The sequence below is a fragment of the Centroberyx gerrardi genome, chromosome 20, assembly GCF_048128805.1.
Source record: "Centroberyx gerrardi isolate f3 chromosome 20, fCenGer3.hap1.cur.20231027, whole genome shotgun sequence".
In the NCBI taxonomy this organism is placed as follows: domain Eukaryota; kingdom Metazoa; phylum Chordata; class Actinopteri; order Beryciformes; family Berycidae; genus Centroberyx; species Centroberyx gerrardi.
The window spans coordinates 4,987,105-5,048,052 of NC_136016.1; the positions used below are offsets into that span (position 1 = coordinate 4,987,105).

The 60,948-nt window shown below is 45.7% G+C and overlaps 1 protein-coding gene across 2 annotated transcripts; it reads left to right on the plus strand.

Annotated features, from left to right (window-relative positions):
* The first annotated feature begins 10,730 nt into the window (after positions 1 to 10,730).
* Positions 10,731 to 59,098, plus strand: shisa6b (shisa family member 6b). 2 transcript variants are annotated; one of them, XM_078290887.1, is made up of 11 exons: positions 10,731 to 11,287; positions 13,191 to 13,351; positions 19,216 to 19,317; positions 22,754 to 22,766; positions 34,449 to 34,470; positions 44,607 to 44,643; positions 51,638 to 51,700; positions 55,302 to 55,427; positions 57,912 to 58,015; positions 58,346 to 58,503; positions 58,684 to 59,098. In XM_078290887.1, the coding sequence occupies exons 1-11, from the start codon at positions 10,731 to 10,733 to the stop codon at positions 59,096 to 59,098; spliced, it is 1,758 nt and encodes a 585-aa protein (XP_078147013.1). The 2 variants fall into 2 exon arrangements, with proteins under 2 accessions (XP_078147013.1, XP_078147011.1); XM_078290885.1 differs by lacking the exons at positions 22,754 to 22,766; positions 34,449 to 34,470; positions 44,607 to 44,643 and adding an exon at positions 44,266 to 44,304 and having other exon boundaries at positions 55,302 to 55,454; positions 57,912 to 57,991; positions 58,277 to 59,098.
* The last annotated feature ends 1,850 nt before the right edge of the window (positions 59,099 to 60,948 follow it).

Below are 60,948 nucleotides of genomic sequence, written 5' to 3' on the forward strand. Positions count from 1 at the left end.
GTACTCTCTACTTGATGCAATATTCAACACGTGTACACTGTAATGCCAACAGGTTTTTCTACGGCATACCAAAGATTCTTCAGAGCTTTAGAGATGGAGAGAGTCATTTAGCTGACGTTGGTGGCTCTGTTTAGTCTTAATCAATGGTTGAAGTAATGCATTACATTTACTCTCCTTACTGTAATTTAGTAGCTTTTTGGTACTTTTTAATGCATTTCTTTAATTCAGTAATTTAAATTTTACTTATGTTTTGACGTGAGTTACAGAGTAGACTACAAATTTTGTTTGCTGTGCATAAGGTCTCAGAAACTGGCCAGTTGTAAATATCATCTGCATTAAACCTGCGTAAGCATGTGGAAGAAATGTTAACTGTAATATTAAATGCTCAGATTTATCCATGATAGCAGCTTAGCTAACATGCATCCAGCTACAACAATATGGTTTGCGTTAGCCTGATTGTTGACTGGGCTAGCTAGTTTTGCTAGCCTTGCTAGCTAGTTGGATAGCTAACAGCAGAAGAAACATCAGTGGAGTAACTCAGTAACTTTTTACTAACCAGTAACTAAGTAAATTTCAACAGTAATTTTACTTCTACTTAAGTAAAATTTCAGCAAAGTATCAGTATTTCTTGAGTAGAATATGGTAGGCCTACTCTTTCCACCTCTGGCAACATGTATGCTAAAAATGTCCATCTTGACGAGTCTTGACAAGCCTTTAGTTTCATATTCAGATCTTGAAACATTCTGCCAGTGGGATGAGATAATTGTCACTATCTTAAAACAAAAAAAGGCAGATGACTATATTAGCAAGTTGATTTGCATTGGAAACAAGTGAAATTATCTCACCCCACTGGCAGTTTTTCCCACTTGCTTTAGGGAAAAAGACTACATTAAATGACTTTTTTGCTGTGTCCTATGTAATGCTGAAGTGAATTTACCTTTCATAATAGCTGGCCCAGCTGACCTCATCCTCATTATTGTCCCTGTATATTTACAGTGTGACTTCACTGTTATGCACTATGGTGCCACTATGCAGCGTGGCCCCAAGTCATTCCATTGTTTTCCCATAAGGGGCAGTGTCAGCGAGAGGAAGCGCTGTTTTACATGGACTCATAATGAAGGTCAATCTGAGGCCATCAGTCTCCCGAGTATCTGCAGGGTAGCTGTTGTTTATCCCAGACATGTCACACACACACACAGGCACAAACACACAAGAATGCCTGACATGTCGCACACACACACACCAACACACAAACACAATACCAGACATGTCACATACACACACACAAACACATACACATGCCTGGCATTGCATAAACCCACACATACACATTGCAGACATGGCACACAATCACACACAAACACAAAGCTATGGATATAAACACACACACACACACACACACACACACACACACACACTCCCATCACACAGCCAGCTCAGCACAGCTGTGGCTTGGCTTGACATGAGCATGGCCATCCAGGCAGAAGAGGTCGTTCCCCAGCTTTGCTCATAGCTTCAACCTTTGATCCCTCTCTCTCTCTCTCTCTCTCTCTCTCTCTCTCTCTCTCCTCTCTCTCTCTCAAGGTCTGCAGCTTTCAAGGCTCACTTCGATTGCACAAGACTTTGACTCCAAACCAAACCAACCAAATCCTCTTGCTTTTCCCTTCTTCAATTGCAAAATCATTACAAATGAATTGTAAACATGACATGCAGGTTTGATTTGGAGCGACGAAGCTAAGATATTGGTTCTTGGAAGCGGGTTCAAAATCCTTAAGCATGCAGCCGGCTTAGAGGCGATGTATGGAGGGAGTCGATTGGAGTTGGAGCCTCTCTCTCTCTCTCTCTCTCTTTCTGTATGGCGGCCCCTCAGGCAGCATCCCAATCCCCATGGCAGTGACACAGAAACAGCTGATGGGAAATAGCCGAAGCAGTGCATGTCATGTGAACATGGCCCCGGACATATGGATGATGACGCAGAAATACAGAGAAACACAGAGCCTGGAGCGTTCATTAGTTTCCTACAAACCCGCAACACATAAACGCCGCTGGCTTTAGTGTCAAACAGTGTCAGCTACTGTTTGTTTTTGTCTTCACTGCACACAGTGCGGGAAGATTGAATTATCAATGTCAGGAGTGATGTGAAATTCATGTGTCGGGGCTTTGTGCGGCTAATGACGGACGGAGGCATTTCTCAGGAGAGACACGGGACTGGAGGAACTCCGGGTAACGAGCCGGAAAACGGCATTGATAATGTTGGACGTCACGCGCCGGACGGATGTGAGCGCGTCGGGCTCGATAAATAACGTCTGGAGGTGCCGTCTCAATTTGTGGATGCTCCTCAGCCTGACCTTCTCACGAGTCCATATCTCATGGAGGCTGTTTAATTATGTAAACTTATAGACAGGGAGAGAGAGAGAGAGGGGAAGAAAAAGAAAGCAGAAGAGGAGGGAGAACAGAGGAGAAGGAGAAAGACGGTGATTAACCTCTCGGAGTTTATCCCCTTTTTGTTTTGATGCTCACATTGTAAATAAAAAGAAAAATCGCCTTTCTTCTTCTGGCCTCCCAAAAACAACCAAACTATTGTCAGATGTTCTCATTAGTTGCATTTGATAAGTATTCCTAATGATGTTAAATGAGGGCCTTGAAATCTAGACAGAAAATGTCTGCTTCACAAATAAACCTTATGCTTCAATTGTTTTTTATTAGCCAGTCAAAAAAATGCATGTCGGACGGGAAAAAAACACACAAAGCAGAACCTTCAAGAAATATTCACAGGCCCCAATAATCTAAACAGAAATTGAAAACGCGCGACTCGAAAATGGATTTTCCCTCAACGGCGCAGATAAGAGCAACCTGGGAAACAAGCTTTTCCTCGGCGTGGGGAGACGGAGCAGATATCAAAGAGAAATGGAGGGATAGTTGAAAGGGGCCAAGGAAGATAGAGGGAAGGAGGCACATCAGTATGACAGCCTATTTGGAAAATGAATGCTTTAGTGTTGCCTCTCCCTCTCTCTCTCTCTCTCTCTCTCTCTCTCTCTCTCTCTCTCTCTCTCTCACCCTCTCTCTCTCTCTCTCACCCTCTCTCACCGCTGCCGGGAGGGAACATGCGGCTGGAACTCGAGGCTGGAGGAAGGACAAGGTTAATGCACTCTTTCATTCCTGCTCTCTGCTCAAGGAAAGCCCCCTGCTTTGAGAAAATGGGGGAATGTGCTCTTATATTGGCAGCTGTGACCCACTTTTACGCATTCATACTTCACACACACACACACACATACACGGTGTAATGCATCAGTGAAGAGGAAAACAGTGGCATCTGGAAAAGTCGTCCTCGGGGAGGCATTGACATGATTTGCGGGGGCTCATCGCGTTTTTCCCGTAACTGCTTGAGCGGCGCGGGGCTCTGCTGGGTTACGTCCCTGTGCGTTGGCTGTGGCAAGTGACGGCTGCACAGCTAATGGGAGGAACACATAAGCAAGGCCTGTGCAGTACGGTACTGTACCGTACCGTAAAGAGGCTTGCGAGACCACGCAAATGTATAAATAATCACCCATTAATGTTTGATTCCGCTTTAAGTGTCACCTCAGGAGTGGCGAGAGCGACGTTTCGAGCTCCCCCCGGCGTCTTCTGGAGCTGAATCGACAGAGTGTATCATCTCCATCGTGCCGGCCCTTGTTGGCGGTTTTCAGATGGGCTTTAGAGTTACTTAACTAGCACTGACTCAAGCAGAAAGAAAAACATATAACCATAGTGAATAATGTAACTATGCTTTATGCATGAGCTTATCAATTTGTGATGTTGTGCTGTTTGTTATAAAGCTTGAAAAATGTCAGATACTGTAATGAATATTAATTGTTTGGGGTTATGCTGTAATTACGGGGTAATATATTATGTATGTTGGCAGTTTTTACTGCGTTCATTATGTCTTTATTGTGTTATCGTGGATCAACGATGATTCATTATTGCGATCTGTAAACAGATCCATGGACTTTACTTAAGGCATGTACATTTACTCCATAGCCTCCATAGCTTGTAATGGGGAGTAACTGATTATTGAATAGTCATTAATTGTACGAACACTGGTAGTTCTAACCCATACTTACTGAAAAAACAGGAATGAGACTATAGAGGCTTTTAATAGACGTTGCAGAGGGTTTTTATTTAGTGTTTAGTAAATAAAATAATAGAATAAATTATCCATTTAAAGCTGTACAAGGCAACTTTGCACATTTGCGCCTCCAAATGGCAGCAAGAGGTAATTGTTTGAAAAATCGGAACTTCAATACCCAGAAAACCTGAAATGTGATGTCAGCGTCTAATAAGAGGGGTAGGCCTATTTTTTTGCACAAAAATTGCCTGGTCTACCTTTAACTTCATGTTACAGAATTTAGAGGCAAAATAATCCAATGGTACCTGAAGGTAAAAGTTGTATAGGCCTAAGTATGTTTGAGTTGGAATAACTATCTGTTTTAACCAATGACAATTTTAGCAGATTATCAGCAATCTGTAAATGATTACATCTTGAAACTAACCAATCCTGCATGGGAATACCATCCCCTTTGCATACACTACACCATCATCTCCCATTCATTAAATCCCACAAAGCGGCACTACAGTAATAATCATTTATAAACCCAAGCACTGAGAGCTCTGAATATATGGCCCTGATCAAAAGCTGACACTGAACATCAAACAGCCTCATTCAAGTTGTAAGTCTGGCTGTAAATTAGTGCGATATTACAGCGTGCCAGTGCAGGGTGCCAGGGACAGGAGCGGGGACGGGGATTTTAGGCTAACAAGACAGTTATGGGGAAGCGATGACAGCATGCTGGCGAGCGCCATTACTCCAGCCTCGACACGCGATCTGTCCTGCCTCGCCGAGGAGAAGGCAGCTGGCAAACTTCTGAGAAAATATTGACGGGGTTAAGATGTTTTAGCGCTTATAAAAACTGATGTAATGCATTCAGTCGGTTCCATTTGGCATTCGGAAAAGGTTGTTTCAGAGAATGAGGGTATTATTCACCTTCGTTGACAGTGTAAGGGGCTGAGGGTGACACGAGAAGCGCCTCTTCTTCTTCTTCTTCTTCTTCGTTGGTATGGGAAGTGCTCCCGTTTGTGCAGCGAAATAGCTGTCTGTGTTTTAATTCCTCGCCCCAGCTTGACACTCCACCAGCCCCCAAAGCCTTACGGTTCAAGCTTGTAGCCCTATGGGCAAAAAAAAAAAAGCGGAGAATTATCAGAAATTCTTGACAAAGCACTTTCCGGAGTGGGGACTCAGCGGCGCGCGTAGTTAAACTCAAGGGGACAGTTTCGCTTAAAAGCCCTTGTACGGGCCCCGGCTCTTTCTGTAATTTGGGAAACATAGTTTTCAAAGGAAATTGGGTCATGGTAATGGCAGGAGAACATGGCATGTATAAAGGATCGCTCCCCGGAGAGAGAGCGAGAGGAGTCAAGAACAATGCGAAGGGCCCGCTCGGATGGGACGCGCTTCACTGCTTTGTCAGTGCTGTAACAGCAAAGTCTTGTATGGCGGAAACTGCCCGGAAAAAGGCTTTGGACTTCAGAACGCATCTCCGTTTCGTCCACATTCAATTCATCGGTATCGTTTCAGGGGGCGAGGAGAGAGGATCAGGGGGTCAATTTAATGATAAACAGATAGGAGGCTGGAGAGTCTCCGAGCTGCTAATGTTAAAGATCGGTGGGTCGGCTGCTCTTCGGATGAAAAGAGTCCGTGTGGAAAAAAAGCGAGATCCAAGGCACTTTCAAAAATCTGTTAAAAGCCTTTCTTCTCCTTGGCTAGTCATAATTGTAAGTTTATAACTGCAGGGGAAAAAAACGGAGATCCAAGGCACTCCAGAAATCAGCTGAAAGGCCTTTATTCTACTGGGCTTGACACTGCAACGTTTTTAACTTTCAATTATGACTAGCCAAACAGAATTAAGACCTTTTAATTGATTTCTGGAGTGCTTTGGATCTCGCTTTTTTCCCTTAATGATAAACAAATCTGAGGAGCCTGACTGTATTTAAAGTGCAACACTGACAGTGAGCATCAGAGGGAATAGAATAGAACAGAAGAGAATAGAATAGAACATAACAGAATAGAATCGAATAGAACAGTATAGAATAGAACATAATTGAATAGAACAGAACAGAATCGAATAGAATAGAACATAACAGAATAGAATCGAATAGAACAGTATAGAATAGAACATAATTGAATAGAACAGAACAGAATCGAATAGAACAGAATACAATAGAATAGAATCGAATAGAACAGTATAGAATAGAACATAATTGAATAGAACAGAACAGAATCGAATAGAACAGAATACAATAGAATAGAATAGAACAGAATAGATTGGAACAGAATAGAACAGAAGAGAACAGAATAGAACAAAACAGAATAGATTAGAACAGAATAGAATAGGACAGAATAGAACAGAACAGAATAGAATTGAACAGAATAGGACAGAACAGAACAGAATCGAATAGAACAGAATACAATAGAATAGAATAGAACAGAATAGATTGGAACAGAATAGAACAGAAGACAACAGAATAGAACAGAACAGAATAGAATAGGACAGAATAGAACAGAACAGAATAGAATTGAACAGAATAGGACAGAACAGAACAGAATAGAATAGAACAGAACAGAACAGAACAGAATAGGACAGAACAGAACAGAATAGAATAGAATAGAACAGAACAGAATAGAACAGAATAGGACAGAACAGAACAGAATAGAACAGAACAGAACAGAATAGAACAGAACAGAATAGAATAGAATAGAATGGAACAGAACAGAACAGAACAGAATACAATAGAACAGAATACAATAGATTAGAATAGAACAGAACACACAATGCTGAAAATAACAAAAAGCGACACCCAAATCGGTGCAGACAATAACACCGGCAGCGATGCTATAAGCCATAGGAAAAAATTGATGCAATAATGACACCAAAGGCAGCTCCATGCAGGATGCCTCCTCAATCATGTTTATTGCAGGAACAGAAATGGATCTGAAACATTAATGGAACATCATCCCGCTCGGTCACAAAACGCAGCACACAGATGTGGAAGACCGGGGCTAAAACATTACCTTCTGTCTGTGCATTTTTTTCGGGCCGGCTGTGGATCCGCTCTGGGCCATCCATGTCGGATTCGGAGGCCTATATCTCCTCTATGTGTGGAGTGTGTGTGTTTTGCTCGGATGTATATGCTTTTGTTTGGCACTCGCTCTTCAAGACCCGTCCATACGTCTCCGAGCCCATCTATATCTTATGCCCAAGTCACGGGGAACAGTTCACTCGTGGGGAGTTTGAATTTTTCATGACAACAAGTATGGATGGCATCGTAAAAAGTGGTTACTAAGCAACTGCTCCTCGGCCTCCCAATCAGCGGTGTTGTCGGTGCGAGATGCAGGCACGAATATCATCGCGCTGTCTTCTTCTCCTCCTGAGTGGCACTCGGTATGCGGAACCTGTGTTGACTGGGTGAATGCAAGAGAGATACACAAACACAAAGCAATGCAATAAGAGATCAAAATCTAAATTTCAAGTCTTTCAATTTGGGATGGCTTTAGCCTGATATGCGTAGAAGCCAGTCAGAAGATAAGTTTTCCAGGGAGGGTTTAGACTTTAAATGAGGATCTTTTGGTAGCCTAACCTGCTGCCAGTCACACCACCGGTGATCGCGGGGGGAGAAGATGCTTATGCAAAGAGTTTTTTCCTCCCTACTGTTCCTGTCAGGGAGGCTTTTGAAATCCGGTTTCTAATGAGAGCTGGCATTCCACCTTCCTTCGGTATTTCCTCAGGAGGGGGATGACAGCAGCGAAAGTGCCACAGTCAGGAAAAGACTCCCGCTCGACTGCCTACAGGAACTCACACTCGCTTTTTTTGGAGATTCGGCCTGTTTTCTAAACAGTCGTGCCGCGCGGCGGCGGTCAGGCTCGCCGTGACCTCCGCCTCCTTCTTGCTTTTTCGCGGCGATGATGTGTAAAGCCGGCAGCCGCTGTAATGGGAGGATCTTTGCCCGGCGAGCTCTGACAGGCGGTGCTGATGGAGCCTTTGAAGCTCCCATATTATTCAATTTTCATGATTTTTTGTTTTTCCATGCTATGGCTCAGGATAAAAGTAATGCTCTTAATAAATGTAGTTTCGTTAAAAGGGTGTTTATGGGATGTATTCGGCTCACAGGCAGAACAGTCGCAGTGTTGGACGCTGACTGGCCACTGACACCAGCTCCCTCTGATTCAAATGAGCTCAACCTGCTGAGCGGAGGCTTTCCAGTTCAAATGCTGCAAACTGGCCTGATTAGAAGGATTTCAGCGATTCTTTAGTGAGGAGAGCCAATCAGGACCGAGTCCAGTTGTGATGCATTGACTGCAGTCAAAACTGTCTGTAAAAGAAAAGGATGGATTTTTAAAATGCAAGAACTTCAAATTTTAACATCTTCATTAAACATCTTTGATCAAATAGAAATAGAGGGACATTTGAATTCCTATCATAGGGCCCCTTTAATGTTTTTCTTACTCTTGGGTGCTATGACACTTTGGCTCCCATCTTTACCAATGCCATCCTGGCCCGGACCATCACAACTACCCTCCTGCCAGAAATACTCCAGAAACACTGTATTGTATTCTCATCACATCGCATTCACTTCCAACCAAGGTGGATCGCTGCCATTCCGAAGCTCACAGACACACTCTGCACATCCAAGACGGCCACAGTATTTTGTAATTATAAAGACTACAATTGGCTGTCAATCTAGCCCAGTGGTCCAAACACATCGAAAGCCATGTGTATGCAGGTTTTCATTCAAAATAAACACTACACCTGATTTCACTGATTAGTCTGGTTGGAGGTGTGCTAATCAGTGAAATCAGCTGCTGTAGTGTGTGTGTATTGCAAAATACTGCGGCCGTCTTGACAGCAACAGCCAGCGAGGAGCGTTGGATGTGCAGAATGTGTGTGTGAGCTTCGAAATGGCAGTGATGCACTCTGGTTGGAAATGAATACAGAGTAAGAAAAATATTAAAGCGGCCCTGCTATAGGAATTCAAACGTCCCTCTATTCCTATGCGATCAAACATGTTTTATGCAGACATTGTCAAGATTTGAAGTTGCATTTTTGGACTGAAAACCTGCACGCACAGAAGAAGACTGAAGGGGAATAGAGGGATTTGCACTCAGCAGTGTGTTGGGAGCCTCTGCTTCAGTTTGATGCAGCTGTGTTGAAACACACTTCACTGGTAATTTAGCCCTATCAGTTCCGCATAATCCCCCAGGTGCAATGGCTGGGCTACTGACAAATAGGAATTACATTATCTGAAAGTGTGTATTAACCGAGAGTATACAGCCAATTATTATTTCATCCCGGGAAAACGTCGCTTGTTTACAGGCCCGCAGCTGAAACGTAAATAACAACATGCCGTCGTATTAGCTGTGCAAAAACGGTTTGTGGAATGGTGGAAGGGAACTTGGGCAGGGGATGCAGATAAATGCGTATTGCACGTGTTGGAGTGGCTCGGCGGTAACTGTATAGACAGCAGCCGTGTTCTGCAGACAGAGCGCCGTGCAGCCGTTTAATTTAGAAGTGTTAATGCCAATAACCAGGCTGACTGGGAGGAGGAGGGGGGGACGGAGAGAGGGGGAAGGGGGGGGAGGAGGAGGAGGAGGAGGAGGAGGAGGGGGGGAATGCAATTTACCGATACTTGGCTGAGTTGTGACGCCAGCGCCGAAGTGATGTAAGATACGGAGGGAGGGAGAAAGGCGAAGAAGGAGGAGAGAAGAAGAAGGAGTAGAGAGAGAGAGAGAGGGAGGGAGAGAGAGAGAGAGGGGTTTGGTTTAGAGCTCTGATATTCTCCTCACTTTCGGAGACCCGGACAGAGAGCAACTCCCCAACGGGAATCCTAGCAGAGGTAGGCTGGATTTCACACACTTAGGCTCTGGATATCTCAGTAAAACTGGGATGCAGTCAGTCAAATTTAGTTGTTTGTGCTATGGTTCAATTCTATTTGAATAGACTAGAAGTAGAAATCGCCCACATTCCATTTGGCTACTGCGGCGGTTGGGTTTGACGCTCAACATGGGGATAAATATCAGTTTAACAGAGATATTTGCGGTGAAATATCTCAGCGTTTTGCAAGTTGCTTAACGTCAAAATGGCAAACTGTGACCATGAGTACAAAAAAATGGGATAATTTGTTCGGGTGGGGAAAAACGTGCCAAATTATTTGAACATGTCTAGGAGCCGAATAGTTTGTTTGAACGCGTTACCCGCCTTGGACGTGAGGATAATGCCTAATGAACCCCTTGTGTCTTTGCTCCAGCGTTAACTTTGACTTGAGCAAGACGGGTCTCCAGAATTCAGCACCTTGGACAGCGACGCACCGCGCGGCTGCCACAGAGCCCCCCTCGCCCGGAGGAGAGCGCGCGCAGCCCGGCGAACCCATCAGCTCCCCTCCCGCTCAGGACATGCTGCTCTCCTGCCACCACTTCCCGATGGCTGGCGACGGACTTTAGTTTCTTCAGCGCGCAAGAAATAGCCGAGAAATGCCGTCGACAACACCCACAGTTGTATTCAGCATGACAGCGGCACCGGAGACCGAGCGAGTAGGGGGAGACCGGGTGGCGACGCTTACGCAAGACTGAACCGTTGCGCGTTCGACCAGACTTGAAGTGTCTTTCACCGACCAGAAGATCAGCGACTTGAAGAGTTCATCGCACCATGGGGATAAGGCACCTTTTGCTGCTGCTCATATACCTGGACCCGCTGAGCGTGCTGAGCGCCGCCACGGGCGGGAAAAAGGCGAAGCCGGTGGCCAAGCGGGGTCCCAAGGCGAACAAGGAGGACAGGAACACCACCGCCGCGGTGCCCACGGCCGCCCCGCAGAAGACCGTCGCGGTGCAGCCGCCGCCCGCCAGCAACCACGACACCTGCCTGGGCTACTACGACGTGAGCGGCTCGTACGACAAGATGTTCGAGTGCAACAACACGGACCACCGGTTCTGCTGCGGGACGTGCTACCTGCGCTTCTGCTGCGAGTACAAAAAGGACCGGCTGGATCAGAAAGCCTGCAAGAACTACCACAAGCCCAACTGGGTGCAGCCGGCGGCCCCGTCGCCCAGCCCGACCGGTGAGACGTACGATCCGAGCATGGATCAGACCAACACAGCGGTCTATATCACCTGTGGGATCATAGCCTTCATCATAGTGCTGGGAGTCTCGGCCAAAGTTGCCTATGACAAAGCCACAGAGCCGCCTCAGGAAATGAATATACATAGGTAAGTGAATAGTAATACGATAAGCTACAAAACTGTTTAAAATCATGTCAGAATGAATTGTATGGTTATGCTTTTATGCAGTGAAAATGTTTATCTTCTGAGTTTATCCCTTATTGTATAGATAATTGTGTCTTTCCTTTGGTAAATGGGAGTCTAAGTGTCCTTCTAACACAAAGTCTATAGGGAATCCTATAGCTCAACCCTGCTGTTTGTTAAGCTTGATGTGACTGCATCACAGGAGGCATGTTGACCATGAATGGAACATAACACAACACAAATGGCAGACAAGGGTCAAAGGTCACGACTCATGTCTCATGTCTACAAACATTATGCTTTCACATAAAAGCAGCAGTTTGCAATGTAGCAGTTATTTATGTGCTGAGGATTTCTTTTTATTTTTTTTGGTCCAAATGAGAAAAGATGACCAGGAAATCAGAGTTTGTCCAGACTGGCAATGTGCTGAAATTAATTAACAGATTATCATCTAAAGCCAGACTGATAGAGCGCCTTTCAGATCAAATTCTATTAGATTTACAGCAGATGCCGGAATATTAAATCCCAGTGTATCTGAATGAAAGCCCAAAATAATTACAGAGGTGTTCAAAGGGAACTATCAAAGTAGTTCTGGTGGGTGGTGTGTGTGTGTGTGTGCGTGCACCAATGTGTGTGTGTGTTGTATCTATGTGGGAGTGAGATGGACTGATGCTCCACATGCATATTTGATGTTTTTTTTTTAGTTTCTGCTGCGGCCTTTGTGATAAAAATCGTTCTTTTTGCACCATTAAGCCGGCGAGGCAAGATAAAAATGGTGTCTCTCTCATCTTGCGAACTAACAATAGCCCGGGATATTTGGCTCGAGAAAACACACGTCAAGTTGAGGCAGCCGGCTGTCACAGATCATACTTCACCATCTGCCCCGCCCCTTCTCTCCCACCCACCGCACAGCAACACATGCTCTCTGGCTATATGGTTAGAAGACGTGAGATACCACGGCGAAGGATCGTCCTGGGCCCTGGTTTCCCCCGGGGGGGGGCTTCACCATATGAGGGTCATCATCCGTGAGCGGACGACATGTTGTAGACTGTAGGCCACATGGCTGAGCAAATGCTGACACGCATTATTTCCTCTAGATTGAGTAGGGTTTTTTTTCTCTCTTATCGGATGCGTAATTCAACACTTGAGCAATCTTAAGACTGTGAATAATGGATAACGTTAAGGTTGGGGCTTCGTCAAGGTCGTGCGACGTGCCTGCACTTCGGCACATTGGGTAATAGGAACAGGAATGGTGGGAGTGGGGTGGGGTGGGGTGTGTGTGTGTGTGTGTGGGGGGGTGAAATATTAATATAAATGCAAAGGTTATACATTTGTCATACAAAGGCTCGGAGCCGCTGCTGCAGCGACGCGCAAATAATTTGATTTCCCTCTTATCCCCCCCCCAAAAAAAAGTGGCGCCAGGAAAAAAAGGCAAACAAACATTTTTTGTGGGAACTGTCTTTCATCGTTGCTTTGCTCCCCCCCCCCCCCCCCCCCCCCCCCTCACTTCCACTCCCCACCCCCCTCGAGGGCTTCATCCCTCCATATGCACCTGGCACTGGTCTGAAAAACATTCAAATTCAACCCAATTAGACGAGATACTCATAAACCCCGACGCTGTTTCTCTTGCAAATGAACATTCGTCATGTTCCCAGAGAAGAAAACACACACACACACACACACACACACGGAGCAGCCCTGAATCATCCGTAATCGCACGTTACAACACTGTCTTAACAATTAGCAGCCATTCGAGAAAAATGCTGAAACTGTGTTGGGGGGAGGGGGGGGAGGGGGGGGGGGGGAATAAGGAAACAAGATTCTTTTTGGTGTTTTTTGATGAAATGCTCTTGTGTTTTCTGGTTCTCAGGGCCCTTGCGGACATTCTGAGGCAGCAGGGGCCCATTCCCATATCGCAATACGACTGTGAGAATTTCGCAGCGATGAACGGCTCGCCCAAAGACAACACGCCGGTCAGAACCTCGTCCAAGAACCACTACACCCCCGTTCACACCTCCAAGTCCAACCACGGTAAGAGCTCTCCTTTCCCTCCACTGAACACCCCAAGTCCTAACACTCTTCACTGATTGGCTCTTGAGTGTCACCGCTGTGTAATGGCCGTCAACCGAGCTTGAAGGCGGATTTCAATGGGTCCTTTGTGTGCCCACATCCCTGTCAGCGTGTCTGTGTAAATGTTTACGCATTTGCTATTCAATTATTTTTCCTCATGCATCAAAAAAACACACACAGTATCGCGCATTCACATCCCCTACACACACACACACACACACACACACACTGTATCCACTGCGCTCCCCCGTTCAGCAGTGTAATCTCCAATGTTAACATCCAGTAATCATCCGATTTGAGCGGGAGAGCGCGCGCGGGAGAGAAGACAGAGAAGAAGAAGAGAGCGAGGCCTGCTAGCGGAGATAATTACAGGCTGGCGAGGTAGCGCGGCCCCGCCCGTCACCGACACGACGGGAGTGATGGGCCTCTCGGGCGGCTCGGCGGGCGAATCGGACGGTGGTGGGTGAAACGTCCAGAGTGCGCGGCGTGATTCGAGCCCGGCGATTCAGAGAGCAGACAGGGGGAGCGTAAATCTGCACCGCCTGTTCCTCGCTCTGCAGAGGAGCAGGAGAGGAGGGGGGGTGAGTCACGGAGGTGCGGGCAGGTTTTCTCAGCTGGAGCGGGTCTTATCAGATGGGGGGGAAGAGAGGGAGAGGAGTGGGGAAGAAATGAGATCGAGCCGGGGTATAAGAAACACAAAGGGAGCAAGGGAGATTGAGATGGAGAGACGGAGCAAGAGGTTGAGGTGTGCACAAGTCTTGGAGTGCAGCCGAACCCAGCAAATATTTAAATGTGGAATAGATGTTGATGCGGCAGCCTGCACCAACACTGGAAATCTGTATAAATATAACAGCAAAATGGAAGCTGAGACGACGTCTGTAGTCGTCCATAGCTGCTACCTGCATCGTTTTGTGAAATCGGGACCTAAATATCTTGCTGGTATCAGTTCCAAACAGTTTCCAAAGCTCTGTTAAAGGTGCATGAAGTAATCTGATGTTTATTGACCTCTATCAGCGACCAAGGAACTGCAACAACATTGACAGGCCTCAGGTGCAGCTTATGGCCTGTAATTGACACAAATAATCAGAGGTGTGACTAAGTCAACTCTGCTCGAGACCCAAGTCAGTCTCAAGTCTTGAGGCACAAGTCTCAAGTCAAGTCTCAAGTCTAACTGTAGAACACCAAGTCAAGTCCAAGTCATTAATGTCAAGTCTCAAGTCTAAATGTAGAACAGCAACTCAAGTCAGAACAAATTGAGTCCAGTATCAATTTAATATCTTAAAGAATACTAAATATCTAGGACTTTTCAATGCAATATGGTTTTAATAGGATAACAACTTGGTAAGAGCATCATGAGTTTGATTTCTATAATCAGTTTCAACTTCAATAAATTCAATCATTCCATACAAATTCAGAAAACAGAATTTAAATTCAGTCGTCTGCTGGAACAAATTTCATCACTTTCAATCTAAGTCATTTACACAAACACAAGATCTCAAGTCAAGACTTTAGAAACCTTTTCAAGTCATCAAAGTAGTCAAGTCTCGAGTCTTCTCTTCATGCATCAAGTCAAGTCTCAAGCAGTAAAAACTGTAACTCTCTGACCTCTGCAAATAATAGTCACATTTTCACAATACAGAGCTGAAAATAAGACTAGGAGAGGGGAGTTTTTGGTCCAAAACAAAAGAGACACGGGCTGGAAAGTCAGTTCTGAAAGTCAGAAATCTCAGCACCTGGAGAAGTAATCACTGAGTCACTGGTACTGATCAATAATCCTATCAGCCCTCCACAGATATATTATGGCCATTTTGTGCTATGGAACAGTAAAAAATCCTCCTTACTGCACCTTTAATGTGGATTTTTACCTTGTCATAACATCATATTGTGAACATGTTGTTTGTTTTGTTTGACGTTGAACCTGTATGTCATGCAGACCTTAGGGGCTGGACTTGGCCATCCAAATGCATGCTGGGAACTGTTTTCCTCGCAGTTCAGTATTTGTTGCTGCCACAGTCTGCACTCAGCCAGTCAGTGTCTTCCCCCCCTGATTCACCGTATCAATCTCTTCTTAATGGTTTTGCCATGCAGCGTTCATGCCTAACACAGCTGCGAGTGGTGGGCTGCGTTTAGCGTGACCTTGCGCGCATTCCTCCTCAGCAAAAGGTTGGGCATCACTTTTATCTGTCTGTCTCTCTCTCTCTACTTGTCTGGGAGTGTTTTGCCTGCTTGCACACAGTCAGTGTTCAGTGTTAGAGTTAACACGACTCGGCTCTGTTCAGCTCGGTCCGGCCCCAGCCGCCGAGCCCCCAACCCCCCCTCATCAGGGACCGCAGCGGTCCTGACGGGTTTGGACATGAAAGGCAGTGACAGCCCGGGCGAGAGGCGTGGGTAATGCGTGTGTGTAAATTGGGAGCTCCACTCTACGCCCCCTAACAGGCTCGGCGGTGCTGTGGCGCGGCGGAGAGGGAGCCCGCCCGCTCGCCTCGCATAGGAAAATGCATATTCATGTGCGCCTAAATGCGCATTTGGCACAGAGAGCGGGGAGGCGGGCCTCCCGAGGAGCGCTCGGAGGAGTCGCTGCCGCCGCTGCCGAGAATGCCACTTCACGTCCAGAGGCTTCTCGAGACGCTCTTAAATCAAGGTGCAGAGACCTCATAAAGCAAGTGGCTAAAGGGCCCAAGAGGATCCCATCAACTTAAGTCAAGAGTGGGAATAACATTCGTCTCCCCTTTGATCCTCAACATAGTGATGCCCAGTTGCTCTCAGCAGGAGGACAGTAATCACTCCCTTGCCAAAGTAATTTTTTGCCCCCCCCTCACAAGCTTGGTTGAGGCACAATCCTAAAAAAATACCTGCGGAAATTATTTCTGATTGCAGGCCTTGTGTGATGGCACGGCATCCTTGGTGCATTGCAAAACTCTTCCCTGCATTTTTAGAATGATATATTCCTTTTAGAAAAAAAAAAAAAAAAACAGGGCCCTGGAGCAAGAACGGTACAGACAGCATAATATGATACCAGCCCAAGTGCTGCTATTTTTATTCCCATCCACTCTGCATTGTTGTGGGGCTCAGATCCTCTTTTAGGTCGGGGTGTAAACATAGTGCGCCCCGCAGCCACAACAAGGAGAAGACCTTGAAAGGGAGGAGGAGATACCTTTACAGGAGTTCGCCGTCGGTTAAAGTAAACAATAACCGGTTCTCTGAGTAATGCGGTTTGGCCCACAGCTCTCTTCAGATGAAGTTGATTTATTTACCGCGCACCACAGGCAAAGATTTGCCTGGGTTTTTTTTTTGGAAAAGTGTTGCTTGGTTTCCCTTCTGACATTTTCTTAATGCACAGAAAGATGAAATACAGTTTTTTAAGGTAGTGCGGTGAATTGCTGTTTCCACCCTCTACAGTTTACCCAGCGGAAACCAGACGGGGGGGTAAAATAAAAGATTACTCCCATATACCACTTATGCAAAAAAAAAAAAAAAAAAAAAGAATGGGCAAATTGGATTATGAGTTATGGGGCTGTGTTTACTGCATCAGAAGTGTAAGAATAAGCCGAATAAAGGGAGCGACTAGGGTTTGGCGTGCGCTCACCCGGTCTCTGAAAAGGCTTCAGCCAGCATCCATATCTGCTTGAGCTCCTATAATAATATAATATAGAGATTGGAGCTGTCGGTTCGTTTTGTTGGAGATGAACAACCTCCCGAGCATAAAGGTCAGCTGCTCTGGACAATTAGAGGTCTTGACAATAGCATAACAGTTCCAGCTATTTAGCCCGCTTTGACGTGACCTTCGGGTATTTTTAAAGCACAGTGCGTGCGTGTGTGTGTGTGTGTGCGTGTGTGGCCTAGTGTGTGTTCCGTATGAGTTACCCATGCAGCACGCATGAGTTTTGCCTGAATAACGAAACAGTGATTTAATTACTCTAATGATTCGCCGATAGGCACCTTAATAATAATATTCCCCCCTACTCCCACCCCTCCCACACACACATAACACCCTTCCCCTCCATCCCCCCCCAAACTCCCACCAATTAATCCTTAAACTGCGCGGCTATAACATCTCCACAGTGACCTTGGCCGGCTCCCCGTCGGCCGGATAATCATCACCCACATGTTAAAAGCAACATTTCTATGCTGACTGCGTCAACATGTTTAATAGAAGCTTCCTCCCGAGTGCACCTGTGTCCAACCTCAGCATCTGAGAGACCCGCCTAATTGTCTCCTGCGCTTGCTCTCATTATTGCCCCTTATTATGCAGCAGGACCTTTGGCCCCCCCCTCCTCCCGCTATGTGTGTATGTGTGTGCGTTGTTCGTTAAGTTTCAGGTGCGAAGGGAGGCATCCATCAGCAGCTCTTTCCGGGGTCTGCAGCAGCCAGTTAATTACGAACCGGTGTAAGATCAGGACTTACTGTACATTTGACATTGTCATCTCCGTGCCATTAGTTTCATGAGGGGGCGGGGTTAAGGAAAAAGGGGGCAAGATGGCATTTAGAAAGAGAGATTTTTTACCTCAGACTGAGAGAGCGAAAGAGCAGACAGAGAGAGGGAGAGAGAGAGAGATGAAGACAGAGAGATGTGCATTGCGGAGCTTTATCGAGACGATGTGCACGCCACCATGTCCACTACAGCAAGATCGGCATCTGATTATGCTATAAAATCAGTATACCATGTAAATTACCTCCGCCCGGCTGTGTTAAAGCTTAATCGACCTTGGAGCCGGATAACCTCCCCGGCTCCGGCTCCACGCAGAACCGCATCCACCTTCCTCCCATAATATCATTATCCGATTATTCCCGTTTTTCCGGGCTCTCAGAAGTCATTCGGAGCTATAGGTGTCCGGTTGGAAGCCTGATTAAAAAAAACCCATAGCATTACCATATGAATCCTCTGGCTCTATAGCGGGCCGCTCGGTCTCTCTCCTCTTCTGCGATGAGGTGAAAGTCACGATTTTCTTTGTATCAAGGACGATAAATTCATAATGCGTAGCCCTCCTCCCCCCGCAGGCTCTTCATGCGATCTCACCTTAATGAGCAGGGAATGGAAGCAGGAGGAAAGGGGGGGGGGATGGGGGGGATTGGCTCTGAAGGGTCTTTCAGATTCAAGGGGTTGTCGCAGTGGGTCATGGCGCGGCCTACCAATGATAAAGGTGACAAAAAAGAAGACAACAATGTGTGTGTGTGTGTGTGTGTGTTAGCGCGCCGCACACGGAATTACCCGTATGATGGAATGGAAAAATAACCCCCGCCAAGATGTAAGATGCTCTATCCGCTGCCGTGAAAGCGGCGCGGGGAGAGAGGTGTGATTGAGTTCAAAGTGCATCGGTGTGTGTGTGTGTGGGCGGCGGGAACATATTGCTTTTTGCTTTTTTTTTTTGGAAGATCGCTGCACTTTGTTTGCTTGTTGTTTCACGTATACCTCCATCTCCACCCTCCGGGGAAATGACACCGCCGGGACGGTTTCCATCCGCCGCCGTGGAAAAAGCCACAGCTATTGAGAACATGATGGCAGCACAGTCAGAAAACAAGATATTACTTTGCATTTCTAAGGCCCATACAGAATATTAAAGCGCTGTATTACATTATTTTCTCCAGCCACAGAAAGCTTTCCGTGCCGCTTTGCTGAGTTTTTGCTCATGTTGTTGCTGAAAAACTGACATGCTTTTGTGATCGAAGGGTACTAACACTGATTGTATCTGTGTGTCCTGTGTGGGGGCCCTGCTCGCCTGCCTCTGTGTGTGTGTGTGTGTGTGTGTGTGTGTGTGTGTGCGTGTGTGTGCGTGTGTGTGTGTGTGTGTGTGTGTGCGTGTGTGTGTGTGTGCATGCGTGAACAGGTCTCCACTATGGAAAGGAGAGTGTCCGGAGCAGCGGAGGCCCCGACATTCACAACTTCATCTCCTCTGGCTTCGTGACGCTGGGTCGAGGCCATCAGAAAGGTACAGTACCACTTCTTCTCTCCTCTTCTTCTCTTTTCCTCCTCCTCCTCTTCTCACACAGTGGCTTGAATTAACTCCAGCTTATCTAGGACCATTGTTACCAAAGCGCCGGTGTAACGTTCCCGCTCGCAACACGATGACGAACAGCGAGACACTGAAGGAGGTGAAATGTTTCCAGATTTAATTTTCCTCCCGGCGATTCTCATGAACTCCTGCCTCTGCGTTTCGCAATTAAATGCAGGCAAACATACATTTACTGCCACTGATGGCGACAGGGCGGAGAAGGTGACCCTAGACACACACACACACTCACACACCACACACACACGCGCGGGCTGTCAGAGTTTTCCCATGGGTAATATACTGATTAGTATGCAGCCATGTTGGCCAAGCGCTTGTGATTTATTTCCATCCATTTTGGCTCCACAAATCACACCCAGTGTATGTGTCACCCTGCAGGGGTTGCAAGGCAAGCTCCTTTACCTGATACTGTTAACATATTTAATTGAATGTGTGTGTGTGTTGGAGAGAGAGAGAGAGAGACAGAGAGAGAGAGAGAGATTGTCTGTATTCATTACCTCTAATGCTCTAATGTTGGACCTGCTTTAGTAAAAACCTGTTTACACTACATGATTCAATATATAATTCCATATCAGGGGCTGGTTCTACTGGTGAATATTCATCCCATACATTCCCAAGCTGCCTCTGTGTCGCCAAAACCCGCTGCTTCCATGTTCATCATCCTAATTACAGCGGCTGATGACCCGTCACTGCTATAATAAATATTAGAGTTTAGATTTATGTGCGGTCCTGGGCTGGCGTGGGCTGCTTTCCCAGGCTGGGGCGGAACCATATTGTGTTGCACCACCGGCTATATCAGCATCTCCGCTCTCATTTTTTTTTAACAAAGTATCATGGGTTTGTTCCCAGGCGTGCGGCTGCGGGGGGCTGGAGGCTCCTTTCCCTCTCTTATTTCTAATGAGGAACCATCGTATTTATGTTTACACGAAATTAGCTGTTTTTCTTCCCCGCTTCTTTTTTGCTTCGTTTGTTTTCATCCCCGGAGGGGGTCCGTTTCACGATGGTATTCATATGCAGGAGGAAAAAAAAAACAGCTGATATTCTTTGTACTCCCCCCACTTCCAACTCTACCAGAGATGAGTAATGAGAAAAAAACTGATTAAGTTTTACGAATCCTGATTCTTTTAAATGGATTTTTCCCCTCTCTCTCTCTACAAATATCACAATAGCAGCACTTGCATCTCCAGCTGTAGACTTGTCACAACAACAGCATGGGGTACGGCTTCGCATTCAGCATCTGAGCGGTCAAAGCTGTGTTTTCTTGCTGAAGCTGGTCTTTGATTCCGCCGCCGCACAACAAATGCAAACTGACAGATTGAGATCTTAGAGAGGTCTATTGAGACTAAAATCTTACCGAACGGCGGAAAAAAGTATGTGACGGCATGTGCGGGCGCCTCCCTTCTTTCACTTTATTTCTATTTCCCGTGCTCCCTCGCAACCCCTTTCCCCTCTTTACAATGTCTCCATTTGGTTGTCTTGTGCCTAGAGGCAGGTATTAGCGCGGATTGAATCCTCAAAATCAATGGCTGCGCCGGTCTGGAGGTTGGTTTGGATATTGTTCCCGCTTGGTATTATCTTTATCTTTAGTGTAGAGTAACTGCAGGGTGGTAGAGGAGAGGGCCATGATCGGTTTAACCAAGGCTTCCTCTGCCTTTGCCTGGCTCTCAGGTTACTTATTATTTATAAGTACTGCTCATACCGTTCATATCCACAAAGGCTAAATGGCTTTGGCTGCATAAAACATCACTTCTCTGCTTGGCTGATTGAAGGAAACAAATTGCTCCAACCTATATTCAAAGTCGCAGTCGTTTATCTTCCTACAGTAATGATTTGTGTGAATCTATCACTTGACCCAACATCGGATATATCCAGAATCTGTGCATAGATCTGACGTCAGAGACTCTATAGGTTGATGCGATCTTCACAGTGTTAGATGGAGTCATGCTAAGGTTAACAGCGAGAAAGCAGTCCAGTTTCATTTAAATCACACCAACCCCATTAATGTTTGAAGAGGTTTGCGCAGCTCGGGCTCTCAGAATGGCTGAGAAAAACAAAGTTGACCAAAAAAAAACAAAAAAACAAGAGGACTCAGTGCAAATAGATATGCGGTGGTCACCAAGCGGAAAAAATCCATGTTGCCACATAAATCTGAAGCAGCAAGAAAACGGCTGTCGTCTCATCCCCCTTTTTTTCCCGTATATATATTTTTTGCTGCGCTGATGGAAAAATGTTCAGGAGTCACGGTGCAGTTCTCTGGGCTGTTGTTGGGTAAGCGCAGCGTCTGTTACGGTGCTTAATTATACAGGCGGAAAGTGCGTTTGGTTGTTAATTATGTGGCAGAGTGTGTGTGTGTGTGTGTGTGTGTGTGTGTGTGTGTGTGTGTGTGTTGCAGCGCGCCCCTTGGGGAGGACAGGTGAGGTCAGGGGGGTGTTGCTGAGCGTCAGAGCAGCTGGATGCTTCACATCTGTCTGCCGGGGTACAAAACAACCCGGCGCTGAACTCAAAACAAGATCAGCCATGAGCGCAGCGGAGGAGAGAGAAAAATCCACCATCACATACGCTGTTCTACATCTTCAGTCTGGGATGGTCAATGCATTCCAGGAGTTATTTTGTGATGAAGTGTAATTTACTTTTTTTGGTGAGCCCACTTTCCCTCAACCTGCCTCCTACTTCTACTTCAGTTAGTGATTTCCTACATTCCCCAGAACGCCTTTCACCAACCCCCAGAGAAAATGCCTGGACTTGTTGAATTCAGCTGTGGGTTATACATGTAGGTGGAGAAACATAACATGTCTTGTGGCTGCACTGCATTCTGGTCTATTGAGGCTACTGTCAGTGGAGAAATTGGTCTCTGTCCTCTTCTGCGATGGATTTCTCCCTGTATGATTGTTGAACGTCTCTTGGTGCAAAATGCTGAGTCGAGAAAGAAATCTTTGATTCTGAGGGACTGACACCAAAACCTGATGTTTAGCATTGAGGTTTTAGATAGCTGAAACATTTTCTGCTATCAAACTCCATGGTGATGTCACATTGTCTAAGAAAAATACACCACCAAGCAACAAAATAGGTCCAGAAATACAAGGTACATTGCCAATAGTGTTTTAGGCTGGAGTGTCTTTAACACCAGATTTGCCATTGGATTTGTGGGTCTAAGCGAAGGCCAGAAAACCTTCAGTCACTAAATATAATATATAATTTGAACTCCTATTTCCTACCAACAATGGCTTATACAGAAAGTGGGTCTAGGAAAAGTTTTGAAAGCCGAGATATTTCAGCTCTGAAATTCAAAACAGCAGCCAATTGACGGAGGCTTGGCCTTTCTAATGTTAAATAGCAAGAAAGTACTGTATATAAGCACAAAGTACTGTGTGCCAAGTCCAAAGAGGTAAGATGCTGAGATATAGAATCCAATAATGCCGAGAACTCATGAAGCCTGGCCTGCCCATCAAGTTTTCTCCTTTATTTTTTCTTTTAACCTTTATTTATGCAGGGAAAGTTGACTGAGCATGCATGATTTTTTTCCCAGCAACACCCTGCTTCACACACACACACACACACACACACACACACACACACACACACACAGATACACACATTCACACCTGAGAACTGCCCATGTCGCTCAAAGTCCAGTGGTCAAAGAACAATTCAGTAATGATTCAATATCAGCAATGATGGCACATGAGCAATTTCTGCCGTTGTAGCTTGGCTGAATGAATTCATTATCGGTTTGCACTACATGGCTTAAGAATGGAGGGAGAGAGAGAGAGAGAGAGAGAGAGAGAGAGAGACTCCCCCCCTTTCCATTCCATTCACATGCAGCATGCTGTCTTTACAGTTCATTTCACGCCAGCTTACAGACCATTTATGTCAAGTCAGCTTCTCCTCAGTTGGAGGAGAAGCCTCTGACATTTTTTTTATTTTTTTTTTTGTCCCAGCAGCCAAACCACCAGCAGCGACAAGCTCTTTGTGTATGAAGATTTCATGTTTTTTTTTTTTTTTTTTCGGAAGTTGCGTGACTCAAAGCCTTCTGCTTACTGTGTGGAGTCAGGTGTAGTCTGAGGCCGGGTGGCCATCTGTTCACTGCATGGTCTCACTTTGCTCAAAGACTTGCTCAAGACTGGCTGTTATCCTTTTGCAGGTGCTCTTGATAGCGAGTGATAGCGTACTTTGCAGCTTTTTGGGTCCTGACACAGTTGCCAGAGGAGAAGGTTCTAAGTGAATGCTTTATTCGTTTGCTGAAAGATTTACTGCCAGAAACACTGACGAAGAGGGCGAAATGTCTGCTTGTTTGACTTTCCCCCCCCTAATCATAGAGGGGGGGGGAAGACAGAGGTTCTTAACTCCACCTCAGGGTTTTTCCTAGAGTGACAATAACTGTTCCGGAACTATTTTATTTAGCATACACAGCTGCTCGCCCCGCGCCCGTCCCCTCGGCCATCTGTCCGGATCGATGCGCCGCCCTGTATGCGTTCCTCCGCTTCTGCTCTTTTGTCCCGTTGTCCAGAATTAGGAGGCGGCGAGGTTGATCCCCCTGTCAGCCGAGCTCAGCTAATGAGGACGCTCGCTGATCTGCTCTGTGGGTGCTGCATCAGAGAGTCAGCTGGGACTGTTGCACTTGCCTATGGTGTCAAAATCGCAGAACTGAGTCTGAAGCTTCGGCATCTCTGGTAATTGTAGAGCGGTTCTTTGGGAACGTAAGCTCAGAAGATAGATGAGAGGGAATCGGAGGAACTTTTCATCCCCTGATGGTGATGCAACGCCGCGGCACGCCGTCACTCGCGGCCTCTGCTAACTGGAGGCGAGTAGCAAGGCTCATATTAATTGTCCTTGTCACAGAGGAACTACGGTGTACTTTTTATTCACTCACTGTCACCGACCAAACGTCTGCACTGTAAATCATTGTCACATTATTCCGGAGTCTTTGAGACGTGTCGCACATATTTCTCCCCGCTGGAGTGTGTGTTTGAGAAGGGAAAAGCACAGCGCACAGGCAGGCCGCGTTGAGAACCCATGTCATCGATGTGGAGGTTACAACTCTTGCGCACCTTGATTGATTGGAATTTTCCTGCCTCGACCAGGAGAGCGGATTGACAGCCAGCATGCAAATTTGATAACATATTAAGATTCCACTTGCCAGCTGTTATTGGTTGAATGCGTCCGTTTCAATTATTTTTTCCATATGTCAGTTTTGTTGATGCGAAATCCAGCCAGAGAAGTGATTACTTCAGACAAAGCCTCCATCCTTGACACAGTGTGTGCCATACTTCATTACCTAGCTAAGCTCAACTTTTAATTCTGCTCCGCGGAGGAACTCAAATTGGTTTTCATGGCAGGCAATTATTGTTTTTTATGAATATGATGTGTCTGGAATGGTGGGGGAATGGTGACGCGGCGGCGGAATTAGCGGGGATGTTATCGTGGAACTTTATTTACAGTGCAATTTCAGCGCATTAACAAGTGCAAGAGAGCCACTAATTGGTGTGCTCCGTATGTAGCAGGCTTGTACTGTACGACTTGCAGTATTAAAAGAGGCCGCAGGGACTATCAAGGGAAAGGACTCGAAGAAGAAAAAGAGCCTAACAAAACAAACACCAATCATTTGCGTACTAACAGCTGTTCGCCTCTAATTTGTTCTTTTGTTTACCTTTTCTGAAGAACTTGATGACAAGACACAAAAAAAGAAAAAAACCCTCTCTCCAAGTTTCAGTACTTGCAGTCCTCCAGCTGATTGTGAAACAGTCATCTCCTGTTCTTTGGCGTGAATCAGATTCCATTGAACAACAAGCCCACAGGCAGTATCATCATCCTCAGCCCGTGTAATCAACACTCGGGGCTGATGAGGCAGAAGACGAAAACATCCGCCCTTGAAAGAGCTTCGCCGTTGTCGGAAGGTGCGCGAGGGAAAAAACAGCCGCAGACGGGAAGCGACTCCTACGGGTGACCAAGCACAAAAAGCTCTAGCACATCATCAGCAGGCCAGAGACAGCGGCAGAGAGATAGAGAGGAGACAGATCTGATCTTTATTTACTCGTGTGACGCAAAACTCCCAATCTTTCCCATGTCAAATCAAACAGTGAGTCAGTCGCCCACAAGTCCAGTTTGTCAGACGCTCTCCTAATGATTGGACCGTGCAGCTTTGCCAAGCTCCGTATGAGGCGGCGTGTCGCTTATCAGCCGCATTACAGAGACTTGCAAAAACTTGTTTACCCACCTTTTTTTAGGCTGACATAAATATTTATGACCAAAACTCACAGCGTCCATAATAGCAAGTCGCATCCAGCTGATGTAAAGTATATGAGGATACGGTCTTTTAGGGATAAATGAATGCTTTTACTGAGAAGATAATTGATTTTTTGGTTTGTTTTGGTTTTGTTTTCCTTATGATGATCACTGACAGGAGTTGAATTGCATTACATTACGTCATTTAGCACAGCGGTTCTCAACGTGGGGTCCGGGGACCACCAGGGGTCCTTGAGGGGGTTCCAGGGGGTCCCCAGCAAATTGATGAATTGTTAAACTTCAGCATTATTTCATAAGTTAACTCAATTAGAGAATGTAGAAGAATGACTGTTTTGATCATAGTTTCTCTGTTATCTCTCTACCTACAATACAGATAGTCATGGAATTCTGGACAAAATCATATCTAACAATAAAAATATTCTCAGATTTGGGTCAGAGAGACAAAATCTCATCAAATGGGGGTCCGTGGCTCTAATGTGGACTACATTAAGGGTCCTTGATATGAAAAAGGTTGAGAATCACTGATTTAGCAGATGCTTTTGTCCAAAGTGACTTACAATAAGTGCATTTTGTCAACAGTAGTGAAACCAACTGTGCATCACAGTCTTCATCAGCTAAGCCTTTAATAGGAATAAGATTGTTACATGATAGGTTAGTTCAAGTGGGGTTCAGGGTTTACTCACCTTTTTTTTTACTGCTACATCACTGGTTTTGCTGCAGGTTCTCTTTCACTGCTAAATCTCCTCTTGCAGAGTTTAAACTCTTTGCGAAGCAGGTTCCTGCGTCTGGGAGTGATCCGAACCCCCAAATCAGTTTGCGGGTGGCGGGAAAGATACCCCCCCGTGTTGCTGGGTGGCTCTTCTGATTGACAGCACGCTCCTATCGGGGAGCGTATACCTGCTCATACAAATTGATGGTCGGAGGTTCAGGGGAGGTGGCATCGCTGACCTGCTGGCTAAGCACTCCTCAGAATAACCAATCAGAAGGCGTTAATAAGGTCCTTGAGAGGGAGCGCAGCCGGGGCCACGGCACTCATATCAAGCCGGATTCCTCCCGCACACACGATAAGGAGAGATGACCGGGACATCTCCGGAGCGGGGAGGAGGGGAAGAGGAGTGGAAAATGTAAAGAGTGAGTCGTGGAACCTTTACCGCCATCCTAAGATACTTACCCTCATTTGCACGACCCCACCAGAAACCCATGATGTCCTTCAGTGGAGGACTCGGAATTAATGACTGTCTGCGGGTCTGGAAAAAATTAACACATGGCACAAACACCTTGTAGCGTTTTCTAAAATACCAGCAGAGCACAAATATGTTAAGGTCAGTGAATGACAAGTCGCCCTACACTCCCTGACAAGACTCCTGAAGTATCCTGGGGAACAATAGCACTTCCAGATACACTGCAGTCAATTACAGTGATGTGAGATGCGGGGGCAGAGGGAGGAAATGACAGTTGGGGAGACAGCTCTCTTATCATTGTCCTTCTGTTGTGGCCACTTTGAAACAAGTGGAGCTATTTGTCTGGCGGCGAGGTACGCTGGAGGGGAGCGAGAGAGAGGCGGCTTTTATCTTCGCCAGAGAGAGGGAGAGAGATGGGAATATGCAAGAAATGTGGCACAGACGGAATATTTGAGTGGGGGAAAAAGAAGTGAGGGAGCTAAACAAGACGAGGGGTTCGGGGAGGAATGGTTTGGCAGGTATGGCAGGAGAAGAGAGAGAGAGAGAGAGAGAGAGAGAGTCCTTGCAGGCAGGTAGCCGGGGGGACAGCGGGCAGGCGGCGATGTTTGCTCGGGCACGGCGGCGGCGGCGGTTCTTAATGCGCGGCATCCATCACGTCGCTGCCCCGCCGCACAGCGTGGCAACTTTTATCGCCGCTCATTAAAGTAAGTGCAGATATTTTATGCATCGGTTGAAATGCGAGGACTTCTTCTTCATGCTAATTCCGACCCCCCCCCCCTCCCTCCTTTAGATTCGTTATTCATCATCTTTTTTCCTCGAGCAGCGGGGTCCTGCACACAAACAAGGTGGAGTGGATTCCGCGCGCTTGATGAATCCCAGGAATCTGCCGTTTGCTGAAGCATCACGTCTTCGGATGCAGCTCGAGTTTATTTAGCAAGCTCAGGAGTTTTATTTAATGGAAGCGTATAATACATTAATTCCCCATATCCTACAGTTGTCTCTTCTTTGGAGTCAAATTAAAGACATTAGTTTCTTTTTACGACGGCGTATTTATCTTCCTTTAAAGAGAAGAACAAACAGAGTCTGGACGTGGAGTCAGACTGTCTCCTTGTCTCCTCCGCTCCTCCCCGGGGATTCATTCTCCGATGAAAAGACCGTTTAACAACTTTAAATCCACACCTTCTTGGCCTCCCTCTTTTGCCACCTCTCCCTCCCTCCCTCTCCGCCGCTCCATCCAAGACCGATAAGATTACTTTAAATGCCACGGGCCCCCGCAAAATAAAATGAACTTGTGAACTTTGCCCCAAATAACTATCCCGCAGGGCCATTTTGCTTCCCTCGTGAATGCGTGAATAGCAGATGAAAGGAGGTGGGAATCAGCAGTTGAATTGTGCTCTGGATCTGCTCCCAGTCTTTGAATTTCAAGCTTTTTTTCCCCTCACTGGAGTTTTTTTTCTGGTTCAGAGCGTAAGCTATGGGAATTGAATCCAATGTTTCGTTTTAATTGATTTCTTTATGACTGAACGTGAGCAGTGAACACAGTCATTAGAGGCACGGGCGCAGATCTGAGAACTGTTAATCCACTGCTAAAAGGACATTGTCGGGCCTTGTGAATCTGACAGCTTTTCCTCTCATCCTTCCCCCCGGTTTCGCGATGCCTCTCAGTCTCGGCTGCATTAATTCAATTAAAATAAAAAAAAAACAGCGTGAATTGGCCTTAATTTTTTGTTTTCTCCGAATACGGCTAACCTGCTAATCAGGCGGCAGTGTCTCTGCCTGTCAGCTGAGAATTCGCATTAATGGCCGTGAGAGCAGCTAAAGCCAGCGCAGGAGGGACGGAGGATGTTAAGTGCACAATGGCAGAGCCTGCTGCCGGGCTACCAAAATATTTAGTATTGAGTAGCACCCAAAAATAGCTGGCCCAACTGTTTATCATATTGAAAAGGCTGACATTGAATATTGAACAGCCGTGTCCTTCACAAAGCGAGTTGCTATAACCACCACAGTGATAAAACACTGACATAAATAGTCATACTAAGGGCGTGTTGAGGATACTTGTGGAAGCACCTCGGATAGGCATAGTAAGGAGTGATCTTGGCTGCGCTGTGTTGACCTCAAGCAGCATCGTACCCGCCTCCCTGCAAGGCAAACTCCCGCTCTCATCTGTAATCTATTATTCATAGCGAAGAGGCAGAGACGAAGACTGGGAAAGGCAGATAACTTGGTCCCTTTTTCCCTCCGTCCGCCCCCGCCCAATATTACCATTATCCAGGAGCCATTGTGTGGAGAAAACAAACGGAATGATTGCCTTTTGTTGTGCGGAAGGGAGGGTGGGGGGGATTTTGTATTCTGTGCAGAATTTGAACGTAGACTTGCCATTCGGAGCACACAAGCGCCGACTGCCAGTTGCATTGTGCAAATAATGATGCATGGGAGGGATCAAATTAAAATTTATCAGCTCCGGGTCGGGATCCATCTCCAAAATCTATTTCCAGCAGATTAAAAATTGAAAAGGCGAAGGGAGCCGCGTGTTCAAGTTGGCATGTGAATTTGTTCAGTCATCCTCGCTTGTTTTTTTTTTGATAGATTTTGACCAAATGTTAGATTTCGCAGCGAGTCTATTAGGCTATTGATCTAGGGGGTAGAGGTAATAGCTGGTGTTTCCGTGTTGATCCCATGATGCGTTTGTGTAATCCCTACCTTCCCAGTAAACACACACACACACACACACACGCACTCATACACACATACATCCATATATTCACATACCCTGTTCAGCAGCCTTGGCCCTACAGTGCTGTATAGGCTGATAAATGACTGTGGCTGTTGTGATAATCAGTAATCATTATCAATTTACAGTGGGCAATTGTTTACTGAGCACCTTAACAATTCACTAATTTCACATTCACAGCTGATAAACCATTACGAGAAACGCTTTGCTTGTTGCTTTCAGGGAATTAATGCAGCAATAATGCAATCAGTCTAACTGGGGCAACCAGACCATTAAATATACCTTTATATCATCTGCTGCAAATATATTCAACCGCGCGCCAGATCTCCCTGCCTCTCTCCGTTAAAAGCAGGTGGTGTTTTCCCGGCCTCCCGCTTCGCACCGTCGTTCGCGCGGCACGCAAGCTGCAGGGACGAGGGATCAACACCTTGTCAAGCTCGGCATTAGTCTCCAATTTGAAAATCACACGGGACGTGAGAGACTTAGCATGCTGAGAGGAGCTCCGGCGGGGCTGATAAACTCCACTCTGCCGCCGGTCTGCAGAGGCAGAAGCACAAGCTGCGTCTACATCTCTTAGCTGTCACGGACTCCATTCCCCCCGCTGCACATTACGGCGGCAGCGGCGGCGTTCTCGGGGCCCTCTCTCTCTCTCTGACCGCGGCGGCAAATTGCCTCCGCATTGTCGCCGGCGCGGGTCCCCTGAACTTTTCACATCGCGGGGCCGTTTGAATTATCGCTGATGGAGGCTACAGGTATTCAATCTCCAACCCCGGACCACGGGGTAATAGACAGGGGGCTGAGGTATTATAATTGAAAGGCCCCTTCAATAGCGATAAATAATGAAGTTTCCCTAGGGGCCATTAGGGGTTGGGAGAGGGAGGGCGTCGGATGGAGGGAGGCGTTCTCACATATATATATCCAGCCAGCCTGTTAACCTCCTGTTGAGTGAGGCATGGAGGGAATATGATACGGGTGTGAAAGCGCAGGAGGGGGAGTCACTCACACTGGTTCATTATGAATCAGCCGGAACAGGTCTATGTGTCGTGTAATGGTAATAACTGAATTATACCTTTTGTAATACACAGAGATGTTGCCTAGCTACATTACCATCAGTCACGATCAGACTTTAATAGTCTGTACTAGCGTTCGCCTAATATGGTCCGACACTGATATCAACATTTTTAGACTGAAGTCACCAATAGACACTATTTTGATTTATTCAATGTTGAGAAAACAGCATTTAGACCATCATGGGACACTAAAACATTCCATTGAAAATCAGACTAATGAAATTCTTATATGTGGTTTAGCAGCTCTTTAACGCAGGGAGACCCACCACACCTATTCAATGGTAGGGAAACTCTGGGATACATTAGGCCTTTAAATGAACAAAAACATAATTGCACAATTAAATGAATAAATTAAATAGAAGTAAATCAAATTACATACCTATGGTCAGGGAGGAACCTCATATCAGAGGTGGTTGACATGGCTGATATCTGATATTTAATAAAAGGCCAGTATCTAACCCTAGTACATAGTGTTCTGTCGGTAGTTCAGTGCAATATACTCAAGAAGGAAACCGTTTTCTTTTCCCCAAACCATGCACAACACTGCCATGCGAGTCACATGCCCACGCCTATGGTATACATATTAATTGGCGCGCCTGCAAAGCACTTCCAAAATCAGCCGCGCCCGACAGCTACGAGCCCTTTTCAATCCTCTCCCTCGACCGCGCCGAGGAGTCTCTGTGTCTTAATTACCTCACATTTGGCACACTGCACTGCAGAGCGAGCCGGAGCCGCGGGGAGACGGGGACTCAGCTGAGACGCTCAGACAGCGGTTGGTGACAGAAGCCAGGGGAGGACGCAGTGGAGAAAAAGGCTCCCAGCAAGCACGCATGCCTGGGATGACAGAAGTGGTGGTGTGGTGTGTGTGTGTGTGTGTGTGTGTGTGGGGGGGGGGGGGTCAGAGATCCCCAAGGAGGAGGAGAAGAAAGACGAAGAGCTAGCTCAAGGGAGAATTCCCCTCAGGCACATATGGCAGAATTGAAACGGCCATATGCCGGCGTAAAAAAAACACAGAAGATATTCGCTCTCGGTCCCCCTCTCCCCGTCTTTGGAGATATTGTTTATCGGCTGTTTGGGCCGGTCGGTTTTATTTTGCACACAGGCCCCGGCGTCCCTCAGGAGCGCTGACAGTAGCTGAGGCTGAGGCAGGACAGGGACGCTTCAGTGGCTCTACACTGGGACTAGAATGTCACGGTCAATGTATAGATAGAGCTGTGTGACTGTGTGTGTGTGTGTGTGTGTGTGTGTGTGTGTACACGTGCATTCTTACACAAGACAGACAGTGATGAATTGTCATCTGGCCAAGTCTTACATGCAAAGAAATGCAATGGAAAAACCTCAGGGACTCTTGGAGAACAATTGACAAAGCTTTAATATTGAAGAGACACTAGGCTTCGTCTAGGTTGCAGGATTGCATGCATTGTCAACAGCGGACCAATCAGACGCCAGGATTTAAAACACAATTGCTATCAGCTGGTGTAGGAGGCACCATAGGGTTCCAACCACTTAAGGGCATAAAAATCCCATTTCACAGTCGGGAACATTATAGAACATTATATCATATTAAAGCATCTGAAGAAAATCATTCATTCCACCGAGGTAAAGAATGAAAGATTGTAACGCGCGATGCGTCTCACACCCAGGCAGCGTTTCTCTAAGAGTTGGCTGACAGTGGAGAAGCAAGGCGAGACCGAGCGAAGACTCTGTGCAGAGAGTTGACTCTTGCAGCCGCGGGCAACGAACCTTAAAAGGGCTGACAGCGAAGCACCAGAGCCGCTAGTGTAAGAACTATTCCCGTGCTCACGCTAAGACGTTCCATTACCCGGGCCCCCAAGTTCGCTCGCTCAGCCTTTTTTTTTAAATCGGAACAGTCAGCTGAGTCCCGTGCTCGGAAGTGATGTGAGGCGTTGTGACGTTCCGAAGCGCATAAACAACTCGGTGCATGCTGGATGTAAAGAAGGTTACGCAATCTGCCGCGCTCAGCATGTTGTTGCATAAAGCTTGTTGTTGTCCTGACAACAACCGAGGCTTTATGTTATATATCTGTTTTAAGCCGAGCTGCACACAAAGCAGAGAACAGCCTGGAGTTGAATTGCGATGCTGCCTCTGCCTATATATTTCTCATCTCCTGCATGTGGCATTGATCCGTCTACCCAGAACACCGTCCGTGCCAACAGGACCGGCCCTATCAATATTGCATCAGGCGCGTTCTAAACAGCCCGGGACTCTTTTGCAAAGCCCATCCCTGCAAGGGAGGTAATAAAATTCACGCTCGTCTTCATTCCCTATAGGTGAGGGAGAGTCACATGGCGTCTCCTCTCGCTCCATAGCTTTATTATTTACGTCTCAAGAGCAGTTCAGATGGTTCACAGCTCATGCCAGACACTCTTGGGCCACGCAAAGTGACTTTTACATTATTTATCGCCTCAAATTAGCTTCAATTGTGTACACGGGCTATATTAATTAGTAATCTCCTGTAATTAGTATCCGGTCTTTTCATCATCCCCCAGAATCAGCTGTTCGGAGAAAATTAAACGGTTACTGGGAAAGTCAGTCAATATTTGTTTGCTCTCAAGCCCACCTGAGCAGCTCAAGGAGTTTATATCTCCCAGCTCTGTCCCGTGGACCGTAGTTGCTTCGTCACATCTTGAGCAAAACTCCATCTTAGTTTTCATTTTTGTCTCTCTTTTTTAAAACCACGGTGGTTTATCTGGCAGACACAGCAATCTAGGGAAGCATGAAGGTATTAAATTAAACCGGGAGGATTCAGCCATGCAGCTGCCACAATGCCCCCTGGGAAATATAGTCAAAAATGGAAAGTGTTTCTGGAGGATGATATCTAGAGTGCTGGCTCCTCATTGACTTCAAGCCCGTTAGCTAGCTCATTAGCCTCTTAGCTACAACTGATTCCAAAGACCCTGGTGGCTTTATGGTTGTGCAGCGCCGCCGCTATACTATCTAGCTTTTAATTAATGCCCTGAAAAGACGATCTCAAAATCCACAGTGTGCATTGTTATGACATATAATGGAAATTGATAGTGATTAATGCACAATTAAGGTCATGTGGAATACTTCATGTCTAAATTAGCTGTTGTGCTTGAGCCGCTGAGGCAAAGGGACCAACCAAGGGCATGGCCTATTTCTGAGGGTGTTATGGCTGAGCTGGCTAACAATCCCTTCCTATGCAATAACCCCAGGTGGCCATCTTGAACTCTATTTTTAGAAACGCTAATTGATGAAATAGCCATTTTTCCAGCTGTTTAAGAAAGGTGAAACTCCTCCATCTGCCGGGTCACATATATTTTGATTATAAAAGAACGAAAGAATATATTTATGGGAAAACAGGTCTTATGTAACTGTTCTTTGAAGTGACTTTCCCCCCCCTAATCATTTAATAGGGCATAACTAATGTACTCTAATTTGTTCTAATTGAATTTGACCATGCAGTTTGACTAGAGCAGATAAGAATGTAGCGGCCAACTTCACTGCATTTGAGCATAGAAAAATTACTCCTTATACACCAACATGTACGCACATAATCCCACTATTATTATGCACAAGGGCACTAAAATCAGAGCTTCAGAAAAATACTTTAAGTTACCGCAAGTGGTACAATCGAGTGATTGTGCTTCCATGCTGGAATTTGCATCCTGTAGTTTAAGCCATTAGAGATTTGATGAGAACTTAACTCATAATGTTGATACACTGTTATTATATGCAGATTTTTTAATTAGCCCCGTTTGTAAATGAGACAAATGCATAGCCCAAATTCAAATAAGCCGGCGCACATTACTGTTTAGTGTACTGTTTATTCTGGCTGGCCAGAAACAAAATGTCCCAGCTTAGTGTTTGGTTTAATGGCAGACAGACTGGTGTGAATGAGTGTAACCTTAGAGGAGTCAAGCTACAGTTTGACACCGTGGCTTCACATCCCGTCAAGTGCAGATGCCAGTCAAGGTCGGCACAGATCCGTGCTTCCCAAAATACCTTTTGACAGGTAAAACAATGACATCCAGGAGACAGATCATGAGTGATATTTCCAAAAAGTCCTCTAAGCCTCTTTCATACAGGCCGCTGTCCGTCCTCCACGACTTCCCTCCCGGACGGGCTGATTGATAGGAACGCACGTAATCCATTATTGTGGCCCCATTGATTGAGCCTGGCAATCAAAAATCGGTGTTGTGGCAGAGCTAACCGGACCCTCCTATGAGACGGTCCGCTCGCACGAGCGAGAGGTGTCAGCCGCCGGCCTACTAATCACCCTACAGTGTGAGTAATGGCTATGAAAGCAATCACTGGGGAAATGCATCATCTCTCCAGACCCTCTATCTATCAACCTGACTCCCTCTCATTTGACTGAAACGCATGCCAACGTGAAATATGACGCTTTGTCAAAGGGAGAGGGAGCGTGTCGGCTCCGGAGGGTTGCTCTGCAGAATGTAATAATTAAATCTACCCATAAAGACCCATTGTATTTCATCTATTGACGCGTACGTGTGGCGCATTTCTGAATGGCGTAAGCTGTTTCTCTGGGAAACATTTCGGGTTTGGTTCCAGCGCATAGCTACAATGCTCCACCGGTTTATACAGCGTTATACTAACAATAATTTTCCACTTCAGTCATCTTTCAATTTCTCTCCCCACATGATATCAACAGTGTAATGATGAAATAAGAAAGTCGAAATGCCTCACTTGCACACTATCAGAAAAGCATTTATCAGAGAGCTTGAAGTGTTTTTTCCCAAAACAAAAAGCCAACAACAGGCAGTCCTTGGCCAACCAATCTTTTGAAGCTTTGCATTATCGCAACTGAAGGGGAGCGGCAGTGATTCCTGGTATTGTTTACATTGTTTTATCTAGGAGTATCTGAAGTTGTTTATGTCGCAGTTTGGGCCGTGCAAATGTTATTTCGCGTGGTGGGAGTCTTCAGCGAAGGAGGACACATTTCATCTCATGCCTTACCTACTGCAGCAGTCAGCAGACAGGCGGGCCGGCCTTATGCTACATGCTCCCTCTCTCTTATGCAGCATGTTGTAAGTCTCAACAGGTGCTCGAAACATTTCTACAAGCTCTAGAGTTTCGATTAGATCGGGAATAAACTGAGGCAAACGCTGCAAAATCAAGTCAGCAGTCGAGCAAACGAGTACAGAAGACACAGACAGACACTCTTTCAACAAGCATTTATGTGGCAATTTAGGAATGCAAAGTGACCAACAATGTCAAACAGGGTCTTTTACTCCATAACAAATTCAGAAGTGATTTATGTTCGCGCGCGTTTACCGAATGCGATATTAGTCATTTTGAAACAAATTGGCGCCGCGTCTCTGGAAATGAATTCTATAGATTTTCCCCTCCGCTCATTCTGGGTTTCTCTCAGCGAGGGTTATTACTTAATTAGATCCGAGGAAGGCTCCGTCAGATATCTCTCCCCAGCCTCCGACTGAAACTCGGCTTACCTCAGTCTTCCGCACAACCCATAGAATATTGATTGCTTGGCAGACGCTTTAACCAATTACCTGACATGAAATCAGAAATAATACATGAATAAATTTCCGCAAAGCCCTTTCATTGTTTTGCTGAGGAGTGAGTCATAGTTTGTCGAGATCGGATGGAATTTGAATAGTTGTCTAACCGGCTCAAACTTTAGTTTTTATTACTAATCAGAGAAGAACGCCAACTTTGATTTGATTTCAAATGCTTTATAATTAAAGCTCAGTGCCATACTGAGGTAAGACATCCACAGCGTTAGATTTCTATTTATGTGCTCATGATGGTATGTGTGCAGACGATTTCTATTGCTGGAGTTTACTCTACTGGAACATTCAGATGTGCCAGGTAGATTAGCAATCACAGGAAAGTGTGCTAAATTGCTGAAAAACTTTCCTGTGATTGCTGAAACTTTCAGCGCATTACATTGTTTAGCAAACCTGATTCATCTGGCATTTCACTTGACACAAAAACAAGCTATTGAAAGTATTAGAAACTACAGTATATGGTGTGTGTTTTGAAAAGGGGAGAGAGAGAGAGAATTGCATTTAGTTCTATGAGATGCAATGATGATGAAATATTAAAATGCCTACATATGGCGCCATAAAATTAATCCCAACCCCCTCCCCTCCCCCCCACACACACCCTACCCCATCTATTGTTAGCCAGCAGGCCACGATATTAATCGCCATAGCTCTGATCAAGGCAGGCGATGTGGCTGGTGGCACTTTTCTGAAATGTTAATAAAGACATAGCATATTGAATGGTGTACTATTCTCGGCAGGAAGTCCGTAGCCGGTGGCTGCTCACTAAATCTCAATGACTTCATTAACTCATTACCATGAGTCACGGAGCGCAGTGCCAACAGCAATTAAAGCACGACAGAAAAGAGCGGTGTCCTTGGGCCACTGTTCGGCTCCCAAGACTGATACGCTTTACTAGATTTACCGGAATGATTGACATATCAATAGGTGCCGAGGTGGATTAAATGGCCTCAATCAATATTCAAATTTGTCTCGCTCACACCTCGCGCCTGCAGCAAATTGTGCACACCTTGTCAAGCGCTGTCGGCTTTTGTGCTTTAAGCACTGTGCAGAGCCACCAGCGCACTGCAGTTGAAATAGGATATCCTGTCCGTCAAATGCAGGAATATGATGTGCCTCTGAAGGGTTGCGTTTAATTTTTAATGGTCAAATCGACTTTTGAACTTATGATAATTGAAAATCACGGCAAGCTAAACAAAGTGAAAGTAAGTGGGAAAAAATATAGAGGGCACGAAGGGTCACCGACATGTTCTCCCAGTACAGAAGAGACTGGTTAATATTCATCCAAATCTTTTGTCTTTTCTTCCTTATTCAAGGGAGGGCCAGAGGAGATGGAAAAAATCGCAACTTTCAATGAATATGTCAAGGCTTTAATTCAACTCGCTCCTCTGTCTTTTGTGGAAACACATTTCTATTCATGAACCCAATCCTCCCTAGTCATGACACTGCATACTTATGTTTCTTTTGTAAAACTCCAGCAAAATGGTAATTAAATTGCAATTGGGGGCTTCCATCCCCTATGCGGACTTAAAGAAGCCTTTATCTTAGTAAATGACTGACAGTCGATTATGAAAAGCCGGGCATTTTTTTCGGCGTGCAGACAGTCCACCCACACCTTATGCTTTTGTGCACGCTATTGTTATGGTTCTATTGTTAATGAGTTTGGAATTAACTAACTGGAATGGCTAGAGACTGGGGCCCCTGCTGAGTCTGATTGTACTGTTGAATGGGGAGCTGGAGGAGTAATAGTGGCAAACCCAATGTGTGTGTGTGTGTGTGTGTGTGTATGTGCGTGTACGTGCGTTTGGCCCCTTGCTCACTGGGAAAATACGGGCAAAACTGGGAGTGTCATTTGACATAGGTGTCATCCTGTGTGCATTTATCTATTTTAGGTTTTTATTGTGATTTTTAAAGTACAGTACAGTAATGTTTGACTAGCTGACTTGCTAGCTAACATTAGCAACTGAACTGTTAGCAAACATAGCTTATAGCAAGATGGTTTTTATTGTGATTTTTTATATGTCAGTACAGTACAGTACAGTACAGTAAAGTTTGGCTAGCTGGCCTGCTAGCTAACGTTTGCAACTGAACTGTTAGCAAACATAGCTTATAGCAAGATTTTTTTTATTGTGATTTTTGATATAATTCAGGCCTTAGATCCAAAGCCATGGCCTCAGTCAGCTAGAGGCATTAGGCCACATTAATTTATTACACTCTAAACCAACAGTTCTCATTAGCTCATTCATGGGCATTAAAACATTGCGCCATATGAATATATGAAAAGAGTAGTAATTTTTTTCTATGTCAAATGCTGTTTTGTTCAATGACAGGCACCCTAGGTTTAGTAAACAACACTAAGATACGCCTCAGGGTTGAGGCAAAGGTCAGCATCCCTCATATCCAACTTCCTTAACAGGTCAAGGAAGGTTCGATGAATATCAGCGCTTATGAAACAAAATGGGCATTAAATATACTGTAGTAGACTAGCTGGATTTTTTTTGGCTTTTTCTGTCTTTCCCTGTTCTCCTCTTCTCCCCTGTTCTCTCCCTCTCTATCCCGCAGCATAATTCTCCATAATGAGCTTGTGGACAGGAGATGAGATATGATTCTTGGAATTAAAACAGCATTTTCTACTTTGATCATCCAGCAGTGTGTGAAGCACTGAAATAAGACTCTCCCCTTCTTTATCGAATCTTGCTCTCCCTCTCCCTCCCTTAATCTTTCCCTTGCTTGCCCGCTCCGCTCTATCTGTGCTTGGGGGATTGCTATATGAGATGGAGAGTTAATGAAGAAAGCTTTTTCACAAGAAGACTGGTAAACTCTGGCAACTTTGTTCTCTGCTTTTGTTAATCGCATCACGATCAGCTTTCATGCTTTGCGATCCCAACCCCTGAACCAGTTAAAGCATAAATATTTGACATCATTATTTTCCAACCCGTGAGAATATGTCTTTAACGTTTATATAAGCTACTATCCAAATGAATCAGGAGTATTTTTTGCCCCTTTTATGAGGATCTGAAGTCGCTGACAGCCGAACAGCCGACGGCAACATCAACTCTTTGTCTGTGAACAATCCAACAATATCGTCTTCTTTGATTCCTTTTCACCACACACTCCTATTTCACATCACTTGAAAGGTAAAAACGGCAGTCACGTGGCCCCTCGCTCACACACACACACGCACACACACTCATAAGTCGCCCAGTCTCCATAAACCGCATGTGAGATACAGCGTTGTCAAAAAGCCATTTAAGATGCTATCATCTAATATGGAGGCTGACGTGGGCTGGTGCTGGCAGTGTGGTTATGTAAGCCGCTTTCTCAGGGACTGATAGCAATCCAACACACCCAGCAGGGGAGCAGTGGGGGGTGAGGATGGGGGGCCGGTGGGGGGTGTATGTGTGTGGGGGGGGTGGGGGTGCGAAACAAATCACACATTCGGTACACTACATAATATTGCACCCAGTGTTTTGCCACAGGTACAGAGAGATTCACTCCTTCATGCCAATTGATTTGTTAATATGCTAATGCGCTGTGATTAGTGCAGACAGAACAAACGAACGCGCCTCCTCGCTCGGCGAGGTGTTGATTGAAAGAAATTAACAACTGGGCTGAGAAGTGCAGAAGAAAATGAAAACTCACTTTGGACTCTTTGTTCTAGATACTTTAATAATTGTATCGTCAGTGTCAGGCTGTATCATTCTCAGGTTGTCGAGCAGCCATATGGAGTTAGGCAAGAAGAAGGTGAGGCATGTAAACAGCAGGTTTACATACTGAAATGTACAGGACAACGGTGCATTTGTGGCAATAATGTATAGAGCTAATTCATTATCATTCATTGTCATTATATTCATTATTAATTCATTTATTTGAATATGGTTTCAGCTCTCTGACTCCCTTGCTAATCAGCTGCCTTCATCTCCTCCACAGTAATGTTTGGCTAGCTGGCTTGCTAGCTAACATTAGCAACTGAACCATTAGCAAACATATCTTATAGCATATTACATACATAATTTGATCTTTAATCTTTAATTATGACATGCCAAGAGTATGTGTCATCTTACAATCATAAAAATATGTATCTATATTGCTATGCATCACTATATTGCAGCAGTCCACGGCAAGCTGATAGACAAAGAACCCCAAACTAAGTTTTGCCATCATGTAAACGTCACAGAACCTAATTTGCATATGAAAGGGATTATGAGAGAATACGTGAGCTAAGACATGAAGATTTATATTTAGAGTAAAATTTTCATTCAAATTGCTAATTATATACTGCTCAATAAAAAACAGAGTTTATTTGTGCCATGACTCTTACCACACATGGTTATAAGTTACATAGCGCCTGTAGATCTGGCAGAATTTGGTTGTTGAAGACCGGTACAAATCCTCCTGCAATGACTCGGTGTATATTGTGAACACATGACACGTTTGTGGCTGACATTTGTGCAGGCTGACTCCTCATCATTGATTCCAGGAGATAGCCCTGCTGCTATGTCGAGGCCAGGGTAAGGGTGGCTAGAAATGCAGCGGAAACCTTATAGAGTGTTACCTTGGGCTGAAAATCTCAGCAAACATTGTTATGTGCTGATGGTGGTTCGTGCCAGCCAGTGGATTTGCCCTAGGAGGGAGGTCTCCCCGGTGCGCTGACATCTCTGCAGCTTTTCACTTGCAATTGTGTTTCTCCTTAGTGGTACAGCACCAGAAAATGTGGAATTTCTGACTATTATGACCAATCTCCCTCCCGCTGACTGTATGTAGGTGTAGCAGTTGCACTTGACTGTTAGAAAACCCAGTCCTGATCCAATTAAGGGACACAACCAATGTTGTTTACTGTTTAGGGTGCCAACCAAACTGGTGTCGCTTGTAGACCTGCTTTAAAAGTGTCTCATTTTTATGAAATTCATTCCTCCGCTGACAGTCAGGTATAAACCTTTTGATTTTCCCACTTTCCCAGCATTGCAAGAAAGTTGCGCGTCAAAATAATTGACTGCTTTACCTGGGAAGACTCTGTGAAATGAAACCATTGTTTGCTTGTGTTGGGTTGAAGAGAAATCCTAAACCCTCCTGTAGCACTCTTGGAACCTTTCATCTTTCTGTTGTCAAAAACACTGAACACATCATAAATGCAGTGCATAATGTTGAGCCAAGAGAACTGTAACTAATGCTTGGGCATCAAGGTTTCTTGTCACATTTTGATTCTAAATAACCAGTATTATAAGTACATATTATAACTAAGTATTCAGGTCTGTAAATTGATGTGTGAAAGACTGTGAATGGATTAGTTTGGCCTTTGCAGCTCATACAGCAGTGTCACTGACATAAAGACCATGCATTACCTCCAGCAGAGCAAGGAAAATGCATTCTAGCCGAAGAGGTTACAGCTGCTACAGGGTTTCCCAAGCCTTTAGCCTGTGTAGTAGAGTTCACTGGGTGCACCACTCCCACCCTGCAGGACCATGTCTGGTTTGCCCTCATTACCCCTCCTCACCGGGCCTGCGGCATCAGATACGAACCACACAAAGGAAGGAGGAGATGACACAGTGTGTCCTCTTGGGGAAAACACTCTGTTGATCCGTCAATAAATCAGCCTTGCTGTACATGTGTGATGGATTTATCAAGCCATTGATTAGTTATTGACCGGAATGCTCAAGGTCATCCTGTAGGAATCTCCACTACCCCAGCTTGAGATAGTACTGTCACATTTTAATGCCAGGGGCGTCTCCTGCCTCTCAAACGTGCAATAATAATGCAATTTTTATTGCCCCATTGCACAAAATGACCATAATATATCTGCACGGGGGTGATAGGGCTGTTGATCAATACCAATGACTCAACGATTGCTTCACCAGGTGAAGTAATCGCCAAGATTTCTGGCTTTCAAAACTCACCTTCTGGCCCGTACTCTGTTTTGGAACGAAAACTCCTCGCCCATTCCAGTATTTGGCATGATGATATATTACCTCTTCACTAGATGTTTCTGATGGACGTCTGCACTAATTAGCTAGCTTAAGGCCAAAACACACAGGCGCGTTTGTTTTCGATGTAAAACCCACCAACCTGCCGCACCGCTATACTATTTCTGGAGCATCGCCACTCCTGGCAAAGTGTGGTTTCTATGGATGTACTAATGAAATATGTACTCTTGGGTACTTGGGCCAACTGGACAGTGTGTGCAGGCAACAACTTTGGACTGTGCACTGTACCTCATTATCTTATATTTGTTTGTCACTCACCCAAATGCTATTTATGAAGGCAAAGGTCTACTCTATTATTACTATTATCAAGTAATAAGTGCATATGCGTCATACCTATTTTTTTACCACTGATTGGCATTTCTGTCTCCTTCTCGCTCTCTGACTCTTGGCTGTGTCCATCGTGCTAAAACACTATAGACACAGTTCAGAGGCTACTATTCCAAAGCAAAGTGATTCTTATTGGGCTATTTTATGCTTCCGTTTGGTGTGAACAGGTCATGAGCTGTCCATGGTTCTGAAAGAGCGCTATTCATTACCGACAAAACAAACACTACTTACCCATGGTGTTGTATTTCAGAGCAGTGTAGCACAGCTGACAAGTTTGCAAGAGGCGCGAGGCAGAAGCCGCTTTTTATTCATTTTCAGCTTTACTCTTTTCTATTATGATAATTGGTTGGTGTTGTTGCCATTCCTTGGTCGCTGACAGAGCTTGCTGAAAGTCATAGATGCTCCTTAATGCCCCTTTAAATATAGAGAGGCAGGAAATCGTAATAGTGGGCTTCAGAGGGGGAACAAAATGGAATAAAGAGGAGCTGATGTGTGCATTCTAGTGGCTTTTCTATGCAATAAGTAGCCAAGACCCCAAGTTCAATTTCTCAAAGTATGCATTTATTGATGAGAAGAGCTTTTCAGAATTGATTAGCCTGGGACTAAACTGCACCTTCCTGGAGCTTGCTTCATGAGCAGAGACCTACCCACTGTTAGAGGACCTGGATTACATGTACTGCGGCATGCAGGGAAGGAAGGAACAGTGTGTACTGTGGGTAGAACAGAACAGTGTGAATGCAAATGTATGTGCCCTCACTCTGCTGTAGCTGACAGTATGTGGATTTCAGCATTGCAGCACTGAGATGTGTTGTTTGTTTCTCTCACTGGGGATTTAGCGTAAACCTCCCGCTGATATCGCTGCGCTTATGTGGACAAATTGCAATTCATACTCTTCCAGTGTATCTACAGCGGCGGCGTCGAGTTCCACCGCTCCCGCCCCCTTCACATTAATCTACTCCGAGCTGTAAAGGTTCGTTTGGTCAGTGGGTGTAAGGTCACGACTGGTGCGCGCATCATTCATGCCGTTGCTGCGCGCGGCCGAACCCAGAGCCGGGGAACGCATCCCTGTATCTGTGTGCTGCTGCGTGGGAGGCGGCCGCGATGAGAAGCGGATGGTAAATCGATAGTGATAGATCAAAGTGCCGCATGGCTGGAGCCCTCTGGCATCGGGGCGCGGGGAACAACAGCGACTTTTACACCTCCCTCCCTCTCCCCCTCTTCTCATTTTCATCTTCTCTTCCCCCCCCCACCCCGGTCCTCTCTTTCATCTTGGCGTTCCGACTCCCTCCTGTCGTCTTCCCCACGCTTGGTGGCATTTTGTTTGCGTGTGCGAGTGTGGGAGCGCGAGAGAGAGAGAGAGAGAGAGAGAGAGAGAGGTGACTTGATGCTTTGTGTCATGGTGTCAGGTGGCATCAGCCGATAGTTGATGGGAAGATAAAACGTAACACAATCGATACCCAAGCACTAAGATTGTACTCATTTCCCACAATCTCCACATGCTCCGTCCACATAGCTGCTGCTGTGATATGTGGCCACCATTTGACTGATAAATGAGATGTTATTCATAAAATGAAGCCATTGTACTGCTTTATTGTCCAATGTTGGAGGGCCGCCAATGCCCATTTGCACAGACATTTACCATTTATCTTATAATTGAGACCGGTGCTTTAAATTTAACTGGTTCCATGCATTGGAGGTTCATTGCATTCTAACTGTTGGTTGCTCAATGTACCCGTGTTTTTTGGTTGTATTATGATAAAAGTCATTCAACCTAATAAATAACCGCTTGGTTCTGTTTTCTAGGAGAAAAACATTGGCCGGTCCGCTCCCAGAGTCACCATGGTAGGGATGGCTGTTCTTTGTCAAAGGGTCAAAGTTGCCTCTAACCACTTGTACTCAATTAGATCTCATATTAACCCTTTAACGGTTAATAGTGGTAATTTGAAAGCAAAAAGATCTGGTTCTAGATCAGTGTTTAGAGGCAGCTCATACCCGGAGTGTTCATTGTAGTGCAGTGCCTTCCCATTGACCTCTATCTATATATCTAACCTCTGTATTTTGCCCTTGACATTTAGCTCTCCTGTCTCTGTGATTTGCTAGATGTGTACAGTCTGTCTGTGTGCTCTAACCTCCATTGAAATCAGTGGCGTGGCGATGTGTGGTCACCTACAAGGAAACATGGTAAAGAGGTGCTTGTACGGCAATTCTATTTTTCGACTCAAACTCAAGTCCATGCTACTCGTAATTGCTGTGAGTAGAGCTTGGGCCCATATGAAAGCACTAATTAATGAAAAATCTAGGTCGAATGTAAGCAAGACTACCTCTTGATGTTTGTTGCAGCTGGCCCACATTGTATTTTTTTTCCGTTGTGTTGTGCCTAAAACCCAGTGGGTCCCATTTCACTCCTCTGTTTCAATTCCTACCTTACTCCGAAGTGTGTGGTTTGAACTGTCCAGTGGTTTCATTGAATCTAACCAACTTTTTCCACCTGCTATTGTACTTAAATGCTTTGTTTTTGTTACTCAAATGAATGTCCTAACCTTTATGGTGTGCGTGGTCTTCGACTCTGTCCGTCTCACTGGAGAGGAGGGCTGGTCTATCAAGGTACGGATAAAGGCAGTTTTTAATGATGTTACTTCTTTTTACTTAAAGAAGACATCAGATAAATCTGTGCTTATCCTTGCTTACAATATGCGGACCCTCCTCCTCTTCCTCCTCCTCCTCCTCTTCCTCATCCTCATCCTCCGCCTCCTCTCAAAGGATGTCTACTTTTCAACAGCCCACGAAAGGAGCCGGTCGGTATGTCAATCAACTGTCGTAAAGGAACGGCTTTTTGTGTGTGGTTTTTTCTTTTTTTTTTAAATAATCCTTACAATGTGACTTAAGGTGAAAAATACCATGCTGTTACTCTGTTTGACTTCCAGGAAAGATTATTACCTTTAAACCCGGTGAGTCACCTCGGCTTTGTAGCGAAAGAACAGAGTGACACCAGACAGACTCTATAAGAACATCATGGAGCACTGCTTCAATAAAGTGGACCCCTTATTGCCTTTTAACACAGCGGGTCGCAGCAGTCCGCCGTGGGTTCACTGTCCATCTCATTTCAAAATGAACTGGATATGAAGTCCACCTCAACCTCCTCAGCCCTTCCCCAGCCCCCCTGCCGAGACTATCATGGTACATTTGTCAAGCTGGATTGGCATTTATGGGGGGAGTAGTGGAGAGGGGGGGGGTGGGCGTTGACATGTCAAGTGACTAGTTACCCTTTGCTGCCTTTGGTTTGATTGTAAGTTATGAGATAAAGAGGAATGCTTACTGGTGGTGTGGAGCAAACGGTCTTTACTGACATTTTTGTGCAGTTGAAAGAAAAGAAATCTACAGTTTTAGTGATTCTCATTTGCAGGATTTATCTGTGAATACATAATGACGTCTGTGTATTCCTGTGCAGCAATTCAAACCAAGCACAAGGTGTTTAATTGGGTTTTACTTCATGAGCAGACATGTGCAACAGCCACTTCTAGTCGATTGGCAATACATTTGCAGATCGGGCCACATTATGTCAGTTGGTTAAAGGTATACTGATGTGATTATGGCAGCAATGCAAAAATCATATATCCAGTATTTGTAAAAGTGCATACTATAGAGTTTTAGAATGAAACAAAATTTTCAATGCTTGCCACACTGAGGAGCCAGATGCCACTTTGACTGTGGAGCTGCCTGCCTCACTACCAAATGCCAAATGGTACACTGAAAAACCTTTTGACTCATTTAAATCTTGATGAGGCTCTTAGAAACAGAACTGCCCACTGTGTCATGTCGGAGCAAAACTGTTACTTGATTTGCTTTTGTTTGCACAACACGTTTTTATGTTTTAAAGTGTTAATCCTCGAGATCTGTCTCCATCGTTGGTGCTCAGCGCTCATTGCTGTGGTGTTTCTGCACTGCGCTTCCCAGAGATCACCTGTCAATCAAACAGTGTGGGCGGAGCTTGGATTTTCTGTTGATGCAGTTTGAGTTTCTCTTTTCTTTGTCTGTTCAGCCATGGTGGCTATCACTGCTCATGCTAACTACCCAGTTCTTTTTCTATTTATTCTAAACAAACCGGAAACATAAAACCCATTACTTGAATCACTATTGTGCTATATCAATTGGTGATTGAGTGTACCAAAACACATTTATCTATATGAAAATGCTGCTGAGTATTACTTTAAAATAGAAGTTAAACATCTTGTCAGTCTAACTCCAACTTCATGTTTCGGCTAAGGTCCCGATAAAGGCGACAGACTCTTAATTGACTCACAGTAGCCACTCAGTTAAGAATGAGCAGTAGATATGCTAAAATTAGAAGTGCTGGAAGTGCTATAAATATAACTTATAAGCATTATCACCAGTGCTGCAAATTTGGGTCAGACTTAAGCTTTCTCCTTCTGCCAGTGGAATCAATGACGGGGTAGGGGTGGTGGTGGTGGTGGTGGTGGGGGGGGGGCAGCAACTTCTATCCAGGGGCCCTAAAGCTTTGTCCCCCTACCCGCCGAGGGAAGCGGGGGCCATTACGGTAGTTAACATTTAGCGATTAAATGTTAACACTCTTTGTCAGTTGTTAAATGCCAAGCCCACAGTGGCTCCCCGTCTGCCGCCTCTCCTCGGCTGTTGAGCGGCGACGGGGCTGTCAACAGGGGCCAGTGGGACGGAGACGTCTGCGTTCATACCTGTCACGCACATTTTCGTACACGTATGTATGTACACACACACACACACATAGTCTACTCTGCCACAGCTCCACCTCTGGGCCCCTCATACGGGTAATGGGATGGCAAGGCTGTTGGTTTTTAGAGAGGGGGGAATGGCAGAGTGGAGCGAGAGAGAGAGAGCTCAGGCCCCGGCTCTCTAATAGATCTGTTGGGGGAGAGGGGGAGTGGAGGTGGGGGGGGGGGGGGGGGGGGTTGGCTGTCTTGTGATCGCTGGCCCATGTTGCTCTCTCTCTCTCTCTCCTCTTTTTCCTCCTCTGCTCTCTTCTTTTGCTCCTTATTCGTACTCCCTTCGCTGCTCTTTCTCTCTCTCTCGGCTTATCCTCTGCTGTCTGCTGTGTGTCCACTCCATTTCTGTCTCTCTCAACCTTTTCTCTCTCTCTCCCTCTCTTTCTTTCCTTCCTTACCACTCCCCCACCCCCCCACCCCTCCATGTCGCACTGAGATACCGAGCCCTTTAGGGGTTTCCATTAAATTGTGCCCGTCTGTCTGTCTGTCTGTTGTGTTTTTTTTCAACTTTGTCTGCTTCTTGACTGCCTCCTCTCGCTATTTCGAGCATAATATCCATTTATACTTCGCATCTTTCAAAACATGCACTTTATATTACTCGCCGTGGAAAGGAATAGAGGCACTTGAAATTCTCACAAAAAAACAAAAACACACACACATTCCCCCAGCCATAGGCATGTTCTCAGGCAACTATTTTTAGTTGCAAGTTTTATTTTTAATACATTTTGGCATGTAAAGAATACTGTCTTCATTCGTTGCACCTGCAGCAGCACACTTTTCACATTCCAGAATTTTGTTCAACTCGCGAGTAAAAATAGAAACCTCCAGTTACCTGAGAGCATGCCTGTGGTTTGGGGGAGCGTCTGTACTCTGCGAATTTTGTCCTGTTAAAAAAAAAAAAAGACAGGACATTCTGCTGCGTGTGCGGCCCGTGGCGCTGGGTTCGGGGTGTTGCCCGGGTCAGACATGAGGGAACTCTCAGCTCACGAGGCTACGCAGCTGTTCAGGCAAAACACGCACTGATGACCTTGTTTGTTTGTTTGTTTGTTTGTTGGTTAGCTCTCTCGTTCTCTCCGAGGGATTACTGTTTTCCAGGACTCCTCTCTCTCCACCCCCCCTGCCCCCCCTCCCCCTCCCCCTGTCTGTCACCCGCTCTCAGAATGGCTTCAGGAATAGCTGTGGTAAAAAACAACAACAGAGAAGTGAGTGGATATCACATTTGCGGAGAGAGTTTAATTCTTTTTTTATTTTTTTTTAATTGATGTTTTTGCGTAAATCTTACAATATAGTACAGTCCTTACATGGTATAAACCATCCACCATCATACAGATTTACATTACTTTTCTTAAAGAAAAGAGAGTTTAATTCTAAGAAATCACGGCGAGTGTAACGATCCCGATGATTCCCACGATACTTCATTTGAAGCCCCAAAACCCCCAAGTATGCAGTTGCAAAAACGCTTCCACAAGCGCTTTTTTAACCTTGGCGCGCAGTTCAAGGTGCTCCACGCTTGACTCAGCATGCTTTCCCCCTCGCGCGCCTCCTCCCCTGTGCGCTGCACGGTGGATGTGATGTTTTGGAAGTGTGATGTGAAACAAAATGCCACACCAAATGTCAGAATACTGAGTCACTTGCGTGCCATCTGGATGCTATTATGCAAACTCGCCAAGGAGGAATTCTCTGGAGATCGGTTGTAAGTGAAGGGGGGGGGGGGCATTAATGCGAGTAATCTTTGTCGGGGGGGGGGGGGGGCGTTTCTGTGAGGAAGTGTCTGAGACGGGGCCCTTTTGCGGTTATCATCTGTGTATGGATGATTCAGCCGGTGAAGCTGACTGACACCGGCTGACAAACGCACAGCTGCGTCATCAACATACTGACAGAAAAACATCCATTTAGCAATTTAGATAGGGACCCTGTTTAACCCGGCAATCTGGAGAGCATGTCAATCACAAATAATCAACCCACTGTATGATTAGACGGTGGCAGTCGCTTTTGCATAGACTGTCAATTTAATTGGTCGAAGGCAATAACTAATGGATGGCGCCGCGTCCGTGGGGTCTTACCCTCCATTTTGCGCTCCCTTCGTCATTGACAAATAGTTGTCTGGGGCCGCTTCGGGGGCGGCGGGGGCCCGTTTTGCAGTGTCAGCCCCAACAAGGATGACTGAACGCCAGGGGTGTTCCGGCCCGATAACCAGCCTCGCCGCTCAGAGGGGGGGAGGGGGGGGCGAGGGTGCTGCCGGTGCCGGGACTCTTTCTCAAACACGGTTAATTGGTCCCCAGATTACGGAGGGATCATTGAACGTGGCTGTCCAGGCTCTTAATTAGGTGCAGTACAGAGCAGGAGCTATAGCTCCCGCATTATCCGACTGCTCTTCTTCTGCTTCTTCTCAGCAGGCCGTGCAGCGTAGACCCGTCTCTCTGGACCCCTCAGAGTGAACGGGGCTGAAGTGGAAATCACAAAATGGTCTCGAAACTTTTTTTAGTCTCTGCAAAACTCCGGTGCACTTTGGATTGTTTGCGAAAGTGACGTTTGAATCCGAGTTCACTGTACGTCTGACAGTGTTTGCTTGTGTTTCTGTGTGTGGTAATCTGCGATATCCGAATTGTTTTGATTTTGTTGACATCTTTGGTGCTAAGTGGTCAGTGGTGTTGGTGATCACCTATCAATCAAACAGTGTGTCCAGTACTGTGACGTCTTTTTCCTTGGGTTTTCTGTTGATGTAGTTTGAGTTTCTGTAGGTGGCGCTCTTTTCTTTGTCTGTTCAGCCATGGTGGCTATCACTGCTCATGCTAACTACCCAGTTCTTCTTCTGTTTATTCTGAACAAACTGCTGTTGCTGTTGCCAGAAATGTAAACCGCATCACTACCTGTGCACCAGAGGTTTTTTCCCAGAAAAGAGCTACCAGACACCGGGTGTTTAGAACAGCAAATAAAAGCAAAAAAAGCTTTCATCAACTGGATATAGATTGAATCGGTTTTGCAATAGAGAGCAGCAAAATGGACATTATTAATATGAAAATGTTGCAGATTTTTACTTTCATATATTCAGGAGACCAGCCTCACACGTCTATGTATTTTTCCCCTCAAATTGTCTCCCTTGTAAAAATCTTTAAGCCTTTATTTGAAAAAAAAAAAAGGGGGGGGGAAAACATCAAGAAACCCACTGGAGGAACACACAGAAGACACATCCTATCTATCTCCATAACTCGAGCAAATATTGAAACCCATGATGTGAGAGCATAGGGCCTCCCTCTCCTCTTTCACTCCTGTGACAGATGTAAATGGATGTTTCACCAGTTGGCTCTAATGCATTTTTAAACAGGCACAGCGGCAAGACAGCAAATGAACGCGTCGCGACGGCAACGCTCCGCGATGGGGCCGCCATCTATCGCCGCCTCCGCACATACAAATATCACAAACCCACGCACACACACGCGTTCACACACACTGCCGAGAATAGCTGTCGTTCATCACCTTTCTCAGTACAATGGGCTCAGTAAAGGGCCCATCGTTCAACTAAAGCACCTCCATGCCGCGGTGCCCGGCCCGCGACGCACGTCCCTCGCATTCCCCGTCACCCGAAAACACTCCGGCGGAATAGGATGAATAGATGATTGGATGGAGCGGTTGTTTATTCTCTGGGTAGGAATTAAAAGGAGTCTGCATCCCGGATGACAACACATTGGCGGTGATTACACTGCGCCTGGGCGCACAAGGACAGTCAGCAGATCATACACGCTAGACGGAACCAAAGACCTAGCGAGAGTGGGGTCATTTCTAGAATGTCCGCATTCTAGTGGGCCATTTTTCAATGATCAATGGTTAAATCCATGTGGTGTCTGTGTCTTTTACCCTTTAATAATACAATTTCCAAAGGATATGAGGGCATTCCGTGTTCCAGGACAGGATGGTGATAAATATTGTATGCACTCTGCGCATGCCGGCTCCTTTTTCCTTAATGCTACTACCCTCTGACTTTATGGATTCTGTTTGATATAAATATGCTTTGCAGGGTAACGTTGAGGTTACAGTGGACTCCACCCAGATTCGCTCATCCCTCAATCTCTCTCATCTCCCTTTATGTCCATGCCCCTAGCTCGAGGAAATTAAAGGGATATTTCACCCACTAAATAAGTTCGCCAGCACTTGGAAAGCGGTCTTGTGGCATCCTGACTTTTGACGCTATTCAATGCCAAGCAAATTTCTCGACATAAATCTATATTTTGTGATAAAAACCATACTTTATGATGCCACCGAAAGACAACCTTTTAAATTAAGTCGCATTTTAGTGAATTATCTCTTTAATTATCACCTTCACTGCCTAATCTCACCTACTAACAATCTGTATTTGCTCCGATACAGAGAGCATTCCTCATGAACACTGAACAGATCTTTCATTGCTTTTGTCATTGCAGGTACCCATCAGCACAACTATAACCATGTGGCTCTAGGTAGCCCCACACGCACACCTAAGAATGGTAAGAAAAGCTTACAAACTAGCATGAAGTTTCCGAAAAGACATGACACGAGGGAGGGGGAATATGAATTCAAGCGAATTCATCGGGTTACACTCCAGTTTCTAGTATTTTGAAATGAAGCTTGGACCTGGGCATTAACTTTGATATAGTGCTTGACATGGATGTGTGAAACACCCCTTGACATGGACCTCCTTTCAATTCGCTCCACCGCAAATCCATTCTATTATTGAAAATGAGGCTTTTTGTTGAAGATTGAATCATAGAAGTGTCACATCCCATAGTCATGAACATTTTTCTTTGAGAGAATGAATGGGGATCTGGGCGCAGCCGCTGTCCATCTCCTCTAAAAGGGAATACAATTGGCTGAGGATCAACTTAATGTTCTGTTAAGGTCATCCCGTCCTTCGGTCGACGGAGCGTGTGAAACCTGAGACGGTCCCGCGCTGTTATCCCGAGATCGAAAGTTATTACCATAACCTCATGTTCCCCATGAGAGGCATCACTATGAATCGGTTTTATTACCGGTGTCATTTGGGTTTTTCTTCAAATATTGCTTTGCGGGAGCAAAGGCTGGTTTGGGGTTGTAGACTGACAGATATGAAGAGTTCAGGTTCCATAAGGACATAAGGCGGGAAGCGGGAGAGAAAGAAAAGGAAAGATAAAAGGAAAAGAAAGGAGGCCAGAAGGTGAATATCCACTGCCTTCTATATTTATTTAACTGCTGTGATCTCGCCGTTTGATTTATATTCTATTATTCTATTCTTATATTATATTTTGTTTCAACCGCAAAAATAAAAAAAAAATGACTGGCTAGTTTTCAGTTACTGTAACGGTCAGGGGCTATGTGGGAATTATACAGCCAGAATGGCCCTCCTTGTATGGACATAATTGACTGTGTTCCATTTAACACGCACACACACACACACACACACACACACACACACAGATAAGCAAACTGCAACTGTGGAGAAATGCCTTTGAGATCTATGGAAAACATGAAAAATCCATTTCAACAACACATCTAACACAGAGACTTTGATCACAAGCCCCATGAAAGGCTTAAAATTTCAGTGTACTGTGTATTTGCTAGATAAGGCTCAGTGCCGCAACCCCCCAGTGGCCCGAGACTGAAACAACCAGAAGGGTTCGCTGTAAAATCAAGGGGAGAAAATGCGCGATCGTACACAGTAGCGGTACATCGGTTGCCTCAAGAACCAATGATTCGGTCAGTTATTTTTGACGGGGGTTTTCCGTACCAGTCATGTTGCATATTGAGCAGGTTGTTCAGCTGCTGTGATGTAGGTTCTGTCTGTTTTGCACGGCATCAACATGTTTTCTGAAATATCTGTTTCTCACTTGGGTTTGGTAGCTCACCGATCATTGAGACGCGGTAAGTCGGACATACATGCATTCAATTTAGTGTCAGTGCTCATGCATTTCAAGACGCATTCATGCAAGCATACACCACACACCAACCCCTGCCTTTGTGCATTTCGTTCTTCCACTTAGTATTTGGTGTGGTTCCAGACCTGATTTAAATAGTATAGTAGTAGTAGTAGTAGTAGTAGTAGTAGTAGTATAATTCTTGTTGTTTGTTTTAATCTGCTTGGAGAACCGGATTGGTGGGGTTTGACACACAGGGCAAAACCAGCAACTTTTGACACAGCCAAGTATATGAAAGTCAATTTCGTATACTTTTCTGTGATTGACCACTCACAAGGCACTGTGGGAATTTTCCCCGATGCGATGAACCCCACCCGACTGTTACTTTAAATGGCTTAAAACAAACGCCAAAATACTATTTGACCCAGGTCTGTGTGGTTGTACTGTCCGTCGTGATACAGCAGTGAAGTGTGTTTGCTATTGAGATAGCTAACAGCATGCCACAGTCTGAGTCAATTTTCCCCTTGTGGATGCAGTGTGGCAGACAAGTCCACTCACAGATCGTTTCACATCCTTCGAAACCCCCCACACTCCCCCCCCCCCCCCCTCCCCCCACAGCTCCCAGGACCCCTGCTGTCATACGGCCCTGCCTCCGTCCTCCCATCCCTCCCATCCTACTCTCTGAAGCTTTCCTCCTCTCTCTCTCTCTCTTCATCTCCTTTTCTCTTCTCTTCTGTTGTCTTTCCTTCTCATCTTTCGGTCCCCCTTATTCTCTTTTAGGAATCTCTTTTATTGTGTTTGCCCCCCCCACCCCACTCCACCCCACCCCACTCCATCTCTCTTTTTCTTCTTTCCGTTCCCTCTCTCCATCCTGCAGCAGTTACAAAGCCCTATTTTTATCTGTCCATTGGAGGCTGGTCTGGAGCCGCACCCATGCCCGCTGCTCTGCACTGCGTGACAGACTCACAGCCCACAGGGGAGAGCGAGATAGAGCGAGAGTGCGAAAGAAAGAGAGAGAGGGGAATACTAAATGGACAAGAAAAGACTTGAGGAGCGAAGGAAAGTGGGTGGCGGCGGCATGGAAGGACAGATAAGATAGAGAGAGAATGAGCAAAAACATGGGTCGTGAATGAGACAGACAGCGGATGTTTGTGTGTGTGTGTGTGTGTGTGTGAGGCGGAGATAAAGAGAAAGAGAAAAGAGAGAGAATAAAAGAGGGCTTTGGTCCAGCCACCCCAGTGCACCTTCCTGGCATCATATCACGTTGCATCAGCGGCGGCCGGTCCGGGCATTGCTCCCCGCCCCGTCCCAGATCACATCACACACTGTCACCGCCAGGGTCACTCTCCAGCAGACATCTGTTGTTTGGTGTGTTGTCTTGTTTTGCCTTTTTTCTTTTTTTTTTTTGGACCGCTGTTTCCTCCCGTCAAACATCCTCACCTGTCCAGTCAGCCCCCCACCAAACGCTCACCGAGTGCCTGATGTGACCGCCTACACTCCCCCCTGTCACTGCCACCAGCAGGTTGGAGTTTTAGATACACAGCCGTGTTTTGAAGGCCGAGCTGCTCTGAAGGCAGAAATGACCTCAGTGGACGGAGCCAAAGAACCACAGTTTTTCTGGCTAAGTAATGTTAAACTGAAAAGGGCAAGGGGTAAGAGAGGAGGTAGCTAACTATGAAACATAGTGCTCTTGCTACTAAGTAAGGCCATAATAAATTATCTAGGTTAACTAGTTAGCTAGGCTGCTGACCTTCCAAGTTCAAACCAGCCATACTAGCTTATAGCTATCTAGGCAAGCTAGTTAGGTAGCTGCTGACCCTCTAAGATTATGAATGCCATGGTCATGAGTGAATGAAAAAGTCACTGCCATCCAGATTTATATAACTTGGACCAGAGTTCCTTATTTGCCAGTGAGCTAACTTGCCAGTTAGCTAACTTGCGCTCCCAAAAACTGGTTCTTTGGCTCCACCCATTGAGGTTTAACTAAACCAATAAGATTATTTCTGCTTCCAGAGCAGCTCTGCCTCCAAGAAATGTTTGTATAACTAAAACTCCGATCTGCCTGCCACAACTCACGCTTCCCTTCCCTACCTCAGAAGGACGGCCTTCCATGATGGTTACCTGTGGTCTGCTCCCGGATGCCTTTTTTTGGGGAGGAGAAGTCAGCCTGCCCATTTTTTTTTTCTCTTCCCTGTGCTCTGTCTGTATGTGTCTCTAGAAAACAATCGGATAAGTGGCATCCTGACCTCGCAGACGGAGCCCTACGACCTGTCTTTCTCGCGCTCCTTCCAGAGCCTGTCACACCTGCCGCCCTCCTACGAGGCGGCCGTCAAAGCCGACCTCAGCCGGTACTCGTCCCTGAAGAAACTCAGTAGGTCCAAGTTGCACTGCACTAACGCAAGAGTAGGCTCCCTGCCCCGATGCCCTGCATGATAAAAATAACTGCTGCATTAATTATGCTTTCCTGTTCCTGACTGGGAACTACTGAGCGGATCCGTTGGGGTTCAGCTATGAGAACGTTTTGCCTGCTGTACTACAGACATCAAATGCTAGAAAAATGTCTTACACGTTCTTGTGGGGATGAGTTTTACAGCTCTAGATTGAGTAGACATTTGAGTGGATGGAGAGGGCCTGGAGTCAGAGTCAGAAAATACCCACTTCTCAGCTATGATCCTCCATCGTATCAGCCGACTCATCTCAAGAAACCATGAGTCATTGGTATTCCATGCTTCCCTTGTCTTCTCTTAAAGGCTGCTGCCTTTAGAGCAGCCACTATTTCTTTCGGAGCGTATAAGTGCATTAAGCCACTTCTCGTGCCTGGCCCGGCTCGGTATTGATTTAGTGGTGCTACGCTGGATTCTGCTGCGTAATGAGGTCTCATCTCATGATATTCTCTAAGTGGAACGCAAATATTCCTTAAGGCTTGTGTAATTTCATCATGACTGCCCCACTTCACTGCTGGCTTGCAACCAAAGTGAAGGATGACGATCTACAACTCATCCCGTCAGGGTTCGCTCCACACTGGCTCTCACTCCTAGCTGCCAGGCACCATTTCAAACAAAATGGCAAATGGGTTTACAGGATGCAAGGCTATTTAATGGTTCTCAGTTGTATAAAAAAAAAAGCTACCACTCTTGTGCTTGAAGAACACTTTTGCTTAGGGAATTAACATAATATAGTTTATGATAGAGGTAAAGGAAAATCAAATGAATTCAATTATGAAAGATAGTAGCCCACAGAACAATTTTGCCAAAATGTTAAAATGGAAAAGTATCCCTAGGCAATGTCAGTCTGTCCTTCCAACCTCTTTCTGCTTCCAAAGCAAATTATTTGTTGCAGCAAATAGCCAAAAGGCTCTGCAGTTTCCTTTTGTTGCTCAGCTAGTGTCTGCACACTGATAGATCATGTTGGATTGTGCTAGAGGGAAGATAGAACAGCGTTTCCATTGTTGCGATAATGAAAGAGAAGACTCTGCTGCTGCTTATGAATGTAAATTGGTGTCAAATTGAAGTAAAGCATGTACTGTAGCGCAGCGCAGTACACATCATGAGTTATTCATTCAGTATATATACATATGGTTGATGAGATTGCGATGCCTGGCCTAGATCTTGAACACTACTTTGCTTTAGAAAGGAACGTCTTGTTTTTATTATCTCCCTGTAATGAATAGATTTGCAAGAACCCATGGATTGCTGCTGAAGGGGTTTTTGGCTGAGTGTAATCTTAACAGGTGGCATGAACAGTGCTGCACCGATTACTGAAAAAGACAGGCTCGTGCTCTACAGAGTCATCTCTTGAATTCTGAATAAGGTGGAGGGGTCGGCTCTCCATAATTCATTTGCACCAGATAAATGACATTAGTGTTCACCTCTGACTTACTTTGTCAGTTAAACATTCATACTGGTGTTCAGGGAGAATAGAGAATTGGCCTCTTTGTGGCGGTGGACGTGAAATGTTTGCATTTTTTTAAACGGTTTATGCTGCATCTTGAGTCGGCCATCTTTTTGACAAGATGTCCGACAGTGTGTGTGTGTGTGTACATGTGTGTGTGTGTGGTGCGTGCACTGTTATGCACTCAAAGACAAGACTTTGCGATTCATGACAGATGCATGGTTCTGTGTTTAAAATATGTGTGGCATGAATTTGAAGCAACCATTTACAATACCTTACCTACATTACCTCAGAACTACACCCTACTGTCTCAGTGGTTCCTAACTAGAAAACCAGCAGTACTCGGGGTCCAGAGGACCGGAGTTGGGGACCATTGGACGGTATTTTTCGGAAAATGTGTTCCTGTCTTTTGATCTGCTTCTGAAATGCATGTCGTATCCGTTCGTACATAAGAATGATGATAAAACATCCGCTCAAGGACATGAAACATTTGTAATTCTTGATGTGATGTGATTGTGCAATAACACAATTAGCTCTTCAGCATGTACATGAAGTGCCTGCGTGCCGCCATCTGTATGATATGACTCTGTTTGTTTATAGACTTTCACATGACCTTTGAAAAGTTCGCCCCCACAGCCAGAGCTGCCTGTAGAATCCCAGATGAAGACTGGATGTGTGGCTGTTATGTGCCTAGCATGTAATACGGTCTGACTGCTCTTCTCTCTCTCTCTCTATTTTCTATTCCCCTCCATGAGTCGGGGAAAGGTGAAACAACGGGTTCACGGCGTAATCTATGCATTGTGTGCGATGTTCTCTCCGATCCCACCTTCCTCGTCCCTCCCCTCGCATTTCTACCGCCTGCCCACCTCTTCCCTCGCTTTCCCTCCCCGAATCCTCTCTTCACCTCCTCCCTCTGTTTCTCTCATCTTCTCTGCAGCAGATAAAGAAGTAGAAGACTACTACTCGCGTAAGCGCCACCTGCCCGACCTGGCGGCAAGAGGCACGCTTCCCTTGCATGTTATCAAAATGAGTCAAGACCAGGTGGGTATACAAGCATTCAGTTCACAAGTGCAGGCTTCAAAACAAGGTCACGATATACTTACCTATTTGCTTTTTAATGCAGATTCTTTTATGCATCTATGAGGCGCGGAGACTGTGCTCCATGCTGAAATTTCTTATAAGCCAAAGCGGCTCTTTCACTCTACTCTGCAGTTGGTGGGTGGCAAAGCCTTTTCCCCCATTGGTTATGAATAAACTCTCCTCATTCATCTTGCTCAACAGCACCGGGAACAGCAGCAGCAGCTCCAGAGCCAGGCCCCCCAGCCCGCCGTCTCCCAGGCGCCTCCCCAGTCGCAGTCCTCGCAGCAGCAGTCTCAGCAAAGGCAGCGGCCCCGACGCGTCCAGAGGGCCATGTCCCAGGACCGCGTCCTGTCCCCGCAGAGGGGCCCGCAGCAAGAATACAGCATGTCCTCCAACGGCATGTCCCCGTACGGCGGCCGAATCCTCTCCGATGAGCAGCTCCTGTCCGCCGAGCGCCTGCGATCCCAGGAACGCCTTCTGCCCCAGGACCGCCTCTCCTCCCAAGACCGGCTGTATACCAAGGACCGCATGTACTCCAAGGACCGGCTCCTGTCCCAGGACCACCTGTACTCGAAGGACCGCCACTACTCTCAAGACCGCCTCCATTCACAAGATCGCCTGTACTCACAAGACCGCCTCCTATCCCAGGATCCTCTGCTCTCGCCGGACAAGCTGATGATGTCGCTGAAGCGCGGCATGGTCAGCAGCATCTCTGGGGGGTTCCGAGGCAGCGACAAGTCGATGTCGCGCGCCATCTCACACACGGACGTGTTCATGCCGACCACGCCGCTTATGGACCGCTACAAGATGACCAAAATGCACTCCCATCCCAGTGCCTCTAACAATGGCGGTGGGGCGCCAGCGGCGGGAGGCACCGGGCACTCCAACACTTTAGCCATGAACCAGACAGCGTCTAAGAGGCAGGCATTTGCCTCCAGACGGACCCACACTGTGGAGCAGCTCCACTACGTCCCACAGCACCACCAGCAGCAACAGCAGCCACAGCACTACCGCACAGGCAGCAAGACTGAAGTGACTGTGTAATGCTAGCCAGACAGCAGCCTATCTAAACTGACTGCTAATGGTCTGCACAGGAGGGAGCACTGTTGTGCGCGTGGGGGTGGGGTCGGTTGGGGTAGGTGGGTACACTGGCCTTGTTTTAGAGTAGGACGGTGGTGATATCACTTTCCATGACTCAGTTTCCCGCAAAGTCAATCAGTTTCCCGGCTTTGTCAGATTTTGACTCAGAACCAAGAACGTCCACTAGCTTACTGTGAGAGACCGGAAAAAAGTGCTACACTGTACACTGCATACACAGGCCCAGCTCCATCTGAATCCAGAGAGGCTTGTTCCACCTGTGGTTAGGGGGCGGTATGGTATTATCCAGCTAACTTACCTACTATTATTTCCACTGTCTTGATATCCCTATTCATCCACAGGCTGAGGCCTTGTTCTGTGTGTGTTCTAGTGAGAAGACATGGATTATGTCTGTTAAAGGCTTTATCAGCCCCTTTGTCCAACAAATCTATTCTGTGACCTTTTTCTGGCAAATCTTAAAGGGCTTTGCATGGTTAAACACAAGGACCGATTCCTCCATGACTCCTGTTGTGCAAAACAACGCCACCATGGGTGATGAACCTGGATGAGCCTGTAATAACTTTATAAATATATAAATAGAAATAAAAACTACCATTTGTACGCCCAGTCCTACTCATAGCTATAGAGAATCTCAATGAGAGAAATTGAAATGGATGTTATTAGCACTTCTATTTGGTGCCTCTGACAGATGTTCCATTTCTAAAAATGAAGTGGTTTCGTGGGTTACAAAGCACAATCAATAAAAAAAAAAAATTCTGTTATGTTTTTGATTTTGTTCTTGAGTTTGATTAGTGATGGCTAGCTTGTATCAGTTTGTTATTAAAGCAATGGCAGGTTTTTTTGCTTCCAGTAGATGATTGTAAATAAGCTATTCTAGAAGCAGTATTATGGACAAGTCTGTACTGGTTGGACTTTGTATTAGACTGTCTGTTTTCAGTAGATTCTGAAAAAAATAACTTATAAATCATCACCGTTTCGTGAGTTCAGAATAGAAACCCACTTAACCAAGTATTTGACAGGATAAATTAATACTATACTGTGTGTGTCTTTGCAAAACTGTTTGTAGGATGAGAAGTGAATGAATGTGTTGTGGATAACAGATATACCACTGTTCATATTTGGATGTAGACTGTGTTTCATTGACATCAGAGGACTTGAACATCATGGAAACGGATTATAATGCTTGTTAAAGTAGGGTCAAATAAACCATCCATATTTTTCTAAACATTCAACATGTTTCTTGAGATGTCTGTGTTGTGTTTTTAGATCTGGTCTTACTAGATAGATACAAAACACACCACTGAATGAGTCAAAACTCAACATGCATCTACATTAATAATCCTCTTACCAAAGCTTTTACACTCTAATCTCAACAGGTCCAAGTGTACATACCCCACAAAATGACATTTCAGTCAAAATATAATTGGGCTGCAGCATTACAGAAGTATAGACATTTTTTGGGAGTCCTTTAAACTGCAAACGGATTGGAGTTGCTGCTCTGGAAGCCAAAAATGATCTTATTGTCCTCTCAAGTGTGACAATTATTCGGCCCAAATAAGGGATTCCGGGTCACGTCCCCTTTCAGTCTAATGGGAAAATGAATAAGGGTGTAAAATGATTGCCTTTAACAACGTCCAACACTAATATGGACTTTTTTTGTTGTTGAAAGGGTTCCTCTGTTATGTATTTCTGTATTTGTTGAGGTGGATTCTGATGGGTTTTGAAGCAATGAAAAAGAAAAATTGCTAGACAAAAATTAAAGCATTTTGTGGCTTTGTGAAGCAATAGAAATTACA

Excerpts from the sequence above, each read along its gene's own strand:
- shisa6b (XM_078290885.1), top strand. The coding sequence starts at position 10,731 with ATGGGGATAAGGCACCTTTTGCTGCTGCTCATATACCTGGACCCGCTG. Across the intron at positions 11,288-13,190 it reads CAGGAAATGAATATACATAG|GGCCCTTGCGGACATTCTGA; the intron begins GTAAGTGAATAG and ends TCTGGTTCTCAG. Across the intron at positions 51,701-55,301 it reads CACACGCACACCTAAGAATG|AAAACAATCGGATAAGTGGC; the intron begins GTAAGAAAAGCT and ends ATGTGTCTCTAG.